Source organism: Eleutherodactylus coqui, chromosome 6 (genome assembly GCF_035609145.1).
Source record: "Eleutherodactylus coqui strain aEleCoq1 chromosome 6, aEleCoq1.hap1, whole genome shotgun sequence".
Taxonomy (NCBI): domain Eukaryota; kingdom Metazoa; phylum Chordata; class Amphibia; order Anura; family Eleutherodactylidae; genus Eleutherodactylus; species Eleutherodactylus coqui.
In genome coordinates this window covers 9,967,951-10,036,440 of record NC_089842.1, presented here as the reverse complement: position 1 = coordinate 10,036,440, position 68,490 = coordinate 9,967,951, and the positions used below count along the sequence as shown (strand labels likewise).

Below are 68,490 nucleotides of genomic sequence, written 5' to 3'. Positions count from 1 at the left end.
TATAGGGTTAGGGTTAGTGCTTAGGTTTAAGGTTAGGTATAGGGTTAGGGTTCGGCTTAGTGTTTAGGGTTAGGGTTGGGGTTGGGGTTAGGGTTAGGGTTAGGGTTAGGTAACCCTAAACCTAACCCTAAACCTAACCCCGTGCTGCTTAAGTGTAGTCCAAAACAGAAAAATAGTTGCAGCACACCAGAAAAATAGGAGAAAAAGATACTCACTAGAGCTTAAGAGTAGGCTTGTAGATGCAGAGCTGAGATTAGACGTAGACCCTTCGTCCAAACGGTATCATAGCAGATATAGATTACTTCAGCAGCATCAGGGTTTTTTTTTGAAGAGATAGATGGATTTCGTTACGGTTAAAACTTCACCTTTATTCCATTTCGCATAAAATTACAGCAACGTTTCGACTGTGCAGTATACAGTCTTTGTCAAGCCAATGCATAAAAAAGGATACCCATGTAGCCATTAAATATCCCATCACCAAAATCACCAACCAATAATACTATGTAAAACTTCACACTCAAGCCTTGCATTTTGTTACCTGTGACCCGATAGGAGCCTTCCCTGACCGAGCAGCTGGATCCCGTTCCGTATAATGATGTGGGTGGACAGCCAGGGTATTCTGAGCCGGTATAGTTGTCATCATAGCGCGCTCCCGGCTAGCTCCTCCCCCTGGCCCTCATTCCCAGTTGCTAGGGGATGAATATCGCTGGCCTACGTCGACGTAATGATGTCAGACGTCAGTAGCGGCATTGTACCACCCAGGGCGCTGCGTTTCTAACGTGATGACGTCATACGACGTCGCCGGTGTGATTACGTCATTTGCCCTTCCTCCTAGAATACCTGCCGAAGTTTGGGCAAGCTTGGGGGACATCGTGCGCCTGCGCTGCTCAGCTGTCAATCAGATATATGCCTTCCACATACAGGCTTATCCCTGTGACTATCGCACCTATTACTACTATTACTTACTGTTACTAGGGAAAATTCAAATATAAAACCAAATGTTGTGACCCTTTACACATCCCTTATTTAGTTTCAATATCTAAAAAAATAACTCCTCCACCACCTTATTAAATTTTATGATAATATATTCATATCCTTTCTGGTTATAATGTACCAACTTTTGTACCAGTTTATAATTAATATATAAACATGGAATATAATACACAGACGATGTCTTAAGGAATATATGCATTTTTATTTTTTATCAATCATGTTCACACTGTTTGTTAGTGCATCATGGTAAACCAACACAGTATAGGGAGGGGAAGAATTAGAAAAAAGAATATAGGGAATGAGCCTCATCCTTAGAAAAAATGGAAAATGTCACTTTCTGTGTGGTAGAATGCTTGAGGTCCAAAACCCATTTGGGAGTCACTGGCCTTGTTTGTGAAGACTTGGCTGGTGGATGCAGCTGCCCGGTCACTCAAGGCTTGAAAACCTTAAAAACATAAATATAAAATCAACCAATCATGACTTGTTAGGTATCAATATGATAGATGCACAACATTATCTTACTTATTCTTAGCAAAAATACAGCTCATCTATATAGAAGTGGATTATAGTCAATGTTAAGACCTTTAGGGTGAAGTCACACAAACGTATATCGGCTCGGTTTTTACGCCGAGCCGATATATGTTGTCCTCGTGTGCAGGGGGGGGGGAGGATGGAAGAGCCAGGAGCAGAAATTGAGCTCCCGCCCCCTCTCTGCCTCCTCTCCGCCCCTCTGCACTATTTGTAATGGGAAGAGGCAGGGCGGGGGCGGGGCTAAGGTCCTCGAATTAGCCCCGCCCCCGTCCCACCTCTCCCCATTGCAAATAGTGCAGAGGGGCGGAGAGGAGGCAGAGAGGGGGGCGGGAGCTCAGTTCCTGCACTTGGCTCTTCCATCCTCCCCCCCCCTGCACACGATGACAACGTATATCGGCTCAGCGTGAAAACCGAGCCAATATACGTTCGTGTGACTTCACCCTTAGGGTGTAAAGTACCCAATTCAAAAATCCACTTCGCTTCGAGACATTTAAGACGTCTCTCACGGTCCCCTCCTCTCAAATTTGGTTCCACCGAATCTATGACCCTGTAACGTAGTTGGCTGATGGTGTGGCCAAACTCAAGGAAGTGTTTAGGTACAGGCAGATCTTTTTTTGACCTCCTGATGGTACTTTTGTGTACTGATATCCGATTTTTAACCTCATTAATTGTCTCGCCCACGTAGTATAAACCGCAGGGGCACTGGATAATGTAGATAACAAATGTAGAACGGCACGAATAGTGTCTCCTAATTTTGTATGTTTTGCCCGTCTGTGGATGCTGAAAACTCTCTCCCCTAATCAAATTGTTGCAACTCGTGCAATTACAACAGGGGAAGTTCCCCGGTCTCAATGGGGCCAATCTCCCCTGTGTATCTCCAATAGCGGTCACTCCCACCAGTATGTGTTAATTTATCTTTAAGGTTTCTACCCCGGCGGAAAGACATCAGTGGGGGTTGTTGAAAATCCTTTATTTCAGGGTGACTATGTGTCACTATGTGCCAATGTTTGTATAGTATGTTTTTGATGGCGCCACTATGGGGACCAAACGTTGTTATAAATGGTATTCGTGTAGGTGGTGCTCGAGCCGGTTTACTACCTAACACTTCCTCTCTTGTTACATTAAGGGCCCTCTGTTTGGACTGAAACACCAACTCATTAGGGTAGCCTCTCTTGATAAATTTCTCACACATGGTTGATAGTCGTGCGTCCGCGAATTCCTCCTCAACAATGCGTCTCACTCTCAAACATTGACTCCAGGGAAGTGACTGTACCATCCCTGGAGGATGTTGACTGTTGTATAGTAACAGATTGTTACGATCCGTCTCTTTGACATACAGATCAGTTTTGAAAGTGTGTCCAATTTTATGTACCAACACGTCCAAAAACTGTACTGTATCCAGAGAATGAACAAACGTAAATTTCAGCTTTGGAACCAAGTTGTTAATTTCATCATGGGAAACTTCTAGTTCGGAGACCGTGCCTTTCCTATCGGGTCACAGGTAACAAAATGCAAGGCTTGAGTGTGAAGCTTTACATAGTATTATTGGTTGTTGTTTTTGGTGATGGGATATTTAATGGCTACATGGGTATCCTTTTTTATGCATTGGCTTGACAAAGACTGTATATTGCACAGTCGAAACGTTGCTGTAATTTTATGCAAAATGGAATAAAGGTGAAGTTTTAACCGTAACGAAATCCATCTATCTCTTCAAAAAAAAAAACCCTGATGCTGCTGAAGTAATCTATATCTGCTTAAGTGTAGTGTGTAGTGCACGGCTGCTGAAGGCAATCCGCGTGCACGCTGTGTAGTCACGTGGTGCCGAAGAGCCAATCAGGTGGCTCTAATCAGCAGCGCTGCTTAAGTGCGGCTGAAAACAGAAATATGCGCAGGGAGGTGAGGGAAACTCCTGCACAGCCGGCGGGCGCACATTTCTGATTTCAGCCGCACTTAAGCAGCGCTGCTGATTAGAGCCACCTGATTGGCTCTACGGCACCATGTGACTACACAGCGTGCACGCGGATTGCCTTCAGCAGCCGTGCACTACACACTACAGTTAAGCAGACGTGCGCTACACACTACACTTAAGCAGCACGGGGTTAGGGTTAGGTTTAGGGTTAAAGGGGTTGTCCCGCGGCAGCAAGTGGGTCTATACACTTCTGTATGGCCATATTAATGCCCTTTGTAATGTACATTGTGCATTAATTATGAGCCATACAGAAGTTATCAAAAGTTATTCACTTACCTGCTCCGTTGCTGGCGTCCTCGTTTCCATGGAGCCCGCCTAATTTTCAGCGTCTAATGGCCAAATTAGCCGCGCTTGCGCAGTCCGGGTCTTCTTCTTTTCTCAATGGGGCCGCTCGTGCATGATGCCGGCTCCGTGTAGCTCCGCCCCGTCACGTGCCGATTCCAGCCAATCAGGAGGCTGGAATCGGCAATGGACCGCACAGAAGCCCTGCGGTCCACCGAGGGTGAAGATCCCGGCGGCCATCTTCAGCCGGTAAGTAAGAAGTCACCGGAGCGCGGGGATTCAGGTAAGCGCTGTGCGGATTTTTCTTTAGGTCCCTGCATCGGGGTTGTCTCGCACCGAACGGGGAAGGGGGGGGGGGGGTTGAAAAAAAAAAACCCCGTTTCGGCGCGGGACAACCCCTTTAACTAAACCTAATCCTAACCCCAACCCTATACCTAACCCTAAACCTAACCCTAACCCCAACCCTAACCCCAACCCTAACCCTAAACCTAACCCTAAACACTAACCCTAAACCTAACTCTATACCTAACCCTAAACCTAACCCTATACCTAATTCTAAACCTAACCCCATGCTGCTTAACTGTAATGTGTAGTGCATGGCTGCTGAAGGCAATCCGCGTGCACGCTGTGTAGTCATGTGGTGCCGAAGAGCCAATCAGGTGGCTCTAATCAGCAGCGCTGCAGAACTGCGGCTGAAATCAGAAATATGCCCGGCGGGCCACAGAAAATGAGGCAGCGGGCCTTGTGTTTGACACCTGTGACCTAGAGGAAGAAGATGGCCAATATACATGGGATTAAAGGGGGCTTTCAATGGAAAGAAAAAACCATTACGAAGTTGTGGCTGGAATACAAGGAAGTAGAAGCAAGAAACTCTGGGGTCCGTGGGGCCCTTTTACGCAGGACAATCTGTCAGGCAAAGATGCCCAACAGCTCGTCCCAGTGATAATCATTTATGAGCTCTTACACAGGAATGAGCGTCGCTCAGTGAATGAAGGCGGAGCGGCTGGGATCTGCCTCTATTCACAATAAACAGGCAGTTGTTCATAAGACATACTGCCTGTTCACACGAGCCGCTCTGTATGCAGAAACTGAACGATGAACAAGAAGTGAATGAATTCTCGTTCTTCGTTCGGTCGGGCCAGCATGTACGCTGCATGATAACACTGCAACAATTTTTAAAAAATTTTCAGAACAGAACGTAATTGATACGTTTCTGTAAAATTAAAACCTGCTGCTTACACGGTTAAACTGAAGAATAGCAGCGCGTCTCATTGTCAAGTTATTTAACCTCTTAGTGACCAAGTATTTTGTTTGTTTAAAAAAATCATAACTCCTTTATTTATCCATCGACGTCACTGTATGAGGGCTTGTTTTTTCTGGGACGAGTTGTATTTTTCAATGGTACTATTTAATGTAGCATATAATGCACTGAAAAATTTTTAAAAAGTGGAGTAAAATAATAATGCTGCACTACTTTTATTTTTTTTCAGACATTTCATTTAAAAAAAAATTTATTTTTTTATTTTTTGCCGCCATCTTTTTAACATTTTAATTTTCCCGTCCAAATAGTTATGCTAGGGCTCATTTTTGCAGAGCATCCTATGGTTTGCGCTGGCACCATTTTGGAATACATATGACTTTTGACCACTCTTCATTGCATTTTTTCTTGGAAACAGATTGACCAGATTTCTGGTGTTATTAATTTTTTTTTTCGGACGGCGTTCACCATGCGGGGTAAATAATGCATTACTTTGATAGATCGGACTTTCATGGATGCAGCGATACTAAACCTGTATTTTTAGTCTAAACAATTACCTGTAAAACACAGTTCATTAATGACAACTTACTGGTGGATGATCTGCAGTGTTTCCGCTACGTGGAAACATACCCTATATGTTACATAAACCTACCCTTATAGCGTTCAGTCAGCGCGGAGTGTAACAGTGATTGTGAAATCACTTTTGTTATTCTTTTTATTAAGCAAGGTCAATGGAGAGCTGACTGAATTCATTGTATAGGCAGATTTCCAAAAAATACAATACAACGGCCATTGGGCTACATTATTCCCCATAAGCCGCCTATCTGCTTATCGGTTACACAAATTGTGTTGCACAGTGTAATTGTTCAGATTCTCGCTGGATCGCAGGAATCTGAATGACCCGTACAAAAGACCCTTATGACGGAGCTAAAGATCTGTCACATAGAATCTGGTCCAGATAAAGGGAGGTTCTGCTCAGATAGGCGTCACTAGATTTGGGAAGTTTATTCTAAGGATACTGTTCTCTCATAACAATTTAAAGATCCACTCTGGAAAAACACATTTTTCCAACCCTGTCCCGTCACCTGATTTGCCTGTCACTCTCTGGAGGTCTTCACTGTGTATTTCGGTCACTTCTATGTTGTGCAGCCCCCTGTCTGATGCTTACCAGGTATCATCTTGAGGGCTCCTTCACACAAGTGAATTTTGCATGCATTTTTGCAAAATCTCTCACGCAAACCACATCCAAGAGAACCCATTGGTTTCAGTTGGTCAAAAAAATATGCCATTTTTTGTGCATTTGCGCACCCGTGTCTCAATAGGAGTCTATGAGAGTGCGCAAATGTGCATCCCACCTGCATGAAATCACGCACTGAATGGTGCACTTTTTCTTAGAAGATCAATTACACCAGGGACTAAGTTGGCTGCCGCACCTGTTCAAGCATGGTGCAAGTGTGCCCCGAGCCCGGCAGCGGAAAAAAGTACAGTAAGGAGTGTGTCATCCACTCGCGATAGGTCATGATAGCACTCCATTCAGAGTGCAATTACGTCACGATCTCGTGAGAGTTAAAATGTCACACTAGTCTGCAGGAGCCCTGAGAGTGAGATTGTTTTAGTTTTGCTTTCAAATCAATCCCATAATGCACCAGCACACCTTTAGCTGTATTGGGGCGGGGGAAGTTTAATTATTATTACCCTTTATATTCACCTATATAAGCTACAGCCCATTGGTATATAGTTAGGAAGATGAGCTGTGATCTCCTCTATTATAACTGTGTGACAGGAGTTGTGTAATCATCATCTGTAATGTGACAGGCGTGTCTGTGTCCACCTCTAGGCAGTTTCAGTTTTTGTGGTAGGATTCATGCAGCACAAACTGAGACACTTTCAGACAACATAACCCCAAGTAGATCTGAACTGGTCAGAATTGAGATCGTGTGACCACCTGAGAAAAAAATCAGTCAGGGGTCTCAAACGGAAAGGAATAACTAACCAAGGTAACACTATCCCACATAATGAATTTAAAAAAAATCACTGGAGCGTCCCTTTAACCCCTTAGTGATGAGGCTTGTTTTTGCCTTAGTAACTAAGACAAATTTTGGAAATCGGACATGTGTCACTTTAGCATAGAATAACTCTGTAAAGGTTTTGCATATCCAAGTGATTCTGACATTGTGTTTTCACCATATATTGTACTTCATTTAGGTGGAAAAAATAGACCGATTTTGTGTATATTTATTAAAAGCGACAAATTTGGGAAAATTTTGAAAAAAATTTGTCATTTTCACAATATGTCAAATATGTGCAAACATACTGTACAGATTTTTGATAAGATAGAAATATATATCCGTTTACTTTATTCTGGATGCATATTGGAAAAACGTTAGTTTTTTTTAACCGTTTAGGAGACGTACAAATTCACCATTGATTATTAACATCTCGAGGAACATTTTGTTTTCCTGCACCAAGCCAAGATTGCAAAGCCTCATAGGTGTCAGAATGATAGATACCCCCACAAATGACCCCGTATTAAAAACTACACACCTTAATCTATTCACTGAGGGGGGTCAGGAGTATTTTGACCCCACAGTTTCTTTTCAAGGCAATGATACGGTCACTAAGGGGTAGAGACTCAGTTAACCACATATATAGTCTATACTATGAACAACAATGAGCTTGGATTTGATCCGACCAGAGTAAATAGTTCTTCGGGTCTGCCCTACATGCACATGTCTTCGCTCTGCAGAATAACCTGTTGTTTGGGGTCATCCTGAGGCTCATGTTGTATCAGGAGCCGACTGGGCGAGTCCAACCTTGCATGCAGGTCTGAGTTACGTAATAATGCATATAACAGCAGTTTCCACGCTGACTTGGGATCCCCTGAGGCTGCTGAGATCTGAGCCTGGCAATTACTTTTTACCTGTAGGAGTTGCATAGGTGGGGATATGACACACAAGCACTCGGCATATGAGGGAAGAGTAATTAATACAATATTTAGGCTATTGCATACAATGATATAATCGCTGCACCTGGAACCTCCCAGTAATCACAGCCACTAACAGAGGAGGCGTCTCTTCTGCACACTTACATAAAACATGTTCAGGGAGAAGAGCTCTGCAGAACATTCCCAGCAGGCGTTGTATCAAGACTATCAACTTCGGCCTCTCCAGTCAATCTGAGCCCTTTAAGGTAGGAAAGGTTTTACATATACATATTATGTATACATATATATGAATGTATTTGTATGGTGTGTAGTGGCCCGAAGTCTATATATCTGGCCCCTCCATAATAGTAACACATGTCATGTCTTCAGTGTGAATGCACTGTGCAAATTGTCCTGTCTCTAGTTATGTGTATTGCACAGCTGCAGCATGTAAGAGGTTAACGTCTATGAATGTCTGCGATATGTCTGGAAAATGTAACAAATTGTCTTGTCACGTGATGTTGCATTATATATGTGTTCGGAAGAGGTGTGCAAGAGGGTTCTTCAGGCTGTTCCTCCGGGTTCCTTGAGAGAGAGTGCCAGCCACATGAGGGTACCTTCAACCCTCATGTGGCTGGCACTCTGTGGTGAAGAATTGAGGCTGAGGAGAGGTATCCTGGTGTTCCCATCCCAGCACCCCTACCTAGAGGGTGAATGGAAGAAAGGAGCCCGCTGTGTAGTGTTCTGTCTATAAGTGAGTGTCAGCGCAGTGTTCTTCCCACCTCCGGTATGTGTCTGTCGAGGAGTGGAGCCCTACAGATAACTAAGCCTGTAGGCCTGGTGTCATCATGTGTCCCGGAGTGTGCATGTCCAGGAGCTAAAACAAATATAAGTAGTATCAGAACGCGCCTCATGCAGTTATATAGTGGTCATGATTGTGGAAGGTAAAGTTAGACTCACCTGGTGCTCGAAGGGTTAACCCTGTGCATGGGAAAACCCTGCGGCACCTGTTATCCACGTCGGCTTGTAGAGGTTTCTTTAAGTCCAGTATCTCCTTGATTGAGGAGAGGCGTCCAAGGTATGCAAGCTTAGCTAATCAGTCTGAAGCTCGTTCCAAAGATATGCGTAGTAAATTGCAAATAAATTGCATAAAAATTACCCGCGCCGCTATGGACTAAAAATCTCTATTTAAAAAACATTTATTAAGCTACGCGTTTCAGCCCTTGCGGTTGCCTTTATCAAACCTTACACATAAACGACAATCACATAGTTTATATACAGTTATAAGGGTTACTCACAACGAGATTCATCCTGGCGTCCCCGCGGGGTAACCCATGACGTAATGAATGGGGAGGGCTTCCCTACCCTCTAACCTTAGCTATCACCTGACCTGTTTTGGAACGCACATGTGCGTCTCAATTCTTCTATAAGCTTTATTGGCAGTCCTTGTATAAGGACAATCTTCCTATACATACAGGTCGTTATCTAGATAGAGATGTTATTTATCAGTACTATGCATTTAGACACAAACCACTTCTGGGAATCTATCTGTAGATAATAAATACATCAATCACGATAATCTAAATCTTAATTAATAAATATATATTATGTATCATATACACTTACTTATCTGTAGATTTCTATTGTAACTTTAAAAATTGATATAATTAAAATCCTCTAATGATATAAATGTAATTTGTTTAGATTTTTTCATTAAAACCATTAGGCACCAAAGTCTTCAAATGAAAAATCCAGTACATCTCCTTTTTTTGGAGGGCTGCTGTAGATTAACACTTTATTTGTTCCAATGGAGTCAGTTTGAGACGTCTATAATCTTTGTTATGTGCTTCTGCAAAGTATCTACATAATAACATAGTATGTAAGGCTGAATAAAGACAGTGTCCATCTAGTCCAGCCTGTTTTATCCTTCTGTGTTGTAGATCCAGAGGAAGGCAAAAAAAAACCAAGAGCAGGAGGCAATTAGCCCATTCGGGGGAAGAATTCCTTCCAGACTCCCTAATGGCAATCAGACTGTTCCCTAGAGCAAACCCTAATAGTTCCTACCTGTTTGTATACCCGGATTAACAATTAACTAAGATTTATATTATAACTAGAGATGAGCGAACGTGTTCTTAACGAACACTTACGCTCCCGGACACCGGCTTTGCCGAGGACTTCAGTGTCCGCGCGTAAAGCTTCGGGGGCGCCGGGGGGCGGGGAGAGGCGCGGCGGCGCGGGCGGCAGCAGCGGGGAACAGGGGGGAGCCCTCTCTCTCTCCCTCTCCCCCCCCCACTCCCCGCCGCACCCCCCCGCGCTGCCACGGCGACCTCCGAACTTTTTTCGCCCGAGCACGGAATTGCTCGCAAAGTTCGGTGTTCGGGCGAAAAGGGGCGGAGCCGATCACGTTCGCTCATCTCTAATTATAACCTATAATATCCTTCCTCTCCAGAAAGACATCAAGTCCCCTTTTAAACTCCTCTATGGATTCTACCATCACCACATCCTCAGGCAGAGAGTTCCACATTCTCACTGCTCTTACAGTAAAGAACCCCCTTCTGTGTTGGTGATGAAACCTGCTTTCCTCTAGACATACAGGATGCCCTCTTGTTACCATCGCAGTCCTGGGTATAAACAGATCATGGGAGAGATCCTTGTATTGTCCCCTCATGTATTTATACAGAGTTATTTGCTCATCCCTTAGCCGTCTTCTTTCTAGGGTGAATAATCCCAGTTTTGGTGCCTCTCTGGGTATTCCAGTCCCGTCATTCCATGTATTAGTTTAGTTGCCCTTTTTTGAACCCTCTCCAATACCGTAACATCTTTCCTGAGCACCGGTGTCTAGAACTGTACGCAGTATTCCATGTGAGGCCTGACAAGTGCCTTATATAGTGGGAGGATAATGTTCTCGGCCCTCGCCCCTATACCTCTTTAATGCACCCCAAGACTCTATTAGCTTTTGCAGCAGCTGACTGGCATTGGTTACTCCAGTTTAGTCTATAATCCACTAGTACCCCCAGGTCCTTTTCCATCTCACTTTTCCCTAGCAGTACCCCATTTAGTGTATATTGGTGACATCCGTTACTCCTGCCCATGTGCAGAACCTTACATTATTCAACATTATAGATATGCTATGTTTTTTATATCCCTTTTTAATATTACACCTATGTTGATTGATTCTTAAACTTAATTTATTAGATGTTCTACCTACATACCGAATGCCACACGGGCATCCAAGCATATATATCACATTAGTACTACTACATATTATTGTTTGTTTACTTGGGATACTTTCATTCTCCAATTCTATTGTATTCCTTTTATGTATTATATGCGTGTCCAGGAGCTGCATCATACAGATAACTAGGACTGTAGGCCGGGTGTCATCCTGTGTTCTCCTCCCTGACTTTGCTCAGCTGTTATTCCTGCACTGGTGTATGAAAGTTATCTTTAATCTTTGGATGTATAGGGTGTGCAATGGGCCCTTCGGTCACTTATCATTGTTGTCATGGGTAAAAGGGTTGAACATTGGCTTTCAGGCCAAGGGTGGGGACATTTCTCAAACAGCCCGTTTGTGAATGGTTTGTGTACTGTTGTGGTGAAAGTGTGGCATTCTCTGGGCCACTCATACATGTGGAAGGTACTCTGAACCGATCTGGTTATGGATTCATCCTTGCAGATCTTGTACACCCATACATGCTGTTTGTCTTCACTGTGGAAGATGGGATCTTCCAGTGTAGTGGCCCAGAGTTAGTGGGGCCCCTCTATAATGTTATGTTTCTGTCTCGTTCTATTGTCTTGTCAGTATCTTGTCTGTAGTATGCATCAGATTTATGTGTATTGCACTTTTGCAGTACTAAATGGGTTAATGTCAGGGTTATGTCTGGAAAATGTATCATTGTGTAAGTCATGTGACATGTTTTGTATATATGTATGTGTTTGAGAGTCTTCTTGCAAGAGTCAGTCTAGAGTAGTAGTCGGAGACAGTCTAGTCGGCAAGTAAGTGAGCCACATAGGCACTGATCAGTCTGTGTGAGCAGAGAATAGAGGAAGCCGAGTGATTCCCTTCTACTTGGCCTGGGCCCAGTCTACCCAGGGTATGCCAGTGCTACCACTAAGTGCTGAGAGGGAAGGACCGCTGTTTGGTAAGAGTAAAGCACAACTGACGAGAGTGTGAACCAGTAGAGCGTAAGAGAGAGAGAGAGAGAGAGAGAGACGCCGGGAGTGGGATCGCACAGATAACCTATACTGTGGATCATTTGAGATCCCCCGAGAATCCTCCCTGTCACACCACTCTGAGTTGTTGTATCTGTGCCAGAACTGTTGATGTGTTTTGGACTTTAACAAGTTGCAGTAAACTGACATTACCGACCGTTACCAGTTTTGTCCAGAAAGTTCCCTTTACGTGGACTAATTTATGCATTGTCAAGTTTCACAGCAGTCAATGGAACGGTGGTATCATGTGTGACAAATGGACTACAGGTAACCTCCGGTTACTTTCCCTGTGATCTCCCTCATCAGTAACTTGGTCGGGTCCCAAGCTACTCCCGGGGGTTGAGATGGTAGAGCCTCGTGGTAAGGCCTTTCTCTACCCTGCCATCTCCTCAGCTCTAGGCCCCCTCCTCGGACGCTGCACCAGCATGACAATGTGACATGTCACACAGCTAAAAATGTCCGACAGTGGTTGGAAGAACTCGACCAAGACTTTTAAGTACTTCGCTGGCCCCCTAACTCCCCAGACATGAACCCAATTAAGCATCTGGGGGACCACCTTGATTGCTAAATGGATCCTCTCTCACACACCATCCAGCAACTATGACAACCTACCAGCACCTTAATAAGTGTCTTTCAGCCCATCTAGCTGCTGTATCCACACAGGATATTAACTGATGATCATAATAATGTGACTTGACTCTCTGACTCTGTCGTCTGTCTGTCAATGAAAAGGAAGATAATGAGTATATTCCAAGATGTTACATTCTGGTATAATTCTGTTACTTCCAGCTGCTGTTTGGCTCAGACGCAAGGTCTGGAGCTCCCCAGCTCTGGAGACGGAGGAAAAACCCCAGCACCTTCAGTAACAATACAGCAGGGACACCCGGGGAACCTCCTACGCCAGCGCTGAGCTCCTTAGCATTACTGTCCACCACACACCGCAGTCCCCACCACCCATTACTGACCGGTGGAGACGCTCTGAGCAACCCTGCAAGTGGGGATCTCCTCTCTTAACCCCCCTGTTCCTGCGCACCACTGACGGTGATAATCGGCCTGCTCAGCAGCTGCTAGGACCCTGCCTGCACTCTCCTTTGTGGCACGGTGGAGTGCTGATAAGAGGAATCCCTCTCTACTCTGCTGAGCAGAGATCTATCTCTGCACCCAACAGAGCACAGAGAGAGAGCTTGACTCCCATTGGTGAGGGAGCCCCGTTGTGCCCTCAGCGCCATCATCTTGCCTCCCTGGCTGCACCTGCAGCCCAATGCACATTACACAATGCCTGCAACAGTAGTTTCATTGAAACACCCTACCATCTATCCTGCTCCTAAGTTCTGCTCCTCAAGCTATCCCCAGCACCCAGCCTCCATGCCCTACGGCACCGGAACCAATCGGTTCCTGCTCCCACCTAGCTGCTCCCCACTGCTCTGCCCTGCCACCAGGAGAAGAGGAGACACCGGCACTGCTGATTCACGAAGATGAAATTCCACCAAGATTGGATGCCGTGTATGCCGCGAGGGTCTGCTCAACCACGAGGAAAAGAGAAGACAGACACCGGCACCACTGCTCCGCTAGTCCCTAAAAGGGAACTGCAGCCTCCCATGGACTTCACCGCAACAAACTTCTACCAAGGTCGGACACCAGGGTAAGACCTGCCAAAGGATGCCTCCATGCTCCATTCCATTCCATACACCTCCTTAACCGAACTGATTGCTTTATCCTACCCATCACCCACGCTTAACTAATCTGCATTGACTGCTTCTTCTCTCCACTGCATGTGCTTCATAATCTGCTAGGACCTCATCTACACTGCTGCTTTTGTTCATGCATTCGTATTTGCTCCGTATTCCGTATTAACCAATCCCCTCCTCTTTCACCTACCTTTCAGCACCCACAAAAATCTGCTCCACTCACACCCTGCCTCTCCTACCCAATAGCTTAAAGAAGCACACCAAATCTCCTGATCTAACTCCCCACATCATGCCGCTGCCCCTCCCTATGGCTCCTCACAATTTCCACTTTGCATCTCTTGCCCCCGTACCTCCTGTATCCACCCCACCCGTTTGTTTCCAAATAATTGAACACCACATGTAATTTTCGTATTGTCTGTGCTCCCCCGTGCTTTAAAGGGCTGCAGAATAATTTGGCGCTGTACAGATAAGGATCACGCCGGCCAACATTTATATGAACACTTGTTTTAGTATAATTTGAGTTTGCCGATTTCAAATCTGGAGTTAGGTTTTTTTTCCTGTAAGCTCTAGTTTTTTTGCAATTTAGCAGGGGCAAAAGCCCCCTGGGAGTGAAAGGGTTAAGTGTGTCTGATTTCCCCGCTCTCCATAAGGCTGAACAACTGTGGATCTCAAAGACATTATCTTAGAAAGAAATTTCTAATAATTTTTTAAAAATCTGATTGCAGGTTCTTCCACGGGACGAAAATATGATGAACCAACTTGCTGGGATTAAGAATTTTCAGAAAGATCCTTTTAATTTTTTCCCAAATCGAATCAAATCTGATGTAGATTTTAAAGGTAAATTTTAGTTATTTGGTGCTTTTTACCCCTTAATAGAGATGAGCGAGTAGTGCCTTATTCAAGTACCTGCCCACCCGTCTCTAAGGATTCGGGTGCCGGCGGGGGGCAGGGAGCGACGAGGGAGAGCGGGAAGGAATGGGGGGAGGAAGGGGAGATCTCTCTCTCACTCGCTCGCTCGCTCCCCCCTGCTCACTCCCACAACTCACCGCTCTCCCCGCCCGCCCCGAATCTTTAGAGACGAGCGGGCAGGTACTCGCATAAGGCACTACTCGCTCGAATAGTTTGCCTTAGCGAGTACGCTCTCTCATCTCTACCTCTTAAGGATTACCCTTTTTTTTTTAATTTTACTTTTTTCCTCCCCACTTTCAAAAATCACAGCTCCTTTATTTATCCGTCTCAGAGTTGTGTTTTGCGGGACGAGTTGTATTTTTTAATGGTTCTGTTTAATGTACCACATACTGTACCGAAAAACGTTAGTTTAGTTGGAGTGAAATGGAAAAAAAATGCAATGCAGCCATATTGACATGGTAACGTTAGGCCTCAGTCAGACGGGCGTTTTTAAGTGCGCACGTTTTGTGCGTTTGCGATCCGCATCTATATAGAACCAATGCTTTTCAGTGGCAGCGGTCACATGTGCGAATTTTACATGCGCATAAAATTCGTACCTACAAAAGATAGAACATATGGGCGGCAACGGACCCGGTCACACGTTTTTTTTAACGCGCACAGTACGATCTTTTTTACTCCCGAATAAACGCCCGTCTGACTGAGCCCTCGTTCTGTGGATCCGCACGATCACAGGGATACATGTATGTAGTTTTTATTTGCTGTTCAACTTTAATCCAGACCATCTTTGTAAAGATCTGATTGGTCGTTTCTATTGGTATTCTGGAATACATACAACTTTTTGATTGCGTTTTATTATATTTTTTCTTGGAAAGAACGTGACGAAAAAAGCGCAATTCTGGCGTTGTGTATTTTTTTCCTAAAAGTGTTCAGAGTACAGGACCAATAGTTTTACAGACACAGCGATGCCACATCTGTTTTTGTGTAAAGGTTGTGAGGTGTTCTCTTGTGGGTGAGGTTGAACATCGCCCATTGTGCTTATGGCGAGGCAACGTGAATTATGAGAATCTGAAGGAGGTATGATAGTGGGTGCCCAACAGATGGGACATTCCATTTCCAAAGTTGTGCGGGCATTTATCATCCCTCAATCCACAGTGTCACGTGTACCTGGAATACATCATAGGAGGCATTACCACCAACAGTGGACAGTGGCGTCTGCCTAGAATAGTCTGTGAGGACAAACAAGCAACTCTGGCAGAAATCACATCCACGTTGAATGCAGGAGACCCCACAGGTCAGTGCAGCTTTTATTAGCATCCATGGGGTATGGGGGCAGAAGACCCACCAGAGTGCCAATGTTGTTACGATGACACTGGACAACGCACCTCACCTGGGCTCATGGGGTTGCTAACTGGACTTTAGAGGACTGGCAACTTATGGCGTGGCCTGATGAGTCATGGTACCAATTGTTTCAGGCTGATGTGACGTAGACCCCATAAAGCCATGGCCCCTAATTGTCAGGCACTGTGTAGGCTAGTCATGGTTCCATACTGGTGTGGGATGTGTTCTGGTGATATGCTTTCGGTCCACTGGTCCTCCTAAACACTTCATTGACCAGTGCCTGTTACGTTTCAATACTTCGTGAACCTTTGCAGCCCTTCATGGACTTCATGTCCCCCCACACTGATGGGATATTCTAAAATGATAATGCACTTTCTATTGGGACCAACTTGTCTAGAATTGGTTGGAGGAGGATTCTGGAGAGATCCTACCATTGGTGTGGCCTGCATATTTACCCGATATGAGCCCAATTTAGTATTTATGGGATGTGGTGGAGAGATCCACTCATACCCAACATGTTGCACCTACAAATACCCCAGAGCTGTGGATGGCTATCCAGACGGCTCAACATCGCTCCAGATGTCTTCTGTCCACTTGTGGAATTAATGCCTCATCGAGTTGCTGCACTTCACGGGACTGGATGGGGTCCTACTCAATGTTTGTTCCCATACCATGACTTTTGGCACGTCAGTGTAATTGCATGATATCAAACATTCTCATATCACCATTATCCATAAAACCAAACCAAGGATACCAAATCTTAACGTCTATCTCTCCCATGCCTACTTAGTTTTTGAGTGGTCCAATAAGCCTAATTTAAGAGCTTTAACCCCTTGATGACATCCGCTTTACAAGTAGGACGGATGCATGTGAAGTTTGCATGGAGAGGGCTCAGAAGCATAGACTGCTGCATACACGGAGGGTGTTGGCTGTCTGTGAAAGCTGACACCCAGCTGCAACGTGCATGATGGGGGATAACTCCAAATGTAGTTGTTAACCTTAGATGCCACTGTCAATTCTGACAGCAGCCTTTAAATGGCCTGTCAGAGGGAGGGGGCTCCATCTTTCTCACAAAAGGCTTCCCACAATGAGATCACAGGAATTTCGTTTCAATGTCGTGGTAACCTGAGGCCTTGTGTAGGTCATCAGGGTTGCCATGTATTTCTGCATAGGATGTGCCTGTGAAATGACTTAATAGAATGCCTGCAGAAATTCCATATACTGCAATACTAGAGTATTGCAGTATATTGTATAAGCAATTGTATAAACAATCTCCTATGAGGACAAATAAAGTAAGGGCACATTCTCATGGGTGTAAGCGTGTCTTGGTCATGGTAATACTCTGCATATTTATGTGATGGAAAATCACTTATGTCCACGTATTTTTCCCACTTTTGCGGGTTTTTGTGCGCACAAATATAGTACGTATTTGTGAGCACAAAAAAATTAGGCAGAAGGGCTCCTGTATTTGCCATGCAAATACGCACCGGGCCATTCACTTCCATGGCCTATTGCGATGGATAATATGCACCATAATAGGACATGCCGCATATTTTTTCATGCGTCAGAACATAGCTTGAAAAAATAAACCAATTTTAATCAATGTGGTCTATTCACTGTGTATTACGCTCACAACGCCTTTAGTGTGAGTTCTTTTTTTACAATTAGAAATAATAAAGAATATTGAAAGTTCAAAAACATTTTACTATTTTTATATTAAAAAACAAAAAAAAGACATTTGGTATTCCCACATCCATAAAAGTCTGATCTTTTAGACAATTCTTCGATTTTTGGGCAAAATTCTGCTCCTCGACCAGAGGGTGGAAGGGATTTATTACCTGTAGATGATCTTCTCTGCCGTCCCGCTGTTCTGCCAGTTCCAGGTGCTGTTTTTCAGGCAACCAAGATGGCTGCCACCATTTTCTAACTACGCTATGCACTGTTTTGTGATTGCTTAGTGCTCACCATGAGAGCAGCGGTGGCCAATGACAGAGCCAATGCACAGAGCCGCAGTTCCTCCGCTGGGCAGCTGTTTCTGGCTGGATTCTCCTTTATCCGCTGAGATCTCCTTAACTCAGGATTAGAATCACAGAGGTGAGAGAAAAAAATGTACAAAGACATAACTCACAGAAAAAGAAGCCAAGAATACATAATCTGATACACTGCAGGGCGGCTCAATCGCCATAGACCCTGGTAGAATCCAGAGAACCAGATTGCAATGTGAGCAAGCTAAATTCAATGCCGACTAATATGCAGCCACCCAGCTCAACCCAGCCCAGATTGGTGGAGACAGTGGACAAAGTGCAAAAGAGCTCTGTGTTTCTATGCACTTCAGATGGTATGGATAGTACTAGTCTAGTGAGAAGTATGACTTACTTCATTAAGGAGCCCTATATGCATACAGAACTCCTCTAGATCCAGGATCGTCTTTAATGAGCCATAGGGAGTCCTGGGAGATTTCAACTTTTTATTGGTGAAGAGACAAACATGTGCAGACACAGGCAACAATAGAGGGATAACCAATGGGGTGCAATGCGTTTCGGAGCAAAAGCATGCTCCTTTTGCAAGCACAGATCTATGGGGTTGAAAAAAGGATAATATAGGGGAAGTCAAGGTAAGCGGGGGATGGGAAGAGGGGTGGAGGGGAAAGTAGGAGAAAAAAATATATATATCTATGTCAATTTCAGGTTATGAAAGATGCAGCGGACATTAATAATAAAGTATATTGCTAATGTCATATTTCAAGGAAATATACACTCAAATTGATATAGGTGAATATGAAGAATTCAATAAGTATGTAGATGAGCCTATGGGGGAGGCACAAATTAACATAAGCTTATAGAAAGCAAAAATTAAGTATTTATCAAGGTTTTCCCACCAGTGGGCTTTTCCCCAGACGCTCACTATGGACTAGGGATCTTACCCTTCTGAATATTTTACCAAGCCTTTCCGAACTGACGCTGTGGACTCCTGTCCTCTGTCGGTTGCTCCACACCAGGTAAGTCCCTCTGTTTCACTCATGCTTTCATTATCCCTTAGCCACCTCCCTAAAAGGAAACCAATGGTTTGGAGCGCTAGTCTGCTGATTTTCTCATTTGTTAGATTGGGGGAGGGGTGACTGCTAACAAAAATATTGTAAGGAAAGGAGACAGCCCTAGGGCATACCTGGCTAAACAAACAATCATCAAGAAAATTGCCGAAGGCAATATAATAGCCTAACGGGTATACCCTCCCAAACCCAAAATAATAAATTGTATACTTTTTTCACATATATGCGCTCAAAGAAGGACAAAGACACTTTCAAATAAAGGAGTAGGTGGTTGAACTAGATCTGGAGTACGTCCATAGAGGAATAAGTGTATGTTAGCTAGGCAAGCTGAAAGGGTATGATACAGAAATGTGAGTTAACAGAGGTGCTATGCAAGCAGCCTGATTATAGGTTTCCTAGGTAAGCTGAAAGGGCAGTCCTTTATAGCCACTATCATAGTCACATAGCCTGCAGTCCTCAGGGAAGCAACATAACTGCAGGTAGCCCATACTGGGACACACAGGGTGTTAGTTAATAGAGGTGCTATAAGAAGCAGCCAAAATATAACATTCAGTACATAGCTACGCTAATTATGTCTTAATCACAGTTATGACATTGCTGGAAATATCAGAGATCTCTGTATATTCATATAGCATATAAGGCTGCTGCACCGCTGTGTTATCCAGTAGACTGCTATGCTGATTGTGCATTGAACACAGTTGTGATAGAGATTAGCAATGTCAGACTTGTCTCATGTACACACACAGCATGCAGGGTTTGGGGAAATGGTGTGATGTTTGGCAGTCAGAGAAGTCTCTATGAACCCACAAAGGGACTGCCTAGATGCCTAGCTATCTATAAACATGTATTGTATAGTGGAGCCGTCCCTAAACCTAATCTAAAACACATATAACACATGCCCTCCCAACATGTTTCACCACAAGGCTTTAGCAGGGGAGCTCAGGTAGGCTATAGTCAGGTAGGTATTGACTAGAGTCTACCTGAGCTCCCTTAATAAAGCCTTGTGGCAAAACGTGTTCGGAGGGCATGTGTTGTATGTTTTTTAGCTTATATACAGCTGTGTGAATGAGGCCTTAGAAATTTTTACGTTTTTCAATACAAATGGTACATTAAATAGTATAATTGAAAAATACAACTCGTCCCGCGAAAAACAACCCTCAGACATCAACGTCAATAGGTAAATAAAAGAATTCTGACTTTTGATAGTGAGGAGGATAAACTAAAAATGTAAAAAAAAAGGTCACATCATTAAGTGATTAAAGTATGTACCCTAAAAGTGTCAAAAAATAGTAACTATTGCCCAAACACCAGAAAGTAAATGTTCACAGATCTGCTCGTCTCCCGTCATCTTATTAGGTAAGTCATAAAATGATCATCTCTCTCTCTGCTGTAGTGGAACAAGGAGGCTTCTTGATGAACATATATGACAACCTTAAAGGCCGTACGAATGGACTGCCAGTGGCCATCAGCTACATTGTCCGCAGGAGGAAATACATTCTGTGTGTAGAAGATAATTCAGTTACTCTTAAGGTAAGATCCAATCCCAAATATCTATCACTGACAAGCTGTCGGACAAACAATGTATCCCAGTGGAGCTCGCTCCTGTGCTGTTACATAGGAGTATTGCTGGATCGCTTAGAGTTCAGCCAGTATGGAGGTGAGGGTGGCCAGGGAGCTTTCTCTCCCACCCACCTCCATTCACTGTAAGCAGACAGTCCTTCAGAACTGAACTGCTGTTTACACTGAATGGCTAGTCGTTCAGGTTTCTGCATGCATTTACATGGGATGACTATCATTCAAAGCCCCGTGGGAGCGCCGGAATTTGAACAACTCTGAATGATAATTGTCCCATGTAAATGTGCAGTGACCCAGGAGGAATGTAGCAGCGTTGGGAAAATTAGATGGTAGTCACGGTGCCTCTACTGCTCCTCCTGGTACAGTGGAAAAATGCCGGTCTTGGGGTCAAACTACGACAGTAGTAAAAATAATAAAATAAAATAAACAATAGGCAGCTGTTATGGCCTGCTACCCGCGAAGTCAGGTAGGGAAAGATGGTAATTTCTCGTTACGCCAGTCTGTATATGGGTAATGACCCATTCCAGACAAAAACAATAAATATACAGTAAAAAGTGGAGAATTAAACAAAAATAGGGATAGTAGTTCTAAAGTGCTGAAGTGCTGTGTGGTACCTCAGTGCAGTATGTTGATGATGGGAAGAGACTTCAGGCGACAGACTTTCGGATGGTGAAAACACTTGAACACTTGAACTTGGCTTTTCAGTTACATAGATTAAATCACAATTACTTAAAGGGGTTGTCCCGAGGCAGCAAGTGGGTCTATACACTTCTGTATGGCCATAATAATGCACTTTGTAATGTACATTGTGCATTAATTATGAGCCATACAGAAGTTATAAAAAGTTTTATACTTACCTGCTCCGTTGCTAGCGTCCTCGTCTCCATGGAGCCGACTAATTTTTGGCCTCCGATGGCCAAATTAGCCGCGCTTGCGCAGTCCGGGTCTTCAGCAGTCTTCTATGGAGCCGCTCGTGCCAGAGAGCGGCTCCGTGTAGCTCCGCCCCGTCACGTGCCGATTCCAGCCAATCAGGAGGCTGGAATCGGCAGTGGACCGCACAGAAGAGCTGCGGTCCACGGAGGCAGAGGATCCCGGCGGCCATCTTCAGCGGTAAGTATTGAAGTCACCGGACCGCCGGGATTCAGGTAAGCGCTGTGCGGGTGGTTTTTTTAACCCCTGCATCGGGGTTGTCTCGCGCCGAACGGGGGGGGGGGTTAAAAAAAAAAAAACCCGTTTCGGCGCGGGACATCTCCTTTAAGGAAGATGACAAACTTGCACTTGCAGACATTGAATCGATTCTGTACTTGGCTCAGGGGATTAGTACAATTTGCTTTCGCTTTCAGTTTTCCTCCCTCGCTTTGACTAATATATTAACACCGTGACTCCTGAATTGATTTGTTACCTCTCGCTGTCTCTCCTCTGCTAGCTCTCTAGCACAAACTTGGTTTCTGGTACTCGCACTTTAGATGTGGCTTTCCACCGCACTGATTATTAGTAAAGATGGTTTCCTTGTTTCCCCCCAGTCTCCTTTAAACTCTTCTGAGGTGGCTGGACTAACTAACCCCTCCCACTCTACACCTTTTTTTTTCACTTTCCCTCTATACCTATCCTGAGCTAGGGAAAATGTTTCTACCCAATTTCAGGCTAGCTAGGAGTTATTGATAGGTGCTAGAGCATTCTGCACAGTTATGTCGTGTTAGGTGGTAGGAAAACCAAAAGTTAACCCATTATTAACCAATTAAAGGGAGACACACATAATTGCACACCTTTACATTGTCTCCAGGCTCTTTCATGTCTGTCACACATGCTCAGCCTGAACCTGCTCTAATCTGTTAAGAGAACAGGGTGTCAATGGCTGACCTGCCAATTTTGGTGTTCTTTAGTAAATGACTATTGAGTTACCCGGTGCTGGGCTGTGAGCAAAAGTCCTATTACAGGATGTTGGACCTTCATGCTGCCTTAATGGAGTCTTTGTATGACAGTTTAGTCAGTAGCCTGCTGGAGGACATTTTGTAGGGTTCTGGCAGCTCCTCCTGTTCCTACAGTCCGAATGCTGAAGGCCATTTGGCAGGGCTCTGGTAGCTCCTCCTGTTCCTCTGCTCCTTATGCTAGAGGGCACTTTGTAGGCCTCTGGCCGAGCTCATCCTGTTCCTCCGGTCTTGATGCTGGAGGGCATTTGGTAGGGCTCTGGTAGCTCCTCCTGTATCTCCGGTCCTGATGCTGGAGAGAATTTTGTAGAGCCCTGGCAGCACTCTTGTGGTTCCTTTGATCTAAATGCCAGATTTATGTCTTTCTGTCTTGATTTCTTCACGTAATCGGCCTTCCTGCTATTTGCTCTGGTGCTTGGAGACACAGTAAGCATTCATGCTCCAAAAATGTATGCATGTGCTCTCCTGGAGGAGGACTACCGACACCACCTGATTGGGCTGCAGGTAGCGCTTTACATACCAATAGTGACAAGGACAGAAGCTAAATGCAGCACTAAAAAAGAATCAGGAGGGAGGCAGGATCACAAAGGTGATTGGTGACTTGAGAATGGTGAATAGTGAAGAACATTATTGAATGCCAGCATGTGACACGTTTCCAAGCAAAGCAGCCCCTTTCTCAAACAACTGAAGTTTAATCACTGAAGAAATATCAAAATGTCAAATGGAGTGTGTAAGCAAGCGGGGGTACACTTGTTACTGGATCGCCAACCTTTAAGACTGGAGTGGCCATCAACCGTGCAGAAATAGATAATTGGATCAGAAGCGGCGCTCCAATGGTGTGCAGGAAAATTGAAAACAGAATTAATATGAAAAGAAACTCACCGCAACTGAACCGGTCCTATGGAAAAGAGACCGGTCAGTTCGTTGGTCCACTAAGGCTTTTCAAACCAATTTAGGGCGAAATACGTTGACGGTCCTAAAACATCCCCTGGGGGAGAGCAGCAGCGAGCGACTCCAAAACAGTCGTGTCAAGGAGGAAAGAAATATGTATTCAAGATAGGGAAAAATACTCACTTAATGCGCTCCGTCAAATCGTATCAGGGTATGAAAATCTTACTTGTTGAGGGGTGCCTGGACTCCTGGCACCCCAATATCCAAAGAAGCAGGGAAATTCCAACGAAGCAGGGATATTCCTCATAAAACTTGAAAAAGGCTTGACAGAAGCCGAAACGCGTTGCAACATTTACCTACTTGTCCTTACATGCAATAAATTGTTTTATGAGGAATATCCCTGCTTCGTTGGAATTTCCCTGCTTCTTTGGATATTGGGGTGCCAGGAGTCCAGGCACCCCTCAACAAGTAAGATTTTCATACCCTGATACGATTTGACGGAGCGCATTAAGTGAGTTTTTTTCCCTATCTTGAATACAACCGTGCAGAAATGCTCAGGAAACGTAGATTCTCTTTCATAATCTGGCGTCCGCCAACTTTTATTCCATATCCCACAGGTATCTCATACATGGCATACAGAGAGCATAAACACCCCATCTGGGTGTGAGGTGAGGGTTGTCATCCCTGTCAACCTCGGGCCTTTGCTGGTCCACCTTGGACCACCAGCCTGCAGCAACTCAACTCTGCTGTGCTGTCTCTTCCCCCTTTGCTTCTGGCAGGAACTGACTTATATGCAACCGATTCCTGCTACACCCATCAGGTGTTAACCCTCTCTTTTCCTTTCCAGGTATCAGACTGCCTATTTAGCACCCTCTATAGGCCATTCTAATACTGCATCACTACAAGTGGTATGAAATGGAAATCTAGGACATTGTGTTACTTGCTTAACTGCAAGCATGCTGCCCATTTCTGCAAACGATTCCTTCGGCAGTTATAGAAATCCTGGCTCCTGGTGCCCAGCCTGTTTCTTCTCAGCAGTTTATTTAAAGCATTATTCCGGGACTTTTAAAACTTTTTCTATTCATGAGCAAAAGATTGGTATTTCATTGAATTGAATTGAATCCAATTGTCACTCGTGACGCCACTGTTTCATCCTCTGCAGCGGATCTCCAGATGTAATAAAGTAGTCCACACACAGGGTAACTTTCTGAACAAAAACCCGGAATGGTGGATTCTATTCGCTTACTGAACTCAGATCCAAATAAACAGTCTTTATACAACAATAAATTGTAGTGGTGCAGCAGGGAGGACTCTCGGGGTATTCGGATAATAATCCACAGTCCATGTTATCTGTCAACTTCTTCTCCCGACAAGCACTCTGTCTCTCTACCGGCAAACACTCGCTGTGTAGCGGTTGGTCCTTCTCTCAGCGTTCAGCAGAAGCACCGAGGCATCCTGGGTTGAATGGGCCCAGGCTGAACACGGGGAAGTCGCTCAGCCTCCTCCATGCCTCATACACAGACCGACTTGCTGACTTACTCCTTATCTGGCTTACTCCAGACCCTTGCTGACTGAATCAATGAATGACTAACTAACCTGCATTCCACAAAAACAAATATAAAACAAGATCACATGACACACATAAAACGATACATTTTTCAGACAGTACAGCCCATACCAGACATTAACATTTTCAGTCCTGCAGACATCCAATACACATGAATCTAATGCACTCCACAAACAAGACACTGACAGTAGACAAACATAGAACATTATGGAGGGGCCCCACTAACTCTGGGCCACTACACTGGGCTGCACTGTGCTCAGGGCATTCTGCTTCTTGCACTGACTATACTGACAGCAGAATCAGGAATCAGCTGATTGGCGGTGATCCAAACAGTGGGTCGCCACCAATCATCTACTGTTGACTTGTCATCAATCAAAAAAAAGTTAACATAGTTCTGGAACACCCCTTTAATGCATGAAGTGTCCAGTTAAACTTTGCTACATTTGTACAAAAAACTTTAAGGCATACTGTACATTTATTTGCCGAAACCGCCATATCCCTTCAAGAGCCCAGAAGATATAAATAATTGACTAGAGGCCCTTTTACATGTAATGATCATCGTTCAAAAAATCATTTAAACAAGTGAAATGAACGCTAATTGTTTCGTTTAAACAATCATCTAACGAGGAACAATAACTTGTTCGCTCCTCATTTATTTCATTAACAGGAGGGTGAATTACCGGACGTCCCAGCGGAGAACAGCGAGTTCATCTTCTACCGAAGAGATTCCCCTTCTGAAGACAGAACCAGTTACACGCTGGAGTCATCAGTGAAGAGCGGGTCTTATCTTGCGTGCAGTGAAGACGGACAACATGTGATTCTGAAGCCGGACGCCAAGGATGATAGAGCGACACGGTTTTACTTTGGTACAAATTTGCTTTGTGTTTAGTTGATAGCAACACGGTGCAAACGAGGCTCAGCGCGTCCTTAACCCCTTCCAGACCGCAAAGATGGAAATTAACATGTCACCTTAGCTGTGCCGTGAGCGCTGCAAAAACAAGACCCCCCCATAAAAATAATGGTGAAAATGCATTAAATTCTCGCTCCACCTAATATGTCCAGTATCGCTGGTCACACATGTGAACAGGTAGTGGTGTCATGTACGGTGCGGCACAAAAAAACAAACTTTACTAAACAAGCTGGAATTATCCATCGCTCCATGGGAGGGTATAAATACGTTTTACGTTACATATAATTAACCGGAATATCGCGCTCATATGTCTACATATTACAGTCTCCATATTCCGCACACGCGGGATCAATCTACCATAGGTGCAGAATACATCTCCTCTACTTCCCTCTGCGTTTCTCGCCACCACGGCCATTAGACATTGGGGATTCGTCAAGAAAAGGCAATTCGTACTTCTAGTCATCATCATTGCACTCCGTATTACCAAAGGTCTGCAGCATGTCAATCCTGTGGCCTAATGCGCCATAGGTACCATAGCGTGTCAATGACTTCAGGAGCTCCGTGTCACTGCGGGCTCATATACACTGTAGGTGTGAATATCATCTCGAGTAACCTTAATCTCACCATGTTCTCTGTGGGAAGGGAGACTCCATCTTCTTCCACATGGTCTGTAGTATTTTGGCCCCTGGATCATCAGACCCTCTTGCTGACATCTTCTGGGTCTCTAGTAGCAGCTGCCGCCACGTCCTTCATGATCCTGCATGCAGCTGTCGCACTGCTGCTCCTCACACTGGTCTGGAGTCCCTCTCTGCCTCTGTTAAGCAGCTCCTACTGCCATACACCGCTCCAATCCATAGGCCAGGGTGGCTGCTGTGACATCACATGGGGTTTAGTCCTCAGGCACAGTCCCAGCACACAGAGATAAGTTACATCATACTACAGGAGCAATCAAAGCATGGGCACTAAAAAAATGAAAAAATTAGTTAAAACTAGAGATGAGCGAACCTACTCATTCCGAGTAATTACTCGCCCGAGCGCCGCGATTTTCGAGTACTTCCATACTCGGGTGAAAAGATTTGGGGGGCGCCGGGGGGTGGGGGGAGGCGTGGCGGAGCAGGGGGTAGCAGCGGGGAACAGGGGGGAGCCCTCTCTCCCTCTCCCCCTCACTCTCTGCTGCAACCCCCCACTCACCCACGGCGCCCCCCGAATCTTTTCGCCCGAGTACTGAAGTACTCGAAAATCGCGGCGCTCGGGCGAAAAAGGGGCGTGGCCGAGTAGGTTTGCTCATCTCTAGTTAAAACAAATGTATTTAAAACTAATTTTGAAATAAAAGAAAAATTAAAAAAACTAAAAGTAATAAAAGTTTTAAAAACTCTCCTTTTGCCACATTTACAACAAAAGAATCTAAATAATAAAACAAAAAATATATATGTGGTATCACTGCGTCTGTAAAATTCCGTTATTTATTCCGCACGGTGAATGGTCACCCTGTCTCCAAGAAAAAATGTAATAAAAAGTGATCAAAAGGCATATGTGCTCCAAAATGGTACCTTGTTTTCAGCGTAGCACTAAACGCTGTCAAACGCTACCATTGACCCTGATGGGGCTTATCAGTGTTTTTAACGCTACGTTTTTCAAGCAATGTCTGTTCTATTTTCATGCTTTTCGGCATTTTAAAACACGATATGTCGCCCATTGAAATTAATGGAGTGCATTTTCACTGCTGAAAACATGGTAGAATGTGGTTACCGCGTTTTTGACCGCGTTTTCAGCTGCTCTTTTTCAGTTCTGTGTATTATCGGCTTGCTTGGCTGCATTTAGAACTGTGCTGAAAACGCAGCTTAAAATGCAGTAAAAACGTGTGTCAATGCAGTAAATGCTGCCTTAAAAAAGGCAGCATTTTTAGAAGCCCATGTGAGGCCGCTCTCACACATGAGCCGGCAAAGCACTGTGATTTTAAACGCGGTGCTGGTTCACACGAGCATTGTTTTGCACGTGCGTGTGTGTGCACAAATCCGCGTGTCCACGCACATGCCAAAACACGCGTGAACGAAGCTGCATGCCTATAGCCGTCAATTGGGCCGCCGCTGCTGCCGCCGACGTCCCCATTGAAAGCAATAGGATGCCGACACCCCCCCAGTGATTTCGGAGAAGGACTTTAAATCATTGAATTCAATGAATGGCCAAGCAATACTGTGATTAGCTGAGCGCTGTGATCAATCACAGGCAGCCCTCAGCTGTCGGTTATTGACTGGCTGAGAGCTGCCTGTGATTGGCTGAGTGCTCAGCCAATCAGATACTGCCCTTTCATCAGTCAGGGATTTTAAAACCCTTCCTGCTGAAAGAACTTCATTACATTGCTGGAGACCAAGCAGCTGGACAAGCCTGAGCCCCAACAGCAGCGGAGAGGTGAGTATATATATCTTTTATTTTTTACACATGCTAGGGATGATTTTCAGGGAAGGGCTTATATTTAAAGCCCTTACCCGAAAATCACTGCAAGGGTTGCCGGCAGTCCATTGCTTTCAAAGGGGCCACCGGCAGCAGCCATGGCCCCATTGAAAGCAATGGCAGAACATTGCAATCCTCTGCAGCAGCTGACACTGCTGACGGGGATTCTTTACTCCCTGTGGGCAGTCCCCTTGCCACTGAACACTGTGACGGGGAATATTGATGCGCAGCATGGACCTATGGTGCACACATGCCCTGTCTTTTGCAGGTGCGCGCGTTTACACGCCTGTCAAACACTGACATGTGAATACATCATAGGAAACTAATGGTTCTAATAGACGTGTAGTTTTGTGTGCTCGTATATGCACGCATAAAGACGCTCATGTAAATGAGGCCTAAGGATGTTTAGAATGCTCTTGCCAAATTTCATGCTTGTACAACACCGGGAAGTTACATTACATAGGGATGCACTTACTTTTGCAATTAGCATTGAATAATCGAGTTGTGACCCCTTTACTTTTCCTATTTAGGACCTAAAGAAGACATGTGCCAGGAACTTATAGAATTAGATTAGGTACATTACATAGGGTTGTCAATACTTTTGCACTTAGCATTGAACAATTTACAACACCAGGAAGTTAGACCATTAGATTAGATACGTTACATAGAGGTGCCAATACTTTGGCAATTAGCATTGAATTTTCGAGTTGTGACCCCTTTACTTTTCCTACTTAGGACCTAAAGAATGGTCGTGCCGAATTTCATGTTTGCATTACACAGGAATTTTAGAGAACTAGATTAGGTACATTACATAGGGGTGTCCATACTTTTGCACTTAGCATTGAATAATCAAGTTGTGACCCCTTTACTTTTCCTATTTAGGACCTAAAGAATGGTCATGCGAAATTTCATGTTTGTACGACTCCGGGAAGTTAGAGAATTAGTGGCGAGTCAGTGAGTGAGTCAGTCAGTCATGAGGGCTTTCACCTTTATATAAATAGATGCTGTCTGGAAGCATTAGTCGGGGTTGTCTGATTGTAAGCTATTGATTTGCCCAAGCAGGGCAAAAGGCATCCATACATGGCAGCTTTGAAAATCTTCAGTAGGCTCTGAGCTGTCATACTACTTTATCAGCACCCAAGAATTGCATCCTCGGGAAGAGCAATTAGGCGCTGGAAGGGCCTGTCCCGTCTGACTATTTAGAAGTGTAGTATTTTTTGATCGTGGCAGTCAACTGCAATCGGAGCTAACTTACAGTTGCCGGTGGCAGCCAGCTGTCAAAAACATCTGATAGCTGCCAGGTATGGAGTTGACTTTTTAGCAGAGAGGTGTAATAGTCCTGGGACAACCCCTCTAATATGGATATTCCGAGGCAGACATTGTGGTATGGAGCAGTATCCAGCGTGCACAAATAAGGCCGATTCTTGCAATTATATTGGTGGATACTCTTTGGTGGATACTGTGTATGAGGACGATCTTGAGTTATCTTTATATCTGGCCACTTGCTAGCAAACACTGCGTAGCGGATTCTCTCTGGAGGAGACTATAAACTGGTGCACTTTCTGGCGCGTATCGGGAAACCGAGCTAGGCACTGTATACAGGAGCTGTCACTTTAAGGCGCTGCAAATGAGAGGTGTCCCTGGAAGACTCTGAATGATCGAAACCACATTTTTTGTAAAGTCATTTTAATTACTTTTTTTTGTTATTTTGGCAACTACAGAAATTATTCTAATTGGGTCGGAAATGCTCTTCAAACCGGATTCACTAAAAGAAGAAATCCCATATCATATCCTGAATTCCCATGATGACTTCCTCACTGCCCAACCAGAAGAGTCTATTGCCACTTTCGAGTCAGATGGAGATGCAAAAGGTAGGCTTCGGTTCTCCGTTGGTGTGAACAGCGATCTGATTGGGAAATCTTGAAAATATTTATTAGATCCAGTGCTTTCCAGTAAAGAAACATTTTTTGGGCTGAAACTGAAGGTTTCCTTCCCATCGCAGCCCTTTTTATTTTGTTTTCATTCCTACATATTTTTCCGGTGACATGGCTACAAGAGGGTGGTTTTTTGTGAGGGAGATTGCATTTTTTAATAGTACCATTTGAATCACCATAGAAAGTACTGGACAAATGGGATCAGAGGGAAAGAAACACAAAATTGTACTATTTGTGCGTGTGCATGGGGGTGGGGGGCTTTGGTGTTTTTATGGCCATAGCAAATTTGTAGAGATTGTTTCTGTTGTACTACTTAACCCCTTAGCGACGGCCCCATTGCGTTTTTATGTCCTGGCCTGCTGGGCTTTAATCCTCAGGGCTGTAAAAACACACTCCCCTGAGAATTAAAGCTACAGGCCCTGTGGATGTAACAACTCCCTGCTGTGAGCTGCTGGAGGTAGCCGACAACCTGGAGCTGTCATGGGGGGCTGCGGGGAGCCACACCTGGTCAGGCCATTGCAGTTATCCACTGGATAACGGCGATCACATAAAAGTGTAAAAAAAAGTGAAATAAGGTTAAAGTTTCAACTACCCTCATGGATCCGATCCATGAGGGGAGCTGAAAGTGCTCGCCTCCATCCTCCGTGATGTTCTGTGACGTTCTGGTCCTTCCAGGATCTGACGTTGCCTACTGTGCATTTGCGCCAGACGTAAACATCGGGCGTGTGCACAGAAGGGCTCACGGCCCAAGAAATGTAAAATCTCTCTGCTCCCGGCTACCATATGTAGCCAAGAGAGAGAGATATGACCAGGAGCCGCTGTACGCAGTTCCTGGTCACATGATCTCTATTATCCAATGAATAATGGAGATCATGTAAAGTGAAAAAAAAGTGTAAAAAAAAATGGCAGATGCATGCACAAAAGCCGCAGATTACCAGGGTAATATAAAACTACGATGTCATCATAAGGCAGTCATCCGGGACCTTTCAATCCCGATAAAGACATTTATATGCTGGTATCAGAGTTCACAGTGACATTTAAATTCTTGATCGCGCCTATCTGAGATTGTGGCTGTTGTGGGCAGGTATAAGCTGTCAAAGGCAGCCAACACCCACCGTGCATGGAGCGGGCTTGGCTTCTCACCCGACTCCTTACATTGACACCCAGTGTCAAGCCCATCCTGAGGTACGCTGTACATGTATGGTGCACCTTAAGATCAGGATTGAAACACCCCAATAAAAATCTAAACAATTAAAGACAAATTGTGAAGCCTAAATCTGACCCATGCAATACCCACAATTCTCCTGCTGCATGTTTGTCTTGGGTATTGATGGCACATTAAATATTTACATGTAGTAAAGCTACTATATGTCAACCATATAACAGAGGCTGGCCTGTCATCAGGCTCCAGTCTACGAGTCCCGCAGCAAGGAAGCGGCCCATCCGCGGTGATTTCTGTATCTCCTGCTGTGCGTTACATTCTATGTTCGATGCAGATTTCACTCTTTGCATTACAGAGAATGACGTCTTCAGCAAAAAAATCTGGAGGCACTCTGTCAGCAAGGCGGGTCATAAGAGCAGGACAGGTGGTACTGGTGTCAGGGGCCTAATGGAATAAGGGGCCCCATCTGAGCCGCCCACCAGTCCCTGCACGGGAGCTACAAAAGTTCAATGCAAATAAAGGGTTCTCTACAGGAGAAACTGTATCCCTCTTGACCCACATCATAGGCCGTTCACCCAGCAACCTGAAGAGGGGCACACTGAGGGGTAAAACCCCCGAAACAGCTGTCTGTGCATGGTGATCTCTTCCTTCTGGGGAAGACTCTTGTATAGTTTATAACATATTACAAGGCCTGTCAGAAGGTTAGGCATTGACCTGTAACATGACTGCCTTCAAATAGGCACTGTACCATCTCCGATTTACATACCAGATTTCCCACAGGAGCATTGCATGGCCTTTTAAACCCACAACAATCACATTAAATTTGGAAAAACCTTCTGAAAATGTCAATTTTTTATTGTAGACTTCAAATTTGTAATAACATAGTATGTAAAGCTGAAGAAAGACATATGTCCCTCTAGTTCAGCCTATTACCACCAATGTTGATCCAGAGGAAGGCAGCCCCCCACCCCCCTCAATGATGTAGCCAATTTTCCTCATTTAGTAGAAAAAATTCCTTCCTGACTCCAGTCTGGCAATCAGAATAATCCCCAGATCAACAACCCTTCTGAGGTTATTAATGATTATAACATAATATTGTATCGCACAAGAAAGATGTCCAAGCCCATTTTGAACTCTTTTATCCAATTTGTCATCATCACATCCTCAGACAGAGAGTTGCATAGTCTCACTGCTCTTACAGTAAAGAACCCCCTTCTGTGTCGGTGTAGAAACCTTCTTTCTTCTAGATGTAGAGAGCGCCCCCTTGTTACAGTCACAGTTCGGGGTATAAACAGATCATGGGAGTGATCTTTGTACTGACCCCTGATATGTATGTAGTGGCCCGGAGTGTCCTCCAGGATAGCCTTACAATCACCACTCCTGAAGCACCTGGCTATGTGCTCCTGCGGAGGCATAGAAGGTGTCGTACGTGAGATAGACCCTGTCTTTCCCCTTTCTTCACAGGCTTAAGCTATCTGCCTGGCAAACAGCTTGCTGCTCTTTGGTTGCTTGTCATTCGACCCCTGATTGGTAGAGGGGGAAGGGGGGAGATTGAAGAATGGGAAAGTGAGAAGGTAGGATGTGAGGAGTTTAGAGAGAAAGTGCAGGAGTTTGGACAGGAAGAGAAGGAGGTAGTAATCAGAGTGAGAAGGAGGAGGACGTGAGAGGAGGTGTGCAGCAGTGCTGCAGAGGAGTAACGTTGCTCAGAGTGAAAAGCAAGGACTTTCACTCTTCTAAAGCAAAAGCAGTGTGGAGGAGAAAAGACTGGGACTCATCTACACAACAGTGAGTTGCACGAGCCCCTGTAAAAGTAAAGCCAGGGAAAGTGAAAGTGGCCCATCTCTAAATAAGTTCATCAACTGCATAGTAATCCTTTGGAAATTAGCCCTCAGATAACTAGGACTGTGGGAATTCTTAACCATCAATACAAAAGGAGAGAGCGAGAGCGTTGCAGATAAGTCTGTATTGTGTTATAATGATAATCGCAGCAACGTTATTTCTGTGTGAAGCTAAACCTCTGCATTACTGTGGACTGTACAATTGTGTTCAACTGTTACAACTAGCTAAAGTAAACTGTGTACCTTTGGTTTGCCAACAAAGCTACTAGGACTCGTGTCAAGTTATTTCAAATACTAACAACTGGAGTCTGCTACCAAAAGGTATTGGTGTCACGTGACAAACGTCCTTTTAACAATTGCTACCCTTAGCAAACCCTTTTCACCACTGGACGCTCAAGCTTGAGCTACACAAAGACCACATAGGTCGAAAAGTCGCATCATTTATTCGAGGAATAAAAAGGAAATTACAAGTTTTGCACGACTCATGCTGCCACTTTTTTGGATTATTTCTTCAGATATTTGTAGGCAGCTACTAAGTCTCCTCTCAGCTTACTTCTTTTGCAATCTAAACACTGCTGGATTGTTTAACCGTTCCTCATGGGGCATGGCTCAAGCTCTGATATGTCCTTCTTGAGTAACCAGTGCCCAAAACTGTCCACAATATTCCATGTGTGGTCTAAGCAGTGACTTGTAAAGAGGAAGAAGAATGTTCTTGTCATGTGCCCCCAGACCTCTTTTGATGTACCTTATGATCTTATTTGCCTTGGCAACAGCTGCCTGGCACTGGTTGTTCCAGTTAAGCTTACAATTAACTAAAATTCCCAATTCCATGTTGGTGTTTCCCAGTAGTTTCCCATAATTGTAACCTGTATTTCCTTGGCCCATGTGCAGAACCTTACATTTATCAGTGTTACACCTCATTTGCCACTTTTCTGCCGCCAGCTTATCCAGATCCTCTTGCAATCTCTTTGCGTCTTCTCTTGTGTTAATATATTTACATCGTTTTGTATCCTCTGCAAATATAGATATTTTACTGCACAATCCATCTACCTGCTCATTAATAAATATATTAAAAAGAATAGGGCCCAAAACTGACCCCTGTGATGCCCCACTTGTAGCAGTGACTCCTCTAATACTGCCCCCTGTGGTACCCCACTAGTAATGGTGACCCAATCAGAGCATGTACCATTTATAACTTACCTCCTCGTAGAAGCTGATCAGGTTGGCTTGACAGGAGCGATCTCTCATAAACCCATGCTGATATGCAGTTATACAGCTATTTTCCTTGAGGTCCTCCAGGATGGCATCTTAGAAACCCTTCAAATATTTTACCCACAATAGAAGTAAGACTTACCGGCCTGTAGTTACCAGGTTCACTTTTTGACCCCTTTATGATGTTTCAGTCTAGTGGAACAGACCCATCACTATAGAGTCCTTAAGAGGTTTCTGTCATAAAAAAAATCAATACTTACCTATTCCTCCCCAGGCAGTCACACCTTCTCCTTACCGATCTTCTGTCTCCTGCAGTCCCCCAGGTCACTTCACCTACAGCCGGCTGATTCTTCATCTTCTGGTGATGAAGTGTCCATTGGCTGAAGTCCTCTTCCTGCAGGGCAATGTACATTACGTCACCTAGTGACATAGCGTTCACTGCTTAGCAGGAGGCTCCGAATGCTATGTCGGGCAAATCCTGAGACTGTGCATGCGCACAGTCTCGTTGCAAGAGTTCCTACTCTAACGCCGTGAGACAGCACACATGCGCAGTCCCAACATAGCATCCAGCGCTTCCTGCTAGGCAGTGTAGGCTAGCTTTTAATGACCTGCCGGAAGAAGAAAAAAGCCACTGCATAACAGATGAAGAGAATCCATCCGGCTTGCAGTGAGGGGACCTGGAGGCCTGCAGAAGCCAGGAGAAGATCGGTGAGTAGAAGATGCGGTAAGTAGACTGCCTGGGGAGGAATAGGTAAGTATAAAAATTTTTTTAACCCCTTCCCTCCACAGGACGTAGGGGTACGTCCTCGCAGCAGGGTACAGATAAGAGATCTCATGCTATCCGGTAGCGGGAGTCGGCTGTCAGTGATGGCCGGCCTCCCGCTGCAACAACGGGGGTACATCAGAGATCTGACCTCTGACGTTAACCCCTTCCTTGCCACGATCTGTGTAGATCGCGGCATGGGAAGGGTTCACAAAGGAGGCGCGCTCCCTCTGTGACGTCAGCGGGCGCTCGCAATGTAATTGCAGAGAGCCTGGCTGGTTGCCATGGTAACAGGATGCCACCTGCAGGCATTTTGTATTACCACTGCCTATGATTGCTATAACAAGCGATAAGGCATTGCAGGAGAGAAGTCCTCTAATGCCTTATCATAGCGATCATCGGTGCTACGGCGTAAGTCCCCCAGAGGGACAAAAAGTGTAAAAAAAAAAAAAAAAGATAAAAATAATGTACTGTAGAGGTGCACTACAGAGATTGGCATGTAGGGGGCAACAGACAGCCATGCTGGTGCCTGAGAAAAGGGAAAACTCCCATAGGTGTGGTCAGGAAGTGGGATATAATTAGAGATGAGCGAACGTACTCGCTAAGGCAAACTACTCGAGCGAGTAGTGCCTTATGCGAGTACCTGCCCGCTCGTTTCAAAAGATTTGGGTGCCGGCGGGGAATGGCGGGGGAGAGCGGAGAGGAACAGGGGGTGAGATCTCTCTCACTCCCTCTCCCCCTACTCACTCCCGCAACTCACCGCTCTCCCCCGCCGACACCCGAATCTTTTGAGACAAGCGGGCAGGTACTCGCATAAGGCACTACTCGCTCACCTCTAGATATAAGAGCACATTCCTGCTATAGCCAGAGAGAGAGGACCAGTGCAGCAGAGCTGAGGTGCTGGTGGCCTAGCAGAGGCCAGAGTCCGACAGGGGCGACAACCCTGGACTCACACCCAAGTGGGGTGCATATGGACTGTGTATATTGACGTTGGATGATATTGCTGTGTTTTGTGAGTGCGGTGATGACAAATAAAGGCTGGCAGGAACCAGATAAAGAAATCCACATCTCTTGAGCAGTTTCTACGAGTGTCGTGTGCCATTTTCATGTGCAAGAGGCCGGCGATCTGCAGGCAAGTGCACCCCGCTTGCTACAGTACAAAAAATAAAAATGTAAACACTTTTTTGTGCTTTTATTCATATTAGCATAAAATAAAAAAAAAACCAACAACCCACATATTTGATATCGTCGTCTCCGTAACGACACATACAATAAGTTGAACATGCTTTTTATACTGCACGGCAAAAAGGGTAAGTAAAAAACGCTAAACAGGCAAAATGCTAGTTTTTAGCATTTTGCCTCCCAAAAAAACGCAATAAAAGATCAAAAAAGCCGTATGTACCCCAAAATAGTACCAATAAAAACTACATTTCGAGGAACACTTTGTTTTCCTGCACCAAGCCAAGATTGCAAAGTCCCTTAATGTATTCACTGAGGGGGGCGTGAGTAGAGATGACCGAACGTACTTGTTTAGGACAATTACTTGATCGAGCATCGCTTTTTTTGAGTAACTGCCTACTCGGGTGAAAAGATTCGGGAAGCGACGGGGTGAGTGGGGGGTAGCAGTGGGGAACAGGGGGGAGCTCTCTCTCTTCCCCCCCCAACTCCCCCGCACAACCCCCCGCTCACCCCCCGGCGCCCCCCGAATCTTTTCGCCCGAGTAGGCAGTTACTCAAAAAAAGCGATGCTCATCCCTAGTCGTGAGTATTTTGAACCCACTGTTTTTTTTTCCAGGAATTAATGCAATTTAGGAGAAAAATTTTTCATATTTTTGCAAATATATCATTTTAAAGACATATTTTTTTTTAATAATGCACATGAAAATGAGGATTTGCACCCCAAATGGATTCCCCTGTTTGTCCCGTGTTCAGAAACATACCCATTGTGGCCCTAATATTATGTTCGTATGTACAACGGGGCCCAAACCGAAAGCAACAGCCTTTTTCTTTCAGAACTGAAATTTTGCTTAAAGGTGATTTAGGCCCCACTGCCCACTTGTAGAGTCCATGGCAGCCAAAACGATGGAGACCCCCCACAAATGACCCCATTTTCAAAACTAGACCCCTTAACGAATTCATCTAGGGGTGTACTGTATATTTTGACCCCACAGTTTTTAAATTAATCTAAGCAAAGCAGAAGGAAAAAAATTATGATTTTCATTTTTTTGGCAATTGTGTCATTTTAAAAAGTGTTTTTTTTTTTGTACAGCACACATATCAATGAAGACCTGCACCCCAAAATGTATTTCCCTGCTTGTCCCGTGTTCAGAAACATACCCATTGTAGCCCTAATATTATGTCTGGATGCACAATGGGGCCCTAACCGAAAGGAGCATTGACGTTCAGCTGTTTTTAACTTTTACCTGATTGCCGGTGGATAACGGCGATCATGTGACCGGGGACCGCTCACCGCGGCCCCATGGTCACTGCTCCACGCTCTGGGCTATTTTTAGTAGCCAGGACCAAGGAGATTTTAAATTTCCCGGACCCTCCCCAGCTTCTGCGCTTGCGTCCACCATTTTGCCAACAGGCGCATGCACCAAAATTCGGGAAAGGTCAGCGAATAAAGATCCTGGGGACATCCCTGGAGGCCTTAGGTAAGTAATTTCACTTCTGCCGATGGATCGGATCCGTGATGGGAGGTGAAATTTTAACTTCTTTTTACTTTTACATGATCGCTGTTATCCATTGGATAGTGGAGATCACGTGACCAGAGATCATGGACCCGTGAAATCTCTAGGCTCTTGGCTACGTTTCGTAGCCAGGAGCAGGGTGATTTTAAATTACTCGGGCATTCTGCAGCTTTTGCGCATGCGTCCGCCACTTTGGCGACGGGCGCGTGCACAGAAGTTGGGATAAGTTTATCCGGGGGCCTTAGGTATGTAATTTCATCCTCCCTCACCTGATATGATTTATGAGGGGAGATGGAACTTTAACTTTTTAAACATTTTTTATCTTTTTCATACACTTTTTCTACACTTTTCTTTTTACTTTACCTAATCATACGGCGGCTCCCGGTGACATTTCTCTGCTCCATGCTGCACATGCTGGCCGGGAGCAGAAGGATTTTAAATTTCCCAGGGCGCTAGCCCTTCTGTGCACGTGCCTGACGGTTCCGTCGGGCGCGCATGCGCAGGGGGTGACGTGAGGTCCTGGAAGGACCATATCGCTGGGGCACATCGCAAAGGACGGGGGTGAGTATTTTCACCTCCCCTCATAGATCCCATCCATGAGGGGAGGTGAAACTTTAACTTTATTTTACTTTTTACAACTTTTCCGTGATCACCATTATCCATTGGATAGCGGCAATCACGGACCTGAAGACATTCCTGCAGAAGATTTCAAATTTCCCACGCTGATCTGGTCGTCTGCGCATGTGTCGCCACTTTCACTTTTCTCTTCTGGACCAGATCATCGCAGGACATCGGAGGATGGGGGTGGGTAGTTTCAGCCCCCCTCATGGATGCGATGTGAGGGGAGCTGAAACTGTAACTTTTTAAAACTTTTTATCAAGCGCCGATATCGCATTACGGTGGGGGGATGGAGGGGTGTGTGCTTCCCGCAGCCCCCCATGACAGCCGCAGGTTGTCGGCTACCTCCGGGAACTGACAGCATGGAGCTGTCATGACCACAGCCTACGGGGCTTTAATCCTCAGGGGATGCATGTTTTTATGTCCCTGAGGGTGGCTTCACACTGGACAGGGAATAGCACAATTTCCCAGCACTGCAAGGCTGCGAGAAATTGCAAAATTATGAAGCCAATGACTTCCAATGGCTCCATGCACATTTGCGATGTTTTTACACTTGTGATGCAGTGTTAAAACAAAATTGCGGTATGTCCATTCTTTTTTCGATACAGCCCATTGTTTCCAATAGGGCCAGCAGCAGCAGCACCAGCCCCATTGAAGTCAATGGGTGAGGATTGCGATCCTCTGCCACTGCTGTGACAGCAGTGGCAGAGGTTTCTCCGCGATGAGGATTTTCGGGCCGGCTTGGCATAGAAGGCTTTGGCTGAGAGCTGCCTCTGATTGGTCACAGCTCTCAGCCAATCAGAGTCAGCACGTCAGGAGGCGGGGATTTTTCAATCCCCGGCCAGAAGGGCAGCAGAAAAAGAGTGCCGGGACCTGCAGGAAGAAGCGCCGAAGATGACAGCGATACTAAGGTGATGTATTTTTCTTTTTTCTTTTTCTACAGTTATTGATTATTTTCGGGGAAAGGGGGGGAGTTATATTTCAAGCTGTCACAGCAGTAGTAGAGGATCGCAAGCATCTCCCATTGACAGGAGATTCCTTCAGCCCTGCAGGGAAGGGAGGTTGTTTCCCTGCGGAAAAGCCTCACATCCAGGGCTTCAGAAGCCCTGGATGAGAGAGCGATATCGGGGGGTCAATCACATCCCAAAATCGCTCTCGCCAATGTGCAGGAACCCTGAGGATTAAAGCCCATAAAGCTAGGACATAAAAACACTATGGGGCCGTCACTAAGGGGCTAAATACAAGGGACTATGTATCACATTATTTAATTCCCTCAAAACCGGGGTTAGACTGGTGACATTTTAGAGGACAGTTTACTTTATCACTCTGCATCTCATCTGACATTTCATTTTCCTCTGAATACACTAAAGAAAAAACTATTTAATAGATTTGCTTTCTCCTCATCGCCCCCTACAATTTCTCCTGCATTATTTATTTAAGAGCCAACACTTATTAACAGTGTTAGTCTTTTTTACTATTTATATAGTTAATGCCTCTTTCACACGGGCGACAGCCATATCACCACTACAAAATTGCTATTATATCGCAGCTGTGTTCCCTCAATTTTGTAGGGCCAGTGATGTGTTTTTTGTTAAATCAATGCCGCTCAGCCAATTCAAAGCCATCGCTTCCTGGAGACGGAATTTATGAATCCCACAACCAGGAAGTGATCTTCTGTGGGCAAACGAGGACTGCAGAACATCGGGCGGTGCTCCAGAGGGTAACAGGAGGGCCTGGACCGAGCCTTTTAGGTAAGTATTGCTTTTTTTTGGAGTGCAGCTAGAGATTATTATTTAACGTTAAAATCACATCGCACGAAAAAACCTGCAATTTCGTGCGTTGCAATGCAACAAAAACGAAGACTCCATAGGGAAACATGGGATACAAAAAAAATTGCAAATCATGGCAATATAGAACATGCCATGATTTTTTTCCTCACAAGATAGCATCAGAGAAAGCAGCGCTGGCATGATGGAACCCATAGGAGAGCATTGGCCTCACATACATGTGTTTTCTCGCGCTATTGCATCATGGCAAAATCATGTGATTTTTGTCGCCCGTATGAGAGCGCCCTTAAGAACAGCTTAAGGTTAGTTTTACTCTTTTTTGCAATAAGTCTCTCTGTCTCCATCTTCTACTTGAATCTTATTTTTTCCTTATAGGTTTTTAGTGCTTCTTCGCTGCTTCTTGTTTTAGTAGTTTAAACACTTTCTTTTTGCTGTTTATTGTCCCCTTTACATCTTCATTGAGCCACATTGTTTTTCCCCTATTACTAAGCCTTTTATTCCTGTAAGGTATGAACCGCTCATAGTAAGTAATTAGGAAGCTTATAAATGTTTCCCATTTACTGTTCGTATTTATTGTTTTTTCGAGGACATTGCCCCAGTCAAGAAGTTTAAGGGCATCACTAAGTTGATTGAACTTTGCCTTCCTAAAGTTTAGTATTTTTGTAGCTTCACTATAAAACTCTCTCTTGAAAGACAAGTTGAAATGTGTTATATTATGGTCACTATTTCCCAGGTGCCCCCTGACCTGCACCCCTGTTATTCTGTCAGGTCTGTTGGTTAATATTAAGTCTCCCATCAGCCGTCCCTCTAGTCGAGTCCTGTACAAGTTGGGTAAGGTAATTATCTTTAGTAATTGACAAAAACTTGATACCTTTATGACATCTGCAGGTTTCGGCTTTCTAGTTGATATCCGGATAGTTAAAGTCTCCCATAATAATTACCTCATTTGCTGCTTCATCTATTTGCTTCATTAATATATTTTCAGTAGCTGCTGCTAAAGTTGGTGATCTATAGAAAACCCCTATGAGGATTTTATTGTTGTTTTTCCCTCCATGTATTCCTACCATAAAGACTTCAAATGTTCATGTCCCTCCCATGTATCTTCCCGTAATAGGGCTTTAAACAGGATTTTGCATAAAGTCAAACTCCTCCCCCTTTCTGGTTTTTACATTTCTTTCTGAACAGACTGTAACCCTGTCAGTTCACCACCCAGTCATAGCTTTCATCCAACCAGGTTTCCGTTATTCCCACTATGTCGTAGTTTTCGTCAGACATTGTTACTTCTAGTTCGTCAACTTTATTGGTCAGACTTCTAGCATTAGTCACCATACAGTTTAGAAGGTTTTGGTTATTTTTTATATTATACGTATCCCTACTAACTATTCTGCCAGTTCTATCTGTATTAACCCCTCCCATTGCTCTGCCCCATTCCCATTACTTAGTCCTGTTGCCCTCCTCCAGTCCCTAGTTTAAACATTCCTCCAACATTCTTGCCATCTTCTCCCGCAGCACAGCTCCCCCATCCCCATTTAGATGCAGCCTGTCCCTACGGTAAAACCTGTAGCCAACAGAAAAAGTTCTCCAGTAACCCAAACTCTCCCTTCTACACAAACTCTAGAGCCACTTGCTTACCTTGCTAATCTCCCGCTGCCTTTCTGGTGTAGCACAAGGTACAAGTATTTATGTCTCATATAAAGATACTCGGCACAGAACTTAGACACGATAATTGCATTTTAACCCCTTACTGACAATGCAGCATCTGAGGAGTGGGCCCATAGCCGAGGATAGCAGGGTAGATACGGCCTTGTCACGGGGCTCTACCATCTCCTCCCCTGGGGGTAGCACAGGACCTGACCAAATTACTGCTGGGGAAGTTTCACAAAAAAACCCCAATCCGCAGTTTTATCTTAAAGTCCTTGTCACTCGTGACATCATCGTTCCGTCCTCTGCGTTGAATCCAGAAGTTGGAATAAACAGTCTACACACACAGGGACAACTTTCTGAGCAAAACCGGGAACGGTAGAGCTTGTTTACTTGAATAACACAGGTGCCAAACAGAATAGTGGTGTGACAGGGAGGATTCACAGGATGGCAGAAGAATCCACAGTCCCGGTTATCTGTGGGGTTTTGCTCCCGGCGACTCTCTTTACTCTCTCTCTCTCTAGCTCCCAACCAGTACACACTCACATTTAGAAGTAGCACTCAGTGTTGCGTGGCGGCTCCTCTCTCACTCTCAATATGGCTTAGAAATGCCGAGGCTTACTGGGTGAACTGGGCCCAGGGCAAGTAATCGGCCATCGCTCAGCCTCCTCCATCTTGGGGTCCTCCTGACACGAGGCAAAGTTTCTCTTACTCACTGAAAGGTTCTCCCTTCCCAAGACTCCAACTTAGACTGACTTGGATCCTGGCAAGACTGAATTGTTGCCTGACTGACTTGCAGAACTTCTTGCAAACACACACACACACACACACACACACATATATATATATATATATATATATATATTATAGCACGATCACATGACATACAACATGATTTCTCAGACATAACCCAGACATTAACCCATTCAGTGCTGCAGAGGTGCAATACACATCAAATGCATACACATAGAAGACACTGAAAATACAAAGGCACGAGACAAACACATTCACACTTATGGAGGGGCCCCATTAACTCTGGGGCACAACAACATAATTTATTTTAGCCTTAAGATTCAGTAAGCCATTTTCCCTTTTTGTGTTCATTTTTTTGTCAGTGTAGTTGTATTGCATCTTAGGTTTTGCGGGATGAGTTCTAGTTTTTATAGAAAACAATTTCGGGTCTGTATAATGTATTGCCTATGTACGCACACGCTCGTGTGAATGCACCCTTATAGAAGTTTTATTCTGTTTTACTACTTTTGGCACAATATAAACTTTTTGCATGACACCACATTCCAGGACAAGATCATATTTAATTTTCCATTGAGAAGGCTGTACATGAGCACTGGTCAAACAAGTGCAATGGCCCGTGGAATGTACCGTATTCTAGGTGGCAGGAAGGCCTATTCCTTGTCACGTGACGCCAACACTCCAATATGGACTCTAATACACAGGGCGGCGATGAAATAAATAGTGTGTTTGTTTCCCGCCCGTGGAACTCTGCACCAGTGAAATTCAACCTGACTTTCAGCCAATAGGGTTGCAGCTGACATCAGGTTAAGGAGAGAAGGGGAGAAACCGTTTCTCTCCTACCGACGGCACCTTCTATGCCCATGGATGGCACGTAGACAGGTGTGACAGGACAAGTGTGTATGTGAACGTTCTGTAGGACCCGCTGGGCCACTACACAAGCACACAGCAGCTACATTAATTTTCAATGTGACTGCCGGAGGTAGCCGAGTGGCAAGTAAGTTGGATATTTCTGTCAGCCCCATTGAAATGAATGGGAGTGCCAATTGCACATGCTCAGCCAGCGCGCTATTTAATGTGACATCACATCCACAGTGATGAGAAGAGGGGGAATGGGTAAGACCTCTTCCGATCACCAAATTATGCCCTATCCTGTGGATATCCTGTGGATAGGGGATGACTTTCAACTTCAGCACAATCCCTTTAAGGCTTCAGCTGAATGACTGCAAGCAGAGATCTTGTAGACCTTGAGAAATGCCATTGCTTTTCATTGTAGTGTAGGCTTGTAGTTTTCTTCTTTGTTGGTTTAAAAGGCTAAAAAGTAGAGACACAATTTCATCGTCTAATAAGAAATGTCTGCATTTTTTTCTATAGGGGAACGAGCGATGTTTTATATGAACATATATAGAGAATACGATTCTGGGAATGGGTTACCGGTGGTCTTTAGCTGCAGAGTGGACAATAAGAACTACCTCCTGTCCGCAGCAAGTAATTCAGTTAGTCTTAAGGTAAGATCTGAGTCCGTATAATACTCAACTCTCCTCTGGCGCTTCTCTGAGGAGTATGATATAATATGTATATCATGCACAGCTCACCGCTTACCCCACTGCCTTGTCAGACATCACTCCCCCTCTAGGGCTGCTTTACCCATAGAGCAAGTGGTGCATCCCCACCACCGGGCACCCTGGTAGGGGCATCACATGTGGACACTGTTAAAAAGTTTTGTGGAGCTCCAAAAATAATACAATACTCACCTCTTGAGTACCCGCTGCTCTGGTACCGCTGTCCCTGCTCACTTCCCAGTCCAACGGTCACAGCAGCCAATCACTGCTCTCAGTGATATTGAGGCAAGTAATTGACTGTAGCATTCATATGCTTTGACGGACCTGGAACCACCGGACCTGGAAGTGAGCAGAGACCATGGTGAAGCTGGAAGGAGGAGCACAGCTTGCAAGATTAGGTTAGTATATATTTTTATTCTTTTCATAGCTTTAAAAATTTTGGGGGATGCAGAAGCGGGGTGGCAGCATGGAAGGGTAGGATGACGATATGGAGGAAGTGAATAGACAGCATGAAAAGTGTGAGACTACGGTGGGCCGGGGCCTGCTTTAATACTCCTGCTCTGGGCCTACTAGATTATTATAACAGCCCTATCCTTCTCCACTTGGTTAGGGACCAACTGATTGGTCTTTGGCCATGTGGTCAACGGCTGTCAATGCCAGTTGCTTTGCATTGCACAAGACTCATGCAGTTTTTGTCTCTTCTCTTAGGCTGTCCGCACGCAGTCAAGGAAAGTGAATAAGATTTTACAAATCTCCTTCAGACGTTGCGGATTGTTTCTGCTGCGGAAATGCAATAAAATTAGAAAAACGCATCAGTTTACAAATCTGCAACATGTCTAATTATGTTGCGGATATTGCTTATATCTGCTACAGATTTTCTCCATAGAGATCAATGAGTAACATAATATATGGACCAAAATCCGCAAATAGAGGAAAGTTGAATTTTTTGCAACTTTTCTGCTGTGGAAACGCTTTGAATCTTCATGTTTATTGAACTTCATTTTTGCTTTTCTTAAATTCCTTGAAAAAAGGTGGGGGGAAGCTACTGGCCACACCTCCTAGATGATTTCTTCATGGGGTTTAAGTTTTAAAATGTGGTTATTACTGGGGGTGGGGGGTGTTTGGAGTCTGAAACATTTTGAAGTAAACTTCTGTTCTGAAAGCCGCTGGAGGCTCGTCTTGGACTCGGCCGTGTGTCCAGAGATAAAAGTGGGGCTACAATGGAGATAGTTCTAAACACAGCAGAAGCAGGCTAAAGTATTGAAGTACACTGCAAGAGCGACCAAACTATTACAAGGGCGAGTTCCCTATGAAAATAGAAAATACTATTGTGACCGCTCTCCAGGGTGGAGTATATAAATCAATAGTATATATGGAGATAAGCCAAGAGTGGTGGATTCACCTGGCATGGAGCCTGTCATATGACAAAGCTCCACACCTTTAAAGATCCTCCCAGGTGTATAATCCCATTAGGTGTATCATGTTAGGGAGAGCAGGAAAGGGAGATATCCAGGGTAATCCATCTCGGTAGTAAGTCTTTTAAAATACCTTTAGTATAGGTGACGTCTTCTCTGATTGGTGACATCCATGTTTGTTTTTCTCCTCTCTGGGCACCGACCACCATGACAACTTCTTCTAGTCACGACTCCTTTCTGCAAACTCTCCCCAAATTGCTGCTACCTCAATGCACCTCTCAGTAACCCCCCCCCTTCCCCACCCCCTACCCATAGTAACAGTGACGCCTCTGTGGTTTTATTTTTTCGGTATATTGGGTGGTCTGGTTTGGAGATGTTCTGTTAGGAAGGGATTTCTCCGTGTTTGGAGAGGATATTCTTCATGTGACTATGATGAGTATTATAGCATGTGACTACAATATATAGGACGCATTAGAAGTACCTTGCGAACTAGGGTTACCAAGCATCGGAGGAATATCCAGATTTAAGAAACATGGCGTTCCTAGGCATTCCGCAGACTATCATAATAAAGATGCCTCCCTATTGTGGGTAATCCCGATAAGTGCCCGAGGGTCAATTGAATATTTTATATAGGAGGGGATGTACTGGATCTAGTTGCTGGATACTCTACAACCAAAAGGCCTGAATGGAGTCTTGGAAAATGTTTAAGTGTTTTTTATCACATCTCCCAGTAAAAAGGTTTTAACTAAACTAATTACTATTTTCCGAACTGCTTTTTATAAATAATCAACTTGCAGATATAGAACTGCTAAATCACTTTATGACTGCGGAACCCATTGTTGCTTCTATTTTCTATTAAACTTATTGAATATATTAAAATATAGATTTCATAAAAAATGTTCTTAATAGAGATGAGCGAACACGTTCGGCCCCGCCCCTTTTTCGCCCGAACACCGAACTTTGCGAACACTTCAGTGTTCGGGCGAAAAAGTTCGGGGGCCGCCGTGGCAGCGCGGGGGGGGGTGCGGCGGGGAGTGGGGGGGAGAGGGAGAGAGAGAGGGCTCCCCCCTGTTCCCCGCTACTGCCGCCCGCGCCGCCGCGCATCTCCCCGCCCCCCGGCGGCACCCGGACCTTTACGCGCGAACACTGCAGTGTTCGGCAAAGCCGGTGTCCGGGTGCGGATGTGTCCGTAACGGACACGTTCGCTCATCTTTAGTTCTTAACAATATAGAAAATGGTATCTACAGGTGATAAATTAATATTTTCTACTTTTGTTTTTTATTTTTGAATACATATGAACTCCTTTTACCGACATGACATTTTGTATAAATGGCTATTTTATTTCATTCAGTGATTTTGTACTCTGTTCATTTGATTTATAGAAGTGTGTTATGTTATTTTCAAAATGAAGACCTTGTAATTTCAATCTATGTTTTGCTGGCTCGTGTATAACCTTAATATACTATAGTGATCAATATGGCGTCCTTTGGAATGCATATTGAAGCGCACTGCTGCGCTGATATGTTAGACGTCATGACTAGAGATGAGCGAGTATACTCGCTAAGGCACATTACTCGAGCGAGTAGTGCCTTAGCCGAGTATCTCCCCGCTCGTCTCTAAAGATTTGAGGGGCGGGGAACGGCGGGGGAGAGCGAGGAGGAACGGAGGGGAGATCTCTCTCTCCCTCTCTTCCTCACGCTCCCCGTCGCAACTAACCTGTCACCTGCGCCGGCCCCTGAATCTTTAGAGATGAGCGGGGAGATACTCGGCTAAGGCACTACTCGCTCATCTCTAAAGATTCGGGGGCCGGTGTGGGTGACAGGTGAGTTGCGGCGGGGGGGAGAGAGAGATCTCCACTCCGTTCCTCCCCGCTCTTCCCCGCCAGCCCCCGAATCTTTAGAGACGAGCGGTGGGATACTCGGCTAAGGCACTATTTGCTCGAGTAATGTGCCTTAGCGTGTATACTCACTCATCTCTAGTCATGACACACGCTATGTGACATCACCTCGCTAACGCCAACTGAACCGCAAATAGAACTCGTTGCCATTCCACGTTCACTCCTGACGCTTCAGCGGGGAATTGAATTGATGCTGTCGTCAGATACATGCGCCACGACCCCGCATACAGACGCCATCAGCATTTATATATAAATAAGTGCTTCTTGTGTTATAAACAGGCTTAAAAGGGGTTCTGAATAAACCCGAAACGCGTTGCTTTGCATGACCCTATATTTTATGTATGTTTACGTACTTTGTTTGATACCTACAATAAAACGACTGGATAAAGAAGGCCAGGATTCACAGATTTTATTAACTACGGGCTGACCTGGGGGGGGGGGAATGGGTTAATCCCAGACCCCCCCCCCCCCAGTGAAATAAGTTTACCCTAGTAAAACGTTAATTAAAAAAGAAATATATTAAACAATAAAAAGCCCTCTTTTCTCTTTTCTCATTTCTCATAAATAAAAAACATCATTGGAATCGCCCCGACTGTAAAACTCTGACCTATTAAAATGTATCATTTATTCTGCATAGTAAACGGCTTAAGAGAAAATACATAAATCGCGAATCGCAGAGTTTTTAAAATAAAAATTGAAAAAAAAAAGTGATCAAAAAATTGTATGTGCCCCAAAATGGTGCGAATAATAACTACGGGTTCAGTGAGGAGAAGACCGATCAGAGGGAGTTACAGTAGTTAGAACGGGAATGGATCAGGGCAACAGTAAGAGATTGTGTTGTATCTGCTGGGAGGATTCAGGAGCCTCTATAGATACTTGGTATCCCCGCATTTGTACAAACCTGCAGGATAAAGTTAACGTCATTTTTGCTGCACTGTGAATGCCCAGAGGATGATGGCGCTATTATGGAGGAATAGGTTTTTTTTCTATTTCACCAAACCTATCCATTTTTTAATGTTTTTCAATACACTAAATGGCGCACTAGACAGCACTTTTACAAAACGCGACTCGTCCCACAACAAACAAGCCTTCATACGGCCCTGCCGATGGAAAAATAAAAAAGTTGGGATCTTGATAATTGGGGATTAAAAACAAAAAGGAAAATTTGAGAACTTGTGGATCATGAAAGGGTTAAGCAAAAACGTTACAGAACTCCACACGTCTGGAGCAGTGTTGGTGAACTCAAATCGCGACTGTTTCACTAATGAACTTTTTTTCTTCTCCGGACAGGAGGGCGGGCTGCCGTCAGAGATACCAACGAAGACCAGTGAATTCATCTTCTATATCATAGATTTCTCTTCTGGGCAAAAAGCTTTACGCTTCGAGTCATCAGCAGCGCAGAAATGTTGTCTTGCGTGGAGCGTGCAGGACCCGAAAAAAACGTTAATATTAAATCTGTATCATGAAGGCGCCATTAACGAACGCATGAGCTTTTTTGTAGAAGACCAATCTAACATATAGCCACCGGTGTAATGTAAGAGGCTGGACACAACTCAGCGTATTCACAGCGTATCTGCCATCTCTGCAACTCCTGTTATCCTGAATACTTTGCCATTGTTTAGTTTTCCCAGTGCATTATGGGAGGTCAGGTAAATTAAAGAAGATCCGTCACGTCTCCTGACATCGTCTTTTCGTAAATGTTTGTATCCTCCATGACATAAACAATTCAGGAGCTTCTTCTCTTTGAACTCTGCTTTTGTGCCATTCCTCTATTATTCCTCCTGGAAATATATAAATAAATCGACATCTGAGTGTTACTATTTTCCTTGTATAATGGACATATCCCTACACCCCCTGTCCAATCAGTGCTGCTCGCTTCAGACTGTGTAGAAGCACGCCCTGTTGGCAAGGAGAATGATGAGACCCCATTCATTTTCCATACATTTCCAGGAATAGGGACGGCAGCATAACACAGCTCTAAGTTTCTTCAACATTTTGTTTTTGTGTGCACTTTCATGCCCCTCACAGCAATAACTCCACTTTGTACCCCTGAAAAGTAATACCGCCAAATACCCCAAAGTATCCGCATAAGTAATACCCTGTTTCCCTGAAAATAAGACATTCCCTGAAAATAAGACATAGCATGATTTTTCAGAATTTTTGAGGATGCAAAATGATTTTTCAGGCTTTTTGAGGATGCTTGAAATATAAGCCCTACTCCAAAATTAAGCCCTGCTAACAGTTAATTAAAAAAGTCGGTTTAAATAGTGTCCAGGCAGCTATACATGTAAAAAAGTTAAACCTTTTTGAACAAAAATTAATATAAGACACTGTCTTATTTTCGGGGAAACACGGGTAGTAACTAAGTGGGGCCACAGAGGGGTCTCTATTACTTTGTGCGACTACAAAAAAGTCACTTTTACTATGAGGAAGGGGGTTACTGAGAGGTGCATTGAGGTAGCGTGACGGTGTAACCCAGCCCCAATCCCTCGCCCCTTTCCTTCAATCGCTATTTACACCTGCTTTGTCAATACTAATGTTTATTTCACCCTGCCAATAAAGCTTCTTCGAATTTGAATATTTTGCACATAATAGTAAATAAACGGCACCACACTGAACGATCACTGTATTGGGGCCACCAACTCCATAACAGGTTGATCCACCTTTTGGAGATCACAGTTTCAGACGTCGGGGGACAGTTTCCACAGAGTGAACATCCTCCGTACTCTACTTGCCCCGTCAGCTGGTGACATTTTGCCGATAAGTGGGAGCAGATCTCACAACCCTTTCCAGCAGATCCCAAACATGTTCAATGGGGTTACAGTCCGGTAACTTTGGGGGCCAAGGCAATGTGGAGAATTCATTATCCTGTTCCTCCAATCACTCTCTAGTGATCCGAGCTCGATGACACAGAGCGTTGTCCTGTTGAAAGTTGGTACTGTGGTCGGGGAAGACTTCCTGTAGCGTCCCTGTAGCTTTCACCATTCATGGATTGTGGTATGACAACCAACAGTCCGAATCCATGCCGGGAAACTGCTCCCCAGATCATGACACGGCCACCACCGGCCTGTTAAACCCCAACAGTGAGCCCATGGGATATGGCTTCATGTTGTTTACACCAGATGAGGACCTGCCCACCAATATGGTTCAGCTGGAAACAAGACTCATCACTCCAGATACCCTTCTGCCCTGTGTTCAAGGTCCATTGACGTCTTTCCTGGACCCATGCGAGGGGTTGTTGACAATGACACAGGGTCATGAGGGACATCCTTGTCGGTGTTCAGCTATTTAACCCCAGTTTACACAAGGTATGCCTCATGGTCATTATAAAAATTTATCTAACCTCCCTGCTGTTGTACCGCTCCATCAGCTGATCTACCGTGGCGTGTCGTTGATGAAATACCAGACATGCCACCCGATGCTCGCATCTATGATCAGCCACACATGGCCTGTCACTGTGTGTTCTTCTGCTAGATGACTGTCGGTGGTTCAACCAGTCTTGGTGCACTCTTGATATCATGGTACGGCAACAGCCAACAAGTGTTACTGTTTCGAAATACTGGCACCACACCTCCGACTACCAACAATCTGCCCGCGATCAAAGTCACTCAAGTCACCACATTTACCCATGACTGTTAAATGTTACCTTCTGCTGTGCAGAGGAGAGGTCAGCACATTACATGAGAGTAGATCATGACACAACCATCCCGTGGTCCCGCATCACGGATCACAAGAGGTCATACGCCGGCTGTTCCTAATGCAGTGATCATTCACCGACACATTAAACATCAATAAGTTGGCCAACAATAATGCAAAATCCGTTATCATTGGCCTCAAAAACTGCTCTTACAATACTAAAACACAATACGGTCACTAAGGCCTACACTATGTTATACACCATGTTGATAGAAGTATTAGGACGCACATAGAAGGTGATCCTATTGGATCATATTCACATTTTTCAGTCCAGTGTTGGCCGCCTTTGGTCACAACGACTGCATAACCATCCTAACAAAGTTACATAGTATGTTAGGCTGAAAAAAAAGACATATGTCCATCCACTTCAGCCTATTGCCTCCCAATGTTGATCTAGAGGAAGAAAAATAAAAAACAATGAGGTAGAGGCCAGTTTTCGCCATTTAAGAGAAAAAAAAATTCCTTCTCAACTCTAATCTGACAATCCGAATAATCCCTGGATCACCCACCCTTCTGAAGTTATTAACCCTTTCCAATCCACTGTCGGACGTCTGAAGACATTCTGATTGAAGGCTTTACAGCTTTGATGTCGGAAGACGTCCGGCAGGGTAGTCTTACTGTATATTACTGGCAGCTCTGTTGTCGGGGGGCCTCTCCAGCATGTCCCATACCGCAGTACTGGCTCTAGCCAGCAGATGGTGCCATTGTATAATGGCAGAAAGAGAGAGCCCCCTAGGAAACCCTGAATCCAAAATTGGATTGCAAAGGGTTAATGATTACAACATAAAATATTGTATCGCTCAAGAAAGACGTCCAAACCCCTCTTGAACTCTGCTATTGAATTTGCGATCACCACGTCCTCAGGCAGAGGGTTCCATAGTCTCACTGCTCTTACAGGGAAGAATCCCTTTCTGTGTTGGTATAGAAACATTCTTTCCCCTAGATGTAGAGGGCGCCCCCTTGTTACAGTTCAGGGTATAAATAGATGATGGGAGAGATCTCTGTATTGACTCCTGTTATATTATACATAGTTATTAGAGCGCCCCCTTGTTACAGTTCTGGGTATAATAGATGATGGGAGAGATCTCTGTACTGACCCCTGATATATCTATACATAGTTATTAGAGCGCCCCTTGTTACAGTTCAGGGTATAAATAGATGATGGGGAGATCTCTGTACTGACTCCTGTTATATTATACATAGTTATTAGAGCGCCCCCTTGTTACAGTTCTGGGTATAAATAGTTGATGGGAGAGATCTCTGTAACTGTATTTTAATAGAAAAATGAAAAACATAACAAAACAAGCCTTTTGGACTAAGCCAAGAAAACAACAGAAATGTCCAAGACAACATAAACAGGTTTGCTTCAAACTGTATCCATCAGACTTCCAGTATGCGCCCACTTCAGACTTGCATTGTATCCCTGATCTCTCTTGTAAGCCAGATCTTTTCCAGGTACAGACCTTTTGTTCGGACTCCAGGTGTTCTTCAGATATTTACGATCAGTCCGGAAACAGAATAGAAAAGGTCAATTACTAACGAGGTCGTACTCCACCAAGACCGATGCTGCACAAAGATTCTTTTTTTACAGAAATTGTGGCAGACGCTGCGCCGACCCATCTCTCTTACAAAGTGAATATATACACCGTAAATATATACACCATTTGTGATAATTATACTCTCCATAATACACTTTACTATATACACTATATACATTTTTTTTCTGCTCTCCACCCTATGGGGCCAAATATAACAGAATATAAATCCTAAAAACAAAAACATAACCCAAAAACCCGCATACAGACATAATGCACAGAAATATAAACTTTTTTTTAAATATCAAATCTTCTTAATTTATACTAATACCATACCTTATACCCTACACACCATACACCTGGTACCTTTAAGAAGCTCAAGTTCACCACTTACAAGCCCCCTTTTCTTCCTATATTTAATAAAACAAAAAGCTATCAAGTGAACAGCAAAAAAAATAATTAGCCCATCACCGGGAAAGGCAAACCCCAGGCTAGGGCACTCCAAAAGAAAGACTCCTCCATAGTCGAGAGGCCCTGAGTGCACCCAATCTGTTGAACTCCAAAGAACGCACCTTCACCAGGTCACCGAGGATGTCCCTACACACCACATTCACAGGTAGGATTTTTTGACGCGTCAAAACTAAACACCGCGAGTGCCGCGTGTAGTACCTAACCATTAGACTAACTAGATATAATGTGCACATGTCCCATCCACCCAGATATCTAAATGACCTATCGGCCCACTCAGGATTGGAGAGAACAGCCAACCTAGGCTAACCGATGGAAGCTCCTACCCTTCTGTAGACCTCTGTATTAAAAGGACACTGAAGTAAGAACTGCTCCATAGTCTCCACTACAGAGCCACATTCCTCCCGGGGACAGTCCCTCTCTTCCATCTTTCTGTACTTCAAGTTATCCCTCACATACAACTTACCATGGAAGGAGCGCCAGGCCAAATCGCAAAACTTCAATGGGACCCTTCCTGAATTTAACAAAAACTAACCCTACCTCTAGGTCCTGACCTGGGCAGTCCCTGAGGGCCAGTGGATTTTGGAAGCCGGCGACCAGAACCCTATTGTCTAGGAGCCTCCTTGATAGAGTCCTTATCTCTTCAGCCCCCAGCCCCAGCGACGGATGACCTTCAGAACCGGCGCAAAATAAGCCGGGAGATGTCCATGGGCTGAACGAAAATCTTTCACATGCCCTCCTGTCTCCCATTTCTGGAAGAAAGGCCAAAACCATGCCTTATAGGAGCCCTTCCTATATTCCAGAAGTTTGCGTTATTGGTTTTAAGTACGGTATTCACTAGGAATGCCACGGGGTTGACCATACATAACCCCCCTAGTCTCCTTGTGCGGTATGTGACCTCCTGTTTAACTAGGTTCAGTCGGTTCCCCCACAACAGCTGGAAGAATAGACTGTAGACCAGAGAGGCTCCGGCAAGATACCTACACTGCCCAAATAGATTAACAACAGGAGCAGGAAAGTCTTGATAAGTCTAACCCTTTCCCTCAGGGACAAAGACCATCCCTTCCACTGGTCAACTTTCTGACTGGCATCTCTCAGTTTACCATCCCAATATCTCCCTGGGTAATCACCCTGGCCAAATTGGATGTCTAAAACTTTTGCAACTTCTTGAGGCTCCAGGAGAGTGTCCGGGAAACTAAAATCAGGATCTCCTTCCCCCAGCCAGAGACTATCACACTTGTCCCAATTGACTCAGGATCCGGAGGCCTCTGACTACCTAACCACCTCCGACATCACCCATCCTGCCTTCTCCTGGGACGAGACAAAGACAGTGACATAGTTAGCATAGGCCACTGCCCTAAGTGCAGATCCCGGCCCCACCAGGCCCATCCCGACCCCCACCAATTGTCTGCCACTCAACCGCCTTAAAAAGGGGTCAGTCGCAAACACATATAGAAACGGGCTCAAAGGACAACCCTGGTGGATATTAGACCCCACCCCAACTGTTCACCAACAGGAAACTTTCAGCCACTGCATACAAAACTTTAAGCCAAACAATAAACCCCTTGACTCGTGGTCAACCCTATCAAAGGCTTTGGCCTGATCCAAGGACAACAAGAACTCTCTCCAATTACCAGCCCCACTCTGTTCCACAGCCTCCCAGACATCTAGTACAGCACTAAAAGTGCTTCGGCCAGGAATAGAGCAGTGCTGGTCCCCTGAAAGTAGTTCGGGTGCAAAATGCACCAACCTGTTGAAAATGATCTTTTTCAAAACCTTCCGGTCCGTATTGACAAATGCTATGGGACGCCAATTCTTTATCCCGGATGGATCTTTATCCTTTGACAAAATAATCAGGGCTGACCTCCTCATTGACTCTGGCAGAGGATAGACATTCATTAACTACCTCGGTCAACAGGGGAGCCAACAGCTCCTTAAAGGTCTTATAAAACTCGGATGTTAAGCCATCCGGACTTGGCGTTTTCTTGAGCCCTGATAGGTTCTGTCAAAACGTCAAGCGATGACACCACCCCCTGCTCAGGGATGGTATCAGCCAGGAATGCCAACATTTTGACCCTATCTAGATCCTTCCTTGCCAAAAGGTGTGAGTAATAAGATCTGATGACCTCCAGGATCCCTGAACTGGACCTCTTCAGAGAGCCTGTACTATCAACCAGACCCATTACCAATCTACTATTCACTGACAACTTACAGTTTCTGTAGGGGTCGGGCGAGCGAAATTTCATGAAATCCCTTTCAAAAACTAAAAATTTGTGCCTATCATACTGACATTCCTTCAGCAAGGCTTTCACCCTGGAGACCTCTTCACTGCTGCCCCCAGTCGAGACAATTTGCTCGAGTTTTCTCCTCAGAGCTTGATATAAATGGTACTGGGTCAAACTTCTGAGGTTTGAGAGGTCACAGAAATATTTTGCAACTATTTTCTTGAAGATCTCCTACCACTCTGACTTACTGTTACAAAGACCCATTAGTAGTAGCTGGCTCTGCAGAAAATCCTCAAAGGACTGTCTTATTTCCATCTCATCCAGGAGTGCCGAATTCAACTTCCATAAACCTCTTCCCATCCGAGGGGTTTCCAAACATTTAGAGAAAACATAATTAAACAATGATCGGAGAATTCCATCTCCTCCTTTAAATAAAACGTATTTATCCTAGATTTACAAGTACCTCGATAATAAGTGAACCTCGTGTCGCCTGTGGTGTGCCGAACGTGGACATCCACCAGGCAAGCCTCACTCACTCTCTTATTCAAAGGGACACTGTCGTAAGCCAACTTGTCTCTGGCACCTGTCCTATCACAGAGGCTCGAGACATTATTGAAGTACCCACCAAAGATCACCAGTCGGCTCGTAAAGAGAAAGGGCTTGATTCTTATGAAGAGGTCCTTCCTCTCATTATTGCTTTGAGGACCATAAATATTTATGAGCTAAAGTTCTTAACCTCTCATAAGGACATCCAAGACCAAGCACCTCCCCATTTTCACCCCATCACCCGTCTGCATTCAACTGCTGCGGTTTTAAAAAGAACAGCCACCCTGCCATATGGCTCGGCCACAAGAGACCAATAGGAGGGCCCATGCATCCACTCCCTCTTTGCTTTATGGATACTGGCCAGGTCTGTTAGCCTAGTCTCTTGCAAAAACAAAATATCAGCTTCATTCCGGCTGAAGAAAATCAAAGACCATAAAGTGAGATATATCAGACTTAATGCTAGCGACATTAATGGTTGCCAACATCAACGGGGTGAGTGCCGCCATCAAGGGTGATCAAGTTGGACAGCTCTCTTCTTTACATTACCCGATTCCCCACCAGAATCCATACCACCCCTTTTTAAAAACTCCAACATGTCCATTTCTACAATATTTATAATATTTGCACAATTATTTCTTTTTGCAAACCCCCCTCCAGATTCGGAGAGGGGCCCTCACTTTTGTCCCATTGCACGAAGTCTCCCCCAACCCCTGGAGGACCTTGTGGCCCCCCAGGGGGGAGGGGAGCGACGTTCCCCACCAGCACTACTCTATTTCTTGGCTCCCCTCCTCCTCCTCTAATGAGGAGGATTCAAGGTTGCCTCCTTCCAGAGTCTGAAAGCGGTTTGTTAAGACGACCAGAGGGGAGCCGATTTGGCCCTCCTTTAGCATCTGACCTGGAGGGGAAGAAGATTTATTCTGTTTACCCTTCTTACATTTTTCCTTTTGCCATTCCCTACTCTCCTCATCCACACTGTCTTCTGGATGGGAACTTGATAGGGAACTGGACCTCTCGCTGTCCTCTCTTGCCAGTCTCCTGACCTCTTCCTCCAAATCACTGCCCTTTATGTCCTCAGGGGTGGGTACTGGCCCTTGGGAAACAGGGACCAGGGTCATGCTGCTGGATTCTCCCCCTTCCCCTGCCTCCTTTTGGGACATCTGCTGTCTGGTCTTACTTACTCTTCCTTCTTTTTCCATTATCAGACCCCCTACCCCTGTACTTCCGCCCACCCCCTCTCCAGCCAAGGCCCCGCTGCGCCGGGGTACCACAGTTGGATCAGGAGCAACGTCAGCATGTGCAAACTGAGGACAATGGCTGAAGAGGTGTTCCAGGACACCGTACATGTTGCAGCAAATGTCCGTACGCCAGCCCAGGTTCCCTAGATCTCACCCACAACCCCTGTCCCTGCCTGCTTGCCTCCACTCCTGGCCAACCCCATGAGAGCAACTGGGTGGTGGTTCCTACTCTCACTAGGGACCGAAAAGGGACGCTGGCGTACCTGGATGGAAAGGGTAGAATACCAACAGAAAAGGCAGATGTAAATAACCAACATGAACAATACTATGCAGAACTGAGGCAGATGGAAAAACCTGGCGGAGTATAGCAGACAAGATGACAGAGGCAGGAGACCAGCAGAGGCAGACTTGCTAGCATACTAGTCTAGTCTAGCATAATTTCTCTGCTGCCGCTACAACTTCACTAGGCCCCACCCCCTTCCTAGACGCCATCACCGCCGCCGACACCCTGTCGTCCCGTGTCTCTGGAGCAGCTGTAATCCCCTGCCCAGACTGACACCGCCGCTGATATCCGCCTGTTCTGACCAGGTGACAGCCTGCATCCCATCCGGACCCAGGCACCGTTGCCGATGCCCACATGCTCCGGGGGGCGGGGTCTCTTTTGAAAGACTGCATGCCACCTGCAGTCCATGGGAGTCTTGACACCCACCGCAAGTGCCTGACTGAAAACTGATGTCTTACCTTTCCCTCCCTGCTCAGCATCCAATACCATTTCTGATACCGGGGTCGGCCAAGCAGGGGTAGGTCTTTCTCATCCTCCCTCTGGGTGCCGCTGGGAAAGATTCTATCCCACCACCAGAGATGCCGAGTCTGTTTGACCAGAGGGACTAGGAAAAGGTACAAAACGGGTGCATACGACCTATAATTGCTTCTTCTTCTGCTTGCTTTTTCGTGATGTTTCTTTGCACTCCTCAGGTAGGTCGTCCCCAAAAGAAAGATTGGACATATTAGTAGGGAATTCTATTATTTTAATTTCTGCCATTAAATAACCACTTTCTCCCTCCCTTTCCTCCTCCTCAACTGAGGAGGAAGAAACGCTCAGTGTTGGGCTGAGCTGCTATGGGGGGATGGGCTGGGAAATCTCCACAGGTGTTAGATCTTGAGATGCCCTGCAGGACATCACACCTGGAGATGCCATTACACCTGCTTCATCCTCCTCACTGTCAGACACTGAGGTTACTGCTAACTCCTTCCCAGAGAGGTTCCTCATGCTGTCCAATCTCTCTTGGTTGCTCAGTCTTTCTTTAAATCCACCAGCATTCTGTAAAATGTATTCTTTTCTAGTAGAATAAAGCTTAATGGCCTCTTTCACCTTCCCCATTTCCTCTGATATTGTAACACAGTCCTTTCTCTTTGAAGCAGTCTCTGCCCGAGCCCTTAAAGATTTCAGCTCCATCTGCAGCTTTTTAACCCCTTAACGACCAGCCCATAGTCTTTTTACGTCCTCCCGAAGTGGGCTTTATTCTCTGAGGACGTAAAAACATGCGTCCTGCAGAGAATAAAGCCCCTCGGGCTCTGGACGTGACAGCTCCATGCTGTCGGTGTCCGCAGGTAGCCGACAGCATGGAGCTGTCATCCTGGGCTGTACGGACCCCCCCCCCCCCCTGGGATTGCGATCGGCACTATCCAATGGATAGCGCCGATCGCAAAAAAGTAAATAAAAGTACAAAAAAAGTTAAAGATTCAGCTGCCCTGATGGATCGGATCCATCAGGGCAGCTGAAATTACTCACCGAGGTCCGCTGCACTGCTCCCCGCTCTCATGCCGCTCCGGGCCCTGAAGCCGGTCTTCTGCGCATGCGCGCCAGGCGGCATTACGTCAGCCGATGCGCAGAAGGCTCGGCGGCGCAGGAGATTTAAAATTTCCTGGCTCCCAGCTCCTGTAGGTAGCCGGGAGGCAGGAGATGTCAGCGGGGACCGCGGTGAGTGGTCCCCGGTACCGCGATCGCCGTTATCCATTGGATAACGGCGATCGCGGAAAAGTGAAAAAAAGTATGAAAAAAAGAAAAGTTTCACCTCCCCTCATGGATCCGATCCATGAGGGGAGGTGAAAATACTCACCTCAGGTCCGCCAATGTCCCCGGTGTTCCGGGACCCGAAGTCCCTGTCTGCGCATGCGCGCCCGATGTCAATCGTCAGTGCACAGAGGGGCTCGAGCCCCGGGAAATTTAAAATCCCTCTGCTCCTGACTGCCATGTGTAGCCTGGAGCAGAGGGATGTCACCCAGCATGTGATCACTGTTATCCAATGGATAACAGTGAACATATAAAGTAAAAAAAAGTGTAAAAAAGTAAAAAAAAAAAAAAAAAAAGTTAAAAAAGTTTTAAAAAGGTAAAAAAAAGTTTAAAAAGCGTACGTTTCATCTCCCCTCACGGATCATATCTGTAAGGGAGAATGAAAGTACGTACATAAGTCCCCCAGATTTATCCGCGGACCTTACCCCAGCTTCTGCGCACGCGCCCGTCGACAAAATGGCGGACGCATGCGCAAAAGCTGTGGATTGCCAGGATAATTTAAATTCTCCCTGCTCCTGGCTACAAAACGTAGCCAAGAGCATGGAGATTTCACGGGGGTCCGCGGTGAGCGGTTCCTGGTCACATGTTTGTTGTTATCCAATAATGGCGATCACGTAAAAGTAAAAAAAAAAAAATTGAAGTTTCATTTCCCCTCACTGATGAGATCGGTGAGAGGAGATGAAACTTTTTACCAAAGGCCTGCGTATTTGAACCCCGACGCGATCTTCCTCCGTGAACCTTCCCGAATTCTGCACATGCGATTGCCGGCAAAAAGCCGGACACATGCGCAGGAATCGGGGAGCCCAGGAAACTTAAAATCTCCTTGCTCTCAGCGACCAACGGTCACCGAGAGTCTAGAGCAGTGACGGGTGGCCTCGCTGAGCGGTCGCCGGTCACGTAATAAAAAAGTAGCGATCTAACATAGGTCGGTCTCACATGACCGGATAGGAATTACGGATTCCGCATGCGTCTGATCCGCGGTAATACGCAGATCAATCGCATTGGATTACACAATTCCGCTCACATTAGCGGGCTGGAATTGCGTAATCCACTCGCAGAAAAGAGAACGCAGCAGGTTCTATTTTACCGCGGCTATCTGCAGCATAGAGCCTATTGTGCTCCATGGTCGCGGATATACCCGCAGCCCATACGCAACTACGTTGTATACGGGCTGCGGGTACCCGTGTCATCGCTAAGCGACGGTGCGGGAAATGCAAACAAAAAAGAAGTACTGTGCATGACCACCCGTGTAAGTACGCAGTTATGCGCAGTACATTACGCGGCCGTACGCAGGGTCACAGCCGAGCTCACAGCCGGGATCCGCTGCGGGCCTCCGCAAGCGGATTCCGCCTACGGCTGCGTGAGCCCGGCGTTATTCAGACCACTACCTGTAATACGTAATTTACAAGAAGCCCCGGGAACGCTCGCCTTCCTGCAGTTCCAGGAGCAGCTTGTTGAGCGCCTTCTGTGCGAGACTGCCGCACCTCCGCAAGCTTACGGAGACTCACGGAACGCCACTTTTTACACCCCATACCCGCCACTGAGGTCAAGAAATGACCCCCAAAAAGCATAAGAGGAGGGGGGTACCCGGTTTTATTGCCCCATGGGCCCATTTCAACCAGCCTCTGTAATTACCCCTGTCTTCGGAAATACCACACAGTTCACATTTTTACTTTTATCTAAGATTTGCGAGCGCCGAAAAGGGCGCGGAGTGTGTGTGGGCGGAGGGGGGGGGGGGGGGGAATTTTTAGGGAGTCAATTTTTATTCTGTACAAATAAGCAATGGGGCCTGGAATTTATTCAGTTGTGCCCTGAAATCCAACGGGTGTTCCCTCCTTTATAGGCCTTGTCATGCGTCCTGTAAGTAGATGAGGGCCACAATGGGTATGGTTCTGAACACTGGACAAACGGGGGTATCAATTTTGGGGTGGACGTCTTCATTCCTATGTACACTGTACAAAAAAACTGTTTTTAAATTTAAAAAATTACCAAAAAAATTGAAAATCGTAACTTTTTCCTTCTGCTTTGCTTAGATTCATTCAAATACTGTGGGGTCAAAATACACAGTACACCCCTAGATGAATTCGTTAAGGGGTCTAGTTTTCAAAATGGGGTCATTTGAGGGGGTTCTTTATAGTTTTGGCCGCTCAATGGCTCTATAAGTGGGCGATGGGGCCTGAAATTTATTCAGTTGTACCCTGAAATCCAACGGGTATTCCTTTCATTGTAGGCCTAGCCATGTGTCCTGTAAGTCTATTAGGGCCACAATGGGTATGTGTCTGAACACGGGACAAACAGCGGTATCCATTTTGGTGTAAAAGTCTTAATTTATATGTGTGCTGTACAAAAAAACCTGTTTTTAAATTGACGCAATAGCCCAAAAAATGTAAATCGTAATTTTTTCCTACTGCTTTGCTTAGATCTATTCAAAAATTGTAGGGTTAAAATACACAGTACACCCCTAGATAAATTCGTTAAGGGGTCTAGTTTTCAAAATGGGGTCATTTGTGGGGGTTCTCTATGGTTTTGGGCGCTCAAGAACTCTACAAGTGGGCAATGGCACCTAAAAGGACTTCAAGCAAAATCCATGTTCTGAAAGCCACCGATTACTCCTTTCATTTTGGGCCCCGTTGTGCATGCGGACATAATATTAGGGCCACAATGGGTATGTTTCTGAAAAAAGTACAAACAGGGGTATCCATTTTGGGGTGTAAGTCTTCATTCATTTGTACGCTGTACAAAAAAAGCTGTTTTTAAAATGACAGAATTGCCAAAAAAACAAAAATCCAAATTTTTTCCTTTTTCTTTGCTTGAATTTATTCAAAAACTGTGGGGTCAAAATATGCAGTACACCCCTAGATAAATTCATTAAGGAATCTAATTTTCAAAATGGGGTCATTTGTGGGGTTTCTCTATGGTTTTGGGCGCTCAGGAACTCTACAAGTGGGCAATGGGGCCTAAAAGGACTTCAAGCAAAATCTATGTTCTGAAAGCCACCGATTACTCCTTTCATTTTGGGCCCCGTTGTGCATCCAGACATAAGATTAGGGCCACAATGGGTATATTTCTGAAAACAGCACAACACAGGGGTATCCATTTTGGGGTGCAAGTCTTCCTTCGTATGTGTGCTATACAAAAAAAGCTGTTTTTAAAATGACAGAATTGCCGAAAAAACTAAAATCACAATTTTTTCCTTTTGCTTGGCTTGAATTCATTCAAAAACTGTGGGGTCAAAATATGCAGTAAACCCCTAGATAAATTCCTTAATGGGTCTAGTTTTCAAAATGGGGTCATTTGTGGGGGTTTTCTATGGTTTTGGGCGCTCAAGAACTCTACATGTGTGCTATGGGGCCTAAAAGGACTTCAAGCAAAATTTCTGCTTTGAAAGACACTGACTACTCCTTTCATTTTGGGCCCCGTTGTGGACTCAGATATAACATTAGGACCACAATGGGTATATTTCTGAACACGGGAGAAACAGGGGTATCCATTTTGGGGTGTAAATCCTCATTTTCATGTAAACTATAAGAAAAAAAGATGTCTTTAAAATGACAGATTTGCAAAAATATGAAATTTTACTTTTTCTCCACTAAATTGAATTAATTCCTGAAAAAAACCTGTGGGGTCAAAATACTCCTGATCCCCTCAGTGAATACATTAAGGGGTGTAGTTTTTAAAATGGGGTCATTTGTGGGGGTATCTATCATTCTGACACTCATGAGCCGTTCCAATCTTGGCTTGGTGTAGGAAAACAAAGTGTTCCTCAAAATGCTAAAAAGTAATGTTAAATTTGTACGTCCCCTAAATGGTTAAAAAAAAAAAACGAACGTATTTTCAATGTGCGCCCAAAATAAAGTAAACGGGTGGAAATATAAATCTTAGCAAAAATTTCTATATTATCTTTGCACATATTTAAGATATTGCAGTTGGAAATGTGAAAAAAATGACGATTTTTTTCAAAGTTTTCCCAATTTTGGTGCTTTTAATAAATAAACACAAATTCTATCGGTCTATTTTTACTACCTAAATGAAGTACAACATGTGGCAAAAAAACAATGTCAGAATCGCTTGGATATGCAAAACCTTTCTGGTGTTTTTCCATGTTAGGGCACCCACCCACTGGCGTTTTTTTTTCCCTGCGAAATTCGCAGCATTTTTTTTCTCCTGGGGGTCTATGGGACTTGTAATGTTAAAATCGCGATCGCGCAAAATCGCAATTTACCGCGAATCGCGGTAAATTGCGATTTTGCGCGATCGCGATTTTAACATTACAAGTCCCATAGATCGCGGTAAATTGCGATTTTGCGCGATCGCGATTTTAACATTACAAGTCCCATAGATCGCGGTAAATTGCGATTTTGCGCGATCGCGATTTTAACATTACAAGTCCCATAGACCCCTGCAGAAAAAAAATGTTGCGAATTTCGCAGGGAAAAAAAAACGCCAGTGGGTGGGCGCCCTTAAAGTGACACGTGTCAGATTTGCAAAATTTGGCCTGGTCATTAAGGCGCAAACAGGCTTGGTCACTAAGGGGTTAAGCTTCTGACCGTATGCCTCAAATTCATTTGTACATAAACTAATTCTGGTACTATGCTTGTTGGTGGTCTCCCTTGGACGGCGCTCCCCCCCCTCCTTGTACTGGACAAGTGAATCGCCACCATCCCGTCCTTTGGAAGACTCATCTTTCTCTCCATGTTTGCCTTTCTTTCCAGGTTCACATGCACTCTCCATGGAGTCTTGCAGCATCAACCTCTGGGATCTTCTAAGTTGCTCTCCTCCTGAGACCAGTAACATGTCGTCATTCCCCGCTGGTCTCACCTAGGGAATGGTGGAGGATGTGCTAGATGGCACACTCATGGAGGCCCTCTCACCTCTCCAGGGAGAGCGAGAGGGAGAGGCTCCAGACACGTCTGCTCAGTAGCTCAGCTCTGCTCAGACTGCAATGCTCCACCTGCTCCACCTACTCCCAACCTACTCCAGCCCCCTTGATGCAGGTCTGGGTGCATATATCTATATTACACCCCAGTTCGGCACTAACAACCAATCAGGTTGAATCAGGGAACCTAAACAACCAATGAGTTTGAATCACACAAGCCAAACAACCAATGAGATTGCAGGAATTGCTGCAGTGTGCCGAACTGGGGTGTAATATAGATATATGTGTCCTGGGAAGAATAGATGATAGGAGAGATGTCTGTACTGACCCCAGATATATTTTTTCATAGCAATTAGAGTGCCCCATGTTATAGTCCTGGGTATAATAGATGATGGGAGAGATCTCTGTACCGACCCCTGATATATAAATAAATCTTGGTATTTGTATAGCGCCAACTTATTCCGCAGCGCTTTCAGGTAATTATTACTTATTACCCCCCCACCAAGCTGGGTTCTCATTTTACCGACCTCGGAAGGATGGAAGGCTGAGTCAACCTTGAGCCGGCTACCTGAATCATGCGGGGATCGAACTTGCAACCATTATACATAGTTATTAGAGCACCCCCTTGTCACAGTCCTGGGTATAATAGATGATGGGAGAGATCTCTGTACTGACCCTGATATACTATACACGGGTATTATAGCGCCCCCTTGTTACAGTCCTGGGTATAATAGATGATGGGAGAGATCTCTGTACTGACCCCTGATATATCTATACATAGTTATTAGAGCGCCCCCTTGTTACAGTCCTGGGTATAATAGATGATGGGAGAGATCTCTGTACTGACCCCTGATATATCTTGTTGCCTTTCAATTTTGCAAAACAGTCTTATATATGGAGGTGTGAATAAGCCGTAAAACCCCCAAGTCCTTCTCCATGTCAGTGTTCCCCAGTGGTTTCCCATTTAGTTAGTAATGGTGACATGTATTTCCTCTGCACATGTGCAGAACCGCACATTTATCAGTGTTACACCTCATTTGCCACTTTTCTGTCCCCAACTTATCCAGATCATCTTGCAATATCCTTACATTCTTTCTTGTGTTACTATCTCTATATAGTTTTGTATCATCTGCAAATACTGATATTTTGCTGTACAATCCTTCTACCAGGTCATTAATACATGTATTAAAAAGAATAGAGCGCAAAACCGACTACTGTGGTACACCCTCTAATACTGCCCCCTGTGGTACCCCACTAGTAACGGTGAGCCCTCCAGTACTGATCCATGTGGTACCCCACTGATAATGGTGACCCCTTGGTTAGTATTACGTCCAAAATGGCCGTCCCTCTAGTTGGGTCCTGTACAAGTTGGGAAGGTAATTATCTTTATTTACTGAGAGAAACTTGATCCCTCTATGAGATCCACAGGTTTCGGCCTCCCAGTTTATATTCGGATAGTTAAAGTTCCCCATAATAATCACCTCATTGTGATTTGCTGCTTCATCTATTTGTGATGTTTCGAACTCGAGCGCCAGGATGATAAAACACCGTTTGACGTTCCCGGTCGACGTTCGATGACCCCTAATAATTGAGTCCCCCACCACTAGGACCTGTCTAGCCTGCCCTGCGCTCTCCTTCCCATTCTTACTAGAGCAGTCATCTCCCTGGCCGTCAGAGGTCATGTTGTGCTGCAGCAGTGCCAATCCTGTAATGGCATTCCAATGGCATTCATCTGCCAACTTTGCAAACTTGTTGGGGTGTGCCAGTTCAGGACTAGCCTACCTGGTTCTCTTCCAGCTACCCCTCCTCCTGTCACCCAGCTAGCTGCCTGCTCATCCTGCTCTCCTATGCTACCATCCCCCCCGACATCTACCCCAGCGAGTGCCAGATCAGTGAGCAGCAAACTCCTTTCCATGGTGCCAATGGATCTCAGTGTAGCAAGCTGCTGATTTAGTCCAGGATCTGGGCTTCCAAAAGTGCAACACTCACATCTCGTACAGCAGTGTGTACCCTCGGACAGCTGTATAAGGACAGCATACATGGCACAAGATGTACACTGGACGGCATTGTCAATCATGGAGCACATTCTAAATGGGGATCATACAGATAGATTAGATGCAAGTAGTATATGCAAAAATTCAAATAGATACACAGTAATTAAATGCAAGTGACTTTTCCCAAAGTCCCCAAATCCTAAGTCATTAATCCCAAGTGACAAAGTACACCTACAACATGGTATAGTTATGTCAGCCATGTGCAATCACTCGGCTCGCAGCTCACTTAGAGTTGGATTGAAATAGCACTTAGCTGCAGCGCTCCTGTTGCTTCTCTATTGCCTAGGCTGCTTTCCACTAAATTCCCATAGATGTCTGGAGGGATTTGTCTCCATTTCTGCAGGAGAGCTACAAGTAGTGATGTGGTGGATGATGGGTGTGTACAGATATGGCGCTCTAGTTCGTCCCAAAGATGCTTGATGGGATTGAGATCCAGGCCTTGGGCTGGCCAATGTAGTTTGTAGATGTTCTGCTCCTCAAACCAAGCCTCACCAATGCGTGCCGTATGACATGGTGCTCGGTCATGCTGGTGGAAACACGGAGCTGTACCAAAGTATTACCACAGGGCAGGTGATGCCCCATTGTCTGCAATGTCTCTGTACCCGTTGGTTTTGAGGGTGGACTTCACTATAACCAATGGCCCTAGTTCTTCCCAGCAGAAACACCCCCCACACCATAATAGAACCTCCCCTAAACTTCACTGTTGGGACAATGCAGTCACACCCAAGTGCGGCGATCCGATCCGAAGATGGTGTACTGTGATTCAGCATCCACAACACTTGCTTCCACTCATTTACAGTCCAAGAATGATGCTCAAAGCCCCATCGCTGGTGCCGCTGTGCATTCACTGCTGTGATGTTATGTGCAGCCGCTCGTCCGTGATAACCCTTCGCATGCAGTTCGTATGTACCGGTAGTACTCCGATGTCTGATCCGCTATAAAGGGGTTGTACCAAGTTGAATATTTACCACCTATCCTTGTAGAAGGGATAAGTGTCTGATAGGTGGGGTCAGACTGCTGGGAACCCCACCGATTATGAGAACAGAGGTCCCATGTATCCCTGAATGATACAGTACCCCCATTCTTCTGACCGATGGGGGGCTCAGTGCCCAGACTACCGCTGATCAGATCCTTATCCTCTATGCTGTGGATGGGGAACACGTAATAAGCTGCTCCTACCCTTTTATACCATAATGTGGTTTTATAGCACATGTGATACTAGAAGTCCCTGCATGCGGGGGCATTCAGAGATTGTATGCAGTGTTATATAAAAGGGGCGTTAGATCCAGATTTGCGGGACACCTATACCTGTGACACAAATACTTGTTGCTGCATCTTCAGCGCCCGAGCGTGACATGCCAAAGTGGGGAAAACCACAGAGATTGCAAGATGGATGTCATGGGTGGCTGTGCAATCTCTCCTGACAATGGCAGCTAAGGTGCCCTACTCGGTCGCCACACAGTGGCACAAATAATAGATATATCCTTACAAGGAACGGTGGTTTGTCACATTATGCCAGCACTTCATCTGGGACCTCAATTTGACATGAGTCCTGGTAGCTTTTGATTTAGTAAACTAGTTTTACTTAAGCTTAAGTTTTGGTAATACAATACAAAACAATGTCAGTCTTTTAGAAGCTTGGCAGAGCAAATAAAAAAGTCACAGATGCAATATATAGTCTAAATTGTGCTTAAGGCCTCATGTCCACGGGGACAGATCCGCAGCGGGTCACCCGCATGCGTGATCCGCGCTCCATAGGGATGCATTGGACACCTGCAGGTAATTAAATACCTTCGGATGTTATTTTCCCTTCAGGCGCGGATTGCGTGTAAAACACCCGCAGCATGCTCCATTTTAGTGCGGGTCTCCTGCTGGCTTCTATTGAACATTCACCCGCAGCTGAATTCCTGCTCTCCTGCGGGAGTGCGGGAGAGCAGGAGCTCAAACAAGAGTGCACGGCGCATGTGCGCCGCATGCTGCCGGCGTGCCGAGCACATCCGCCAGGCCAAAGAAAGAAGATCCGTCCATGACGGAGG

At 45.1% G+C, this 68,490-nt stretch overlaps 1 protein-coding gene across 2 annotated transcripts; it reads left to right on the top strand.

The window, feature by feature from the left end:
• Positions 1 to 7,960: 7,960 nt before the first annotated feature.
• LOC136631809 (uncharacterized) lies at positions 7,961 to 50,323 on the top strand. 2 transcript variants are annotated; one of them, XM_066606193.1, is made up of 8 exons: positions 7,961 to 8,222; positions 13,512 to 13,810; positions 14,582 to 14,693; positions 20,546 to 20,682; positions 25,781 to 25,979; positions 30,196 to 30,345; positions 44,246 to 44,379; positions 49,036 to 50,323. In XM_066606193.1, the coding sequence occupies exons 3-8, from the start codon at positions 14,603 to 14,605 to the stop codon at positions 49,264 to 49,266; spliced, it is 942 nt and encodes a 313-aa protein (XP_066462290.1). In that variant the 5' UTR covers positions 7,961 to 8,222; positions 13,512 to 13,810; positions 14,582 to 14,602; the 3' UTR covers positions 49,267 to 50,323. The 2 variants fall into 2 exon arrangements, with proteins under 2 accessions (XP_066462290.1, XP_066462289.1); XM_066606192.1 differs by lacking the exon at positions 13,512 to 13,810 and having other exon boundaries at positions 7,963 to 8,222.
• Positions 50,324 to 68,490: the final 18,167 nt, after the last annotated feature.

Bases quoted from the DNA above. Each gene is read 5' to 3' on its own strand.
- LOC136631809 (XM_066606193.1), top strand. From the start codon at position 14,603: ATGATGAACCAACTTGCTGGGATTAAGAATTTTCAGAAAGATCCTTTT. The intron at 20,683-25,780 runs GTAAGATCCAAT...TTTCATTAACAG, and splicing joins ATAATTCAGTTACTCTTAAG to GAGGGTGAATTACCGGACGT. The intron at 25,980-30,195 runs GTACAAATTTGC...TGGCAACTACAG, and splicing joins AGCGACACGGTTTTACTTTG to AAATTATTCTAATTGGGTCG.